This window comes from Lethenteron reissneri, unplaced genomic scaffold (assembly GCF_015708825.2).
Source record: "Lethenteron reissneri isolate LAM-NWPU_2019-01 unplaced genomic scaffold, ASM1570882v1 scaffold_1639, whole genome shotgun sequence".
Lineage (NCBI taxonomy): Eukaryota > Metazoa > Chordata > Hyperoartia > Petromyzontiformes > Petromyzontidae > Lethenteron > Lethenteron reissneri.
Genome location: NW_026891376.1, coordinates 2,538,116 through 2,610,204, shown reverse-complemented (window position 1 = coordinate 2,610,204; position 72,089 = coordinate 2,538,116). Strand labels below are relative to the sequence as shown.

Sequence of the window (72,089 nt, the reverse complement as noted above, 5' to 3'; positions counted from 1 at the left end):
GTAGAACAGGGGGAGATCACACAAACTCCACTCACTCACTCTGTAGAACAGGGGGAGATCACACAAACTCCACTCACTCACTCTGTAGAACAGGGGGAGATCACACAAACTCCACTCACTCACTCTGTAGAACAGGGGGAGATCACACAAACTCCACTCACTCACTCTGTAGAACAGGGGGAGATCACACAAACTCCACTCACTCACTCTGTAGAACAGGGGGAGATCACACAAACTCCACTCACTCACTCTGTAGAACAGGGGGAGATCACACAAACTCCACTCACTCACTCTGTAGAACAGGGGGAGATCACACAAACTCCACTCACTCACTCTGTAGAACAGGGGGAGATCACACAAACTCCACTCACTCACTCTGTAGAACAGGGGGAGATCACACAAACTCCACTCACTCACTCTGTAGAACAGGGGGAGATCACACAAACTCCACTCACTCACTCTGTAGAACAGGGGGAGATCACACAAACTCCACTCACTCACTCTGTAGAACAGGGGGAGATCACACAAACTCCACTCACTCACTCTGTAGAACAGGGGGAGATCACACAAACTCCACTCACTCACTCTGTAGAACAGGGGGAGATCACACAAACTCCACTCACTCACTCTGTAGAACAGGGGGAGATCACACAAACTCCACTCACTCACTCTGTAGAACAGGGGGAGATCACACAAACTCCACTCACTCACTCTGTAGAACAGGGGGAGATCACACAAACTCCACTCACTCACTCTGTAGAACAGGGGGAGATCACACAAACTCCACTCACTCACTCTGTAGAACAGGGGGAGATCACACAAACTCCACTCACTCACTCTGTAGAACAGGGGGAGATCACACAAACTCCACTCACTCACTCTGTAGAACAGGGGGAGATCACACAAACTCCACTCACTCACTCTGTAGAACAGGGGGAGATCACACAAACTCCACTCGCTCACTCTGTAGAACAGGGGGAGATCACACAAACTCCACTAACAAGACAAAGATACTTCAACAGGCTATTGGTGGCAAGTGCTGTGAGCGTGTAGGCAGCACGGTGGCACACGAGGGGGGGGGGCGGGGGTGGTGTGGTACATGTTGCGCAACAGCCTGTCAAGGCAATTGCAGTGCTGCTCCTTTGCCTATACATTTCCCGAGTGTGCCTCGTGGTGACCCCTGACCCCCGACCCCCGACCCCTCTCCTCACCTTGTGATGTTTCTTGACGATGGCGAGCAAGCGGCGGTGGAACGAGCGACGTCGTTCCAGGAGTCGAGCCGCTGTCAGGTGGGGTCGCGACCCCTGCGTCGTGTCACCTGCGGGGGGTGGGGGGAGGGGTCGAGGGTCGTGAGGATGGAGTTGGAAGTGGCGGGGGTGGTGGGGGGGGGCACCGGAGAGGGTCAGAGGTCGGCTGCTGTGGGCGTCGTGAGAGGTGAGCCCCTGAGAGGGTGGTGAGGAGTAGCGATTTAGTGGGTGAGCGGTGAGGGTGGTTGTGATGATGGTGGTGAGTGTGGTGGTGAGTGTGGTGAGTGTGGTGAGGTGGCGTGGTGAGAGGTGAGCTCCGGTGAGGGTGGTGAGGAGTAGTGGTTTATAGTGTGGTGAGCGGTGAGGGTGGTTGTGATGATGGTGGTGAGTGTGGTGGTGAGTGAGGTGGTGAGCGAGGTGGTGAGCGAGTGGTGAGCGAGTGGTGAGTGTGGTGGTGAGCACTCACCCATGGGGAGCAGGGGCTCGATGGTGAGTGTGGTGGCGAGTGTCGTGACGAGTGTGGTGGTGAGTGAGGTGGCGAAGCGAGTGGTGAGCGAGTGGCGAGCGAGTGGTGAGTGTGGTGGTGAGTGAGGTGGCGAGCGAGTGGTGAGCGAGTGGCGAGCGAGTGGTGAGCGACGGTGGTGATCGAGTGGTTAGCGAGTGGTGAGCGAGTGGTGAGTACTCACCCGTGGGTAGCAGGGGCTCGATGGTGAGCTGGTAGTCCCCGGGGCGGGCCGATCGGCTCCAGGCGGCGACGGCTCTCTCCTGGCGGAAGCGATACGCCTCCGGGAACACGGCGTGGATCTGCCCAACACTGCGCTCCTCAAAGCGCCTGAATCACACACGCACACAGTCACATATACACGGTCACATATACACACATATACACACACACAGTTACACACACAGTTACACACACACATACAGTTACATATACACACACGCACACAGTCACATATACACACACACACACTGTCACATATACAGTACACACACACACTGTCACATATACACACACAGTTACACACACACTGTCACATATACACATACAGTTACATATACACACACACAGTTACACACGCACACACACTGTCACATTTACACATGCACAGTCACATATACACACACAGTCACACACACACACTGTCACATATACACACACACAGTTACACACACACACAGTCACATATACACACACACGCAGTCACATACACACACACACACGCAGTCACATACACACACACAGTCACATATACACACACACACTGTCACATATACACACACACAGTTACATACACACACGCACACAGTTACATATACACACACAGTTACACACACACACAGTCACATATACACACACAGTTACACATACACACACAGTTACACATACACACACACAGTCACATATACACACAGTCACATATACACACACACGCACACAGTTACATATACACACACACCACGCACACAGTTACATATACACACACACTGTTACATATACACACAGTGTCACATATACACACACACAGTCACATATACACACACACACTGTTACATATATACACACACACTGTTACATATATACACACACACACACTGTTACATATACACACAGTGTCACATATACACACACAGTCACATATACACACACAGTTACATATACACACACACACTGTCACATATACACACACACACTGTCACATATACACACAGTCACATATACACACACACACTGTCAGATATACAAAATAACATATACACACACAGTTATGTATATAAACACACACACAGTCACATATACACCCCGTGTAGCCTTAACAGGCTGTAGGGGCAAGTGCTGTTAGCGAGCACCTATGAAGGCCAGCAAGGCACACGAGGGGATGGGTGGCCAGCACCACGCCCGGCCGCCTTTGTATCCCCAGTGGCGATGTTTACACACCGCACCAGGTACTCATTTCAGGCTGAGTCGACGCACAGATACGCAGACACACAGATATACACACAGATAGAAAGACACACACATAGATACACAGACATACAGATATACACACAGACAGAAACACACACACACATAGATACAGACACACAGATATACACACAGACATACATACCGATGCACACACACACCGCTACACACACACGCACAGATATACACAGACAGAAACACACACACACCGACACACACATAGATACAGACATACATACCGATGCACACACGCACCGCTACACACACACACACGCACAGAGATACACACAGACACAGAGACACACACAGACACACACACACAAACATGCACGTACCGATTAAAACGCAGATACCCACAGACAGACACACACATACCGATACACACACGGACACACATACCGATACAGACACACATACCGATACAGACACACATACCGATACAGACACACATACCGATACAGACACACATACCGATACAGACACACACACCGATACAGACACACACACCGAAACACACACGGACACACATACCGATACACAGACACACATACCGATACACAGACACACATACCGATACACAGACACACATACCGATACACAGACACACACACCGATACACAGACACACGCACCGATACACAGACACACGCACCGATACACAGACACACGTACCGATACACAGACACACACACCGATACACAGACACACATACCGATACACAGACACACACACCGATACACAGACACACACACCGATACACAGACACACACACCGATACACAGACACACATACCGATACGCAGACACACATACCGATACGCAGACACACACACCGATACACAGACACACACACCGATACACAGACACACACACCGATACACAGACACACACACCGATACACAGACACACACCGATACACAGACACACATACCGATACACAGACACACACACCGATACACAGACACACACACCGATACACCGACACACACACCGATACACAGACACACGTACCGATACACAGACACACGTACCGATACACAGACACACACACCGATACACAGACACACACACCGATACACAGACACACACACCGATACACAGACACACATACCGATACACAGACACACATACCGATACACAGACACACACACCGATACACAGACACACACACCGATACACAGACACACATACCGATACACAGACACACGTACCGATACACAGACACACGCACCGATACACAGACACACATACCGACACACAGACACACATACCGACACACAGACACACATACCGACACACAGACACACATACCGATACACAGACACACACACCGATACACAGACACACATACCGATACACAGACACACACACCGATACACAGACACACACACCGATACACAGACACACACACCGATACACAGACACACGTATCGATACACAGACACACATACCGACACACAGACACACATACCGACACACAGACACACATACCGACACACAGACACACATACCGACACACAGACACACATACCGATACACAGACACACACACCGATACACAGACACACATACCGATACACAGACACACACACCGATACACAGACACACGTACCGATACACAGACACACGTACCGATACACAGACACACATACCGATACACACACGCACGCACAGATACACAGACACACACACCGATACACAGACACACACACCGATACACAGACACACATACCGATACACACACGCACGCACAGATACACACAGACACACGCTGATGCACGTACCCGCGTGTGCGTCTCCCAACTCCCTTACCTGCGCAGCATCTCGTGCACGGCGCTCTGCACCTTGGCAAAGGTGACTGTCTCCGTGCGGTTGAAGAGCATCCCCACCACCGTGTCCATACTGCGAAACATCTCCGCCAGCAGCGTCATCTACACACGCACCGGGGACAGATACTCAGTCACACACTCACTCTCACACAGTGACACTCACACTCACAGTGACACTCACACAGTGACACTCACACAGTGACACTTACACAGTGACACTCTCACACAGTGACACTCACTCTCACAGTGACACTCACACAGTGACACTCACACAGTGACACACTCACTCTCACACAGTGACACACGCACGGGGGGCAGATACTCAGTGACACACTCACTCTCAGTGGCACTCACACTCACACACAGTGACACTCACACAGTGACACTCTCACACAGTGACACTCTCACTCTCAGTTGCACTCACACAGTGACGCCAACAGCGTCATCTACACACGCACCGGGGACAGATACTTAGTCACACACTCACTCTCAGTGGCACTCACACAGTGACACTTACACAGTGACACTCTCACTCTCACACAGTGACACTCACTCTCACACAGTGACGCCAACAGCGTCATCTACACACGCACCGGGGACAGATACTCAGTCACACACTCACTCTCAGTGGCACTCACACTCTCACACAGTGACACACTCACAGTGACACACTCACTCTCACACAGTGACACTCTCACACAGTGACACTCACTCTCACAGTGACACTCACACAGTGACACTCACACAGTGACACACTCACTCTCACACAGTGACACACTCACTCTCACACAGTGACACTCACACAGTGACACTCACACAGTGACACACTCACAGTGACACACTCACAGTGACACACTCACAGTGACACACTCACTCTCACACAGTGACACTCACTCTCACACGGTGACACTCACTCTCACTCAGTGACGCACACAGTGACACTCACTCTCACACAGTGACACTCACACAGTGACACTTACACAGTGACACTCTCACACAGTGACACTTACACAGTGACACACTCACTCTCACACAGTGACACTCACTTACACTCAGTGACTCACTCAGTGACACACTCTCACACAGTGGCACTCACGGTGACACTCACACAGTGACGCACACAGTGACACACTCACACTCACAATGACACACTCACTCACACTCAGTGACACACGCAGTGACACTCACTCACTCACTCACACAGTGACACACTCACTTACACTCAGTGACTCACTCAGTGACACACTCACTCTCACACAGTGACACTCACTCTCACACAGTGACGCCAACAGCATCATCTACACACGCACCGGGGACAGATACTCAGTCACACACTCACTCTCAGTGGCACTCACACAGTGACACTTACACAGTGACACTCTCACTCTCACACAGTGACACTCACTCTCACACAGTGACGCACGCCAACAGCGTCATCTACACACGCACCGGGGACAGATACTCAGTCACACACTCACTCTCACACAGTGACTCTCACACAGTGACACACGCACCGGGGACAGATACTCAGTCACACTAACTCACTCTCAGTGGCACTCACACAGTGACACTTACACAGTGACACTCTCACTCTCACAGTGACACTCACTCTCACACAGTGACACTCACACTCACACACAGTGACACTCTCACACAGTGACACTCTCACACAGTGACACTCTCACACAGTGACACTCACTCACACAGTGACACTCACTCACACAGTGACACTCACACAGTGACACTCACACAGTGACACACTCACTCTCACACAGTGACACACGCACCGGGGACAGATACTCAGTCACACACTCACTCTCAGTGGCACTCACACAGTGACACTTACACAGTGACACTCTCACTCTCACACAGTGACACTCACTCTCACAGTGACGCCAGCAGCGTCATCTACACACGCACCGGGGACAGATACTCAGTCACACACTCACTCTCAGTGGCACTCACACTCTCACACAGTGACACACTCACAGTGACACACTCACTCTCACACAGTGACACTCACACAGTGACACACTCACAGTGACACTCACTCTCACACAGTGACACTCACACAGTGACACTCTCACACAGTGACACTCACTCTCACAGTGACACTCACACAGTGACACTCACACAGTGACACACTCACTCTCACACAGTGACACACGCACGGGGGGCAGATACTCAGTGACACACTCACTCTCAGTTGTACTCACACAGTGACGCCAACAGCGTCATCTACACACGCACCGGGGACAGATACTCAGTCACACAGTGACACTCACACAGTGACACTCACACAGTGACACACTCACAGTGACACACTCACTCTCACACAGTGACACTCACTCTCACACGGTGACACTTACTCTCACTCAGTGACGCACACAGTGACACTCACTCTCACAGTGGCACTCACGGTGACACTCACACAGTGACGCTCACTCTCACACGGTGACACACGCACGGGGGACAGATACTCAGTCACACACTCACTCTCAGTGGCACTCACACAGTGACACTCACACAGTGACACTCACTCTCAGTGGCACTCGCACAGTGACGCCAACAGCGTCATCTACACACGCACGGGGGACAGATACTCAGTCACACACTCACTCTCACACAGTGACACTCACACTCACACACAGTGACACTCACACAGTGACACTTACACAGTGACACTCTCACACAGTGACACTCACTCTCACAGTGACACTCACACAGTGACACTCACACAGTGACACACTCACTCTCACACAGTGACACACGCACGGGGGGCAGATACTCAGTGACACACTCACTCTCAGTTGCACTCACACAGTGACGCCAAGAGCGTCATCTACACACGCACCGGGGACAAATACTCAGTCACACACTCACTCTCAGTGGCACTCACACAGTGACACTTACACAGTGACACTCTCACTCTCACACAGTGACACTCACTCTCACACACAGTGACACTCACACAGTGACACTTACACAGTGACACTCTCACACAGTGACACTTACACAGTGACACTCTCACACAGTGACACACTCACTCTCACAGTGACACTCACACAGTGACACTCACACAGTGACACACTCACTCTCACACAGTGACACACGCACGGGGGGCAGATACTCAGTCACACACTAACTCACTCTCACACAGTGACACTTACACAGTGACACTTACACAGTGACACTCTCACACAGTGACACACGCACCGGGGACAGATACTCAGTCACACACTCACTCTCAGTGGCACTCACACAGTGACACTTACACAGTGACACTCTCACACAGTGACACTCACTCTCACACAGTGACACACGCACCGGGGACAGATACTCAGTCACACACTCACTCTCAGTGGCACTCACACTCACACACAGTGACACTCACACAGTGACACTTACACAGTGACACTCTCACACAGTGACACTTACACAGTGACACTCTCACACAGTGACACACGCACCGGGGACAGATACTCAGTCACACACTCACTCTCAGTGGCACTCACTCTCACACACAGTGACACTCACACAGTGACACTTACACAGTGACACTCTCACACAGTGACACTCACTCTCACAGTGACACTCACACAGTGACACACTCACAGTGACACACTCACAGTGACACACTCACTCTCACACAGTAACACTCACACTCACACACAGTGACACTCACACAGTGACACTCTCACACAGTGACACTTACACAGTGACACTCTCACAGTGACACACTCACTCTCACACAGTGACACACGCACCGGGGACAGATACTCAGTCACACACTCACTCTCAGTGGCACTCACACAGTGACACTTACACAGTGACACTCTCACTCTCACACAGTGACACTCACTCTCACACAGTGACGCCAACAGCGTCATCTACACACGCACCGGGGACAGATACTCAGTCACACACTCACTCTCAGTGGCACTCACACTCTCACACAGTGACACACTCACAGTGACACACTCACTCTCACACAGTGGCACTCACACAGTGACGCCAACAGCGTCATCTACACACGCACGGGGGACAGATACTCAGTCACACACTCACTCTCACACAGTGACACTCTCACAGTGACACACTCACTCTCACACAGTGACACACTCACAGTGACACACTCACTCTCACACAGTGACACTCACACAGTGACACTCACACAGTGACACTCACACAGTGACACACTCACTCTCACACAGTGACACTCATACAGTGACACACGCACGGGGGACAGATACTCAGTGACACACTCACTCTCAGTGACACTCACTCTCACACAGTGACACTCACGGTGACACTCCTCACAGTGCCGCACACAGTGACACTCTCACACAGTGACACACTCACACTCACAATGACACACTCACTCACACTCAGTGACACTCACTCACACAGTGACACTCACTCTCACACAGTGACACACTCACTCGCACTCAGTGACACTCACTCTCACACAGTGGCACTCACTCTCACACAGTGGCACTCACTCTCACACAGTGACACTCTCTCTCACACAGTGACACTCACTCTCACACAGTGACACTCACTCTCACACAGTGACACACACAGTGACACACTCACTCGCACTCAGTGACACTCACTCTCACACAGTGACACTCACTCTCACACAGTGACACACACAGTGACACACTCACTCGCACTCAGTGACACTCACTCTCACACAGTGGCACTCACTCTCACACAGTGGCACTCACTCTCACACAGTGACACTCTCTCTCACACAATGACACTCTCACTCAGTGACACTCACTCGCACTCAGTGACACTCACTCGCACTCAGTGACACTCACTCTCACACAGTGGCACTCACTCTCACACAGTGGCACTCACTCTCACACAGTGACACTCACTCTCACACAGTGGCACTCACTCTCACACAGTGGCACTCACTCTCACACAGTGGCACTCACTCTCACACAGTGACACTCTCACACAGTGACACTCACTCTCACACAGTGACACTCACTCTCACACAGTGACACTCACTCTCACACAGTGACACTCACTCTCACACAGTGACACTCTCTCTCACACAGTGACTCTCACACAGTGACTCTCACTCTCACACAGTGGCACTCACTCTCACACAATGACACTGTCTCACACAGTGACACTCTCACACAGTGACACTCTCTCTCACACAGTGACTCTCACTTTCACACAGTGACACTCACACAGTGATGCACAGTGACACTCACACTGACACACTCACTCACACTCAGTGACACACATTCAGTGATTCGCTCAGTGACACTAAAGAATGATGGTTGTCGTTGGTGATGGTGGTGATGCTGGGGGTGATGGTGGCGATGTTGTTGGTGGCGATGGTGATGTTGGTGGTGGTGAATTTGTGGTTGTTGTTGGTGGCGATGTTGTTGTTCGTGGTGATCGTGGTGGCGATGGTGGTGGTGATGGTGGGGTCGATGTTATTGTTGGTGATGGTCGTGGCGATGTTGTTGTTGGTGGTGGTGGCAATGTTGATGGTGGCGGCGATGTTGTTGTTGGTGGCAATGATGGTGGTGGTGACGTTGGTGGTGGTGGCAATGTTGATGTTGGTGGTGGCGATGTTGTTGTTCGTGGCGATGGTGGTGGTGATGGTGGTGATGGTGGGGTCGATGTTATTGTTGGTGATGGTGGTGGCGATGTTGTTGTTGGTGGAAATGTTGATGGTGGCGATGTTGTTGTTGGTGATGGTGGCGATGATGGTGGCAATGACGTTGTTGGTGGTGGTGATGTTGTTGTTGGTGGTGATGTTGTTGTTGGTGATGGTGGCGATGTTGATGATGGTGGTGACGTTGTTGGTGGTGGTGATGTTGTTGTTGGTGGTGGCGATGTTGTTGTTGGTGGCAATGATGGTGGTCGTGACGTTGTTGTTGGTGGTGGTGATGTTGTTGTTGTTGGTGGGGGCGATGTTGTTGGTGGCAATGATGGTGGTGGTGACGTTGTTGTTGGTGGTGGTGGTGGCGATGTTGTTGTTGTTGGTGGCACTGTACCTTGAGTGGCAGCGTGAGGCCAGGGGGTGCGTCCTGGGCGAGCGTGTGGAAGCGTTCAAACGCCGGCACGTTCTCCCCGCTGCACACGCACAGGAGCAGCGCCAGCAACAGCAGCGCCACCATTAGAAGCACAGCAGCAGTGCCACAGTAGCAACAGCACCACCGGGTACGGGTAGCCGTTTGCGACCCTGGTGCGGCCGGGTACGGGTAGGCCGTGAGTCACTGGTGAGTAACCGTTTGTCACTCATTTCCCAACGTCTTGTCTATTCTCACAATTCAAGTTCCTAGAATCAACCCACCCACGCCTGCAACGTGGCTTCATCCCAGAGGTCGCAATCAGGTACCCGTACCCTACCCGGCCGGGTACGGGTAGCCGGGTATCGGGTAGGGTACGGGTAGGGTACGGGTACCCGTTTGCGACCCTGGTGCGGCCGGGTACGGGTAGCCGGGTAAGGAATCAAAACCCGTGTGCGACCTCTGGTACACGGACGGCCCCGATGCTCACCTCTCGGGGGTGGTACGGGCGAGGTGGAGGGCGGGGTCACGCGGGGTCGGCGGCGACGTCGTTGGGAGGGGGTGGACGCAAGGTGGTGGAGTGGCGGGGGCAGCACGAGGGGCGAGCGAGCGGCGGTCGAGAAGTCGCGAGGCGAGGGTCCGGGCCGAGCGCGCTCGCTCCACCGCCGCCTTCAGCTCCGCAGGGTCCAGGCACCTGGTGGACGAGGAGGCACAGAAAACTACGGGTCTCTATCCCTGTGTGATGATTCTGTCTCTGTGTGAGTCTGTGTGGTGAGTCTATGGGTCTCTGTGTGGTGAGTCTGTGGGTCTGTGTGTGTGGTGAGTGTGTGTCTCTGTGTGGTGATTCTGTGAGTATCTGTGTGTGTGGTGATTCTGTGTGTCTGTGTGGTGAATCTGTGTCTCTGTGTGGTGAGTCTGTGTGTCTCTGTGTGATGATTCTGTGAGTATCTGTGTGGTGAGTCTGTGTGTCTCTGTGTGATGATTCTGTGAGTATCTGTGTGGTGAGTCTGTGTGTCTCTGCGAGTCTGTGTGTCTCTGTGTGAGTCTGTGTGTCTCTGTGCGAGTCTGTGTGTCTCTGTGCGAGTCTGTGTGTCTCTGTGCGAGTCTGTGTGTCTCTGTGCGAGTCTGTGTGTCTCTGTGCGAGTCTGTGTGTCTCTGTGCGAGTCTGTGTGTCTCTGTGCGAGTCTGTGTGTCTCTGTGCGAGTCTGTGTGTCTCTGTGCGAGTCTGTGTGTCTCTGTGCGAGTCTGTGTGTCTCTGTGCGAGTCTGTGTCTCTGTGCGAGTCTGTGTGTCTCTGTGCGAGTCTGTGTGTCTCTGTGCGAGTCTGTGTGTCTCTGTGCGAGTCTGTGTGTCTCTGTGTGTCTCTGTGTGTCTCCATGCAAGTCAATGATGTATGCTGAACTTCTGTCGCACCGTACGTAGCCAACCGCGCTAATCGGAGGTGCAGGGGAAGGACAACAAACTAAACACTAAAATAAGTTCTAAAGAAACGAGTTTTCGACTTATATTTCAAAGTGCATTTCACCGTAATCAACGATGATGTTGACATCGACTGTAGTAACAGTAACATCGGTGAGGAGATGTCATCTCCATTGCCTGGTACACAGTAGATCATTGGTTCGCTAGAGGACCCTGACGATGCCAATCCAGTTGGGATTTGGGTGTTCACCCCCTCGTCTGCAGAATGAGTGAGTGGCGTTTGTGTGATCTCCCCCTGTTCTACAGAGTGAGTGAGTGGAGTTTGTGTGATCTCCCCCTGTTCTACAGAGTGAGTGAGTGGAGTTTGTGTGATCTCCCCCTGTTCTACAGAGTGAGTGAGTGGAGTTTGTGTGATCTCCCCCTGTTCTGCAGAGTGAGTGAGTGGAGTTTGTGTGATCTCCCCCTGTTCTACAGAGTGAGTGAGTGGAGTTTGTGTGATCTCCCCCTGTTCTACAGAGTGAGTGGAGTTTGTGTGATCTCCCCCTGTTCTACAGAGTGAGTGAGTGGAGTTTGTGTGATCTCCCTCTGTTCTACAGAGTGAGTGGAGTTTGTGTGATCTCCCCCTGTTCTGCAGAGTGAGTGAGTGGAGTTTGTGTGATCTCCCCCTGTTCTACAGAGTGAGTGAGTGGAGTTTGTGTGATCTCCCTCTGTTCTACAGAGTGAGTGGAGTTTGTGTGATCTCCCCCTGTTCTACAGAGTGAGTGGAGTTTGTGTGATCTCCCCCTGTTCTACAGAGTGAGTGAGTGAGTGGAGTTTGTGTGATCTCCCCCTGTTCTACAGAGTGAGTGAGTGGAGTTTGTGTGATCTCCCCCTGTTCTACAGAGTGAGTGAGTGGAGTTTGTGTGATCTCCACCTGTTCTACAGAGTGAGTGAGTGGAGTTTGTGTGATCTCCCCCTGTTCTGCAGTGAGTGAGTGGAGTTTGTGTGATCTCCCCCTGTTCTACAGAGTGAGTGAGTGGAGTTTGTGTGATCTCCCCCTGTTCTACAGAGTGAGTGAGTGGAGTTTGTGTGATCTCCACCTGTTCTACAGAGTGAGTGGAGTTTGTGTGATTTCCCCCTGTTCTACAGAGTGAGTGAGTGGAGTTTGTGGGATCTCCCCCTGTTCTGCAGAGTGAGTGAGTGGAGTTTGTGTGATCTCCCCCTGTTCTACAGAGTGAGTGAGTGGAGTTTGTGTGATCTCCCCCTGTTCTACAGAGTGAGTGGAGTTTGTGTGATCTCCCCCTGTTCTACAGAGTGAGTGAGTGGAGTTTGTGTGATCTCCCCCTGTTCTACAGAGTGAGTGAGTGGAGTTTGAGTGATCTCCCCCTGTTCTACAGAGTGAGTGAGTGGAGTTTGTGTGATCTCCCCCTGTTCTACAGAGTGAGTGAGTGGAGTTTGTGTGATCTCCCCCTGTTCTACAGAGTGAGTGAGTGGAGTTTGTGTGATCTCCCCCTGTTCTACAGAGTGAGTGAGTGGCGTTTGTGTGGTCTCCCCCTGTTCTACAGAGTGAGTGGAGTTTGTGTGATCTCCCCCTGTTCTGCAGCGAGTAAAGTTTGTGTGTTCTCTCCCCCTGTGCTAAAGAGTGAGTTCAGTGGGCCCTTTACCTGTTTAAAAAAAAAGTATCTCTAATTTTATCTCACAAGTCTCCCGCGAGCCTGCTGCTACGTGACCTTGTACCGTGTTCATCCGTCAGTCCATCACTCGAGCGACAAACCTGCCACGCTGGGAGCCCAGTGTCCCGGCGTTGCCCTCGGCTTTGCGTCCCGCTTCCGACAGCTGCTGCGTCTCCTCCTCCTGTTGCTTCTTCTTCTGCTGCTGCTGGATTCTGCGAATCTTCTCCTGCAACTCGGCCAGGGAGCTGCAGGTCCCGAGGGACTGTTTCACCTCCGCCGCGTTCGCCTGCGTCGGCGTTCACGAGGGTGGGGGGTGGGTGGTGTAGTGGTTAGCGCGCTGCGCTATGAACCTGGCGACTTGGGTTCGATTCCCGCTCACGGCTAACACCAGTGACGATTATCTGAACCGGTCCTGGGCCTCCCCTAAGTCGATTCAGCCTTAAATGAGTACCCGGTGCGGTGTGTAAACATCATCATTAGAGAGACAAAGGCGGTCGGGCGTGGTGCTGGCCACCCACCCCCTCGTGTACCGTTCCGGCCTTCATAGGTGCTCGCTAACAGCACTTGCCCCTACAGTCTGTTAAGGCTATACGGGGGATCTTTGTCTTTTGTTTGTGGGGGGTGGGTGGGTGGCGGGTTAACGGTGGCGCAGAGGGGCGGAGACGGTCAACGGCAGAAGCCACCTCGCGATGTGGACGCCCCAAAGCCAGAGTCAACGCCGGTCGGCAGTTCCGAGTTACAAGTTCATGTATTAGGTGTAGCCCTGTGAGCCATTCGGCTCTTGAATCGGGTGCAACCGCAACAAACAAAAACATGAACAAGAAAACATCTTAAAGTGAATATGTGACTGAGTGCAAACAGAAAATCCAAGAAAAGACAGCAAAATATTGCAGGGAAAACACCGTGTACACACCAACGCTGTGTGCAAAAATCCCAGTGGGATGCAAGTCAAACAACAACAACAACCACAAGACAACTTAGATTAAGGCCATCAGTCTAACTCTGTACTACAACAACACAAACATGGCTAAACCAATACACTTTTCGAAATCACCAACACAAAGCCATGAAAGCAATGAAAAAGTAATCATAGGAACTGTGACGGAATTTTAAGTGTGTCTCTATGCAAGTCTATGTTCGGCTAAGCATGTCTCTATGTAAGTCTATGTATGGCTTTGAATGTCTAAGTATGTCTCTATGTAAGTCTATGTATGGCTTTGTACATATATGTATGCTTTATGTAAATATGTCTCTACACGTATACGTATCTATGTACGTTTATCTGCCATTTATTGTGAAAATTCCGTCACAGTTCCTATGATCGCTTTTTCATTGCTTTCATGGCTTTATTTTGGCGATTTCGAAAAGTGTATTGGTTTAGCCATGTTTGTTTGTTGCAGTACAGTTAGACTGATGGCCTTAATCTAAGTTGTCTTGTGGTTGTTGTTGTTTGACTTGCATCCCACTGGGATTTTTGCACACAGCGTTGGTGTGTAACGGTGTTTTTTTCTGCAATATTTAGCCGTCTTTTCTTGGATTTTCTGTTTGCACTCAGTCACATAGTCACTTTAAGATGTTTTTTGTTCATGTTTTTGTTTTTTGTTTGTTGCGGTTGCACCCGATTCAAGAGCCGAATGGCTCACAGGGCTACACGTAATAAATGAACTTGAACTTGAGCTGGTGCATCTATCGGCCATCTCAGGCAGTCGACCCACAGCGCCTGCTGGGTCTGCCTCGTGACGTGTCAGCAGCGAGCCTTTCGACACTTCACGTGGCCTCATAGCGCACCTAGCCTGGCACAGGCAGCCGTGGTGACCTCACCGGCACTTAGTGGCGAATGGCGGGTGTTGGTATTATTGCTACGTGTCTCTATGTACGTCTGTGTGTCTCTATGTAAGTCTGTGTGTCTCTATGTATGTCCACGTGTCTCTACATAAGTCTGTGTGTCTCTGTACGCCTGTGTCTCTGTGTATGTCTCTGTATGTCTGTGTGTCTCTCTGTATATGTCTGTGTATGTCTCTGTATGTCTATGTGTCTCTCTGTACACGTCTGTGTATGTCTCTGTATGTCTATGTGTCTCTACATAAGTCTGTGTCTCTGTACGCCTGTGTCTCTGTGTATGTCTCTGTATGTCTCTGTATGTCTATGTGCCTCTGTATACGTCTGTGTATGTCTCTGTATGTCTATGTGTCTCTCTGTATACGTCTGTGTATGTCTCTGTATGTCTATGTGTCTCTCTGTACGTCTCTGCAAGTCTCTCTTTGTACGTGTCTGTGCGCGTCTGTGCGCGTCTGTGCGCGTCTGTGCGCGTCTGTGCGCGTCTGTGCGCGTCTGTGCGCGTCTGTGCGCGTCTGTGCGCGTCTGTGCGCGTCTGTGCGCGTCTGTGCGCGTCTGTGCGCGTCTGTACGTGTCTGTGTGCGTCTGTGTGTGTCTGTACGTGTCTGTGCGTGTCTGTACGTGTCTGTGTGCGTCTGTGTGTGTCTGTACGTGTCTGTGCGTGTCTGTACGTGTCTGTGTGCGTCTGTGTGCGTCTGTACGTGTCTGTGCGTGTCTGTACGTGTCTGTGCGTGTCTCTCAGCACGTCCGCGTAACGCCCACACATCTCACCTTATGCGCCACCTGCAAACCACCCCCCTTCTGCGGGGTGGGGGGGGCCCCCCTGGGGGAAGCCTTTGGCCCCCCACAGGTGGGAGACAGAGACAGCCTGCGGTTCAGCTGCTCCTTCACGGACTTGCCAAGCCCGGCTGTGCGTGCCGGCGGGTAACCGGCGTCATCGGCATCACCGCCGCCGGTACCGGCATCACCGTCCACGGCACCGGCATCACCGTCCCCATCGCCGTCGCCCTGTGGAGCCATCGCAACAGCACAGCACGTGGAGCTTCGTCGCAAACATCAACAAGGCCATCGTCGCAAACATCACCATCTTAGCTTCCATCAACAACATCATCACTATCTACGTTCCATCACCATCCTCACTCCTATCATCACGAACATCACCATCCTCACCTCTTTCTCCCTCACCACCCTCACCTCCTCAACCACCCACACCACCTCCACCCACCACCCACACCACCACCCTCACCTCCTCCACCCACCACCCTCACCACCACCACCACCCTCACCTCCACCGACCACCACCACCCCTCACCACCACCACCCTCACCTCCTCCACCATCACCACCACCCTCACCTCCACCGACCACCACCACCCCTCACCACCACCACCCTCACCTCCTCCACCATCACCATCACCCTCACCACCACCACCCTCACCACCACCCTCACCTCTTTCTCCCCCCCCACCACCACCCCTCACCACCACCACCCCTCACCATCACCCTCACCACCCCCCCTCACCACCACCACCACCCCTCACCCTCACCACCACCCCCCACACCACCACCATCCCTCACCCTCACCACCCCCCTCACCTCTTTCTCCCCCCTCACCACCACCCCCCACCCCCCTCACCCCCCTCACCACCACCCCCCACACCACCACCATCCCTCACCCTCACCACCACCCTCACCACCCCTCACCACCCCCCTCACCTCTTTCTCCCCCCTCACCACCACCCCCCACCCCCCTCACCCCCCTCACCCCCCTCACCACCACCCCCCACACCACCACCATCCCTCACCCTCACCACCACCCTCACCACCCCCCTCACCTCTTTCCCCCCCCTCACCACCACCCCCCACCCCCCTCACCCCCCTCACCACCACCCCCCACATCACCACCATCCCTCACCCTCACCACCACCCTCACCACCCCCCTCACCTCTTTCTCCCCCCTCACCACCACCCCCCACCCCCCTCACCACCACCCCCCACACCACCACCATCCCTCACCCTCACCACCACCCTCACCACCCCTCACCACCCCCCTCACCTCTTTCTCCCCCCTCACCACCACCCCCCACCCCCCTCACCCCCCTCACCACCACCCCCCACACCACCACCATCCCTCACCCTCACCACCACCCTCACCACCCCTCACCACCCCCCTCACCTCTTTCTCCCCCCTCACCACCACCCCCCACCCCCCTCACCACCACCCCCCACACCACCACCATCCCTCACCCTCACCACCACCCTCACCACCCCCCTCACCTCTTTCTCCCCCCTCACCACCACCCCCCACCCCCCTCACCCCCCTCACCACCACCCCCCACCCCCCTCACCCCCCTCACCACCACCCCCCACACCACCACCATCCCTCACCCTCACCACCACCCTCACCACCCCTCACCACCCCCCTCACCTCTTTCTCCCCGAGCTGGAGCCGCTTCCTCACCGCGTGTCTCCCCACCCACCACCCCTCACCCCCCTCACCACCACCCCCCTCACCACCCCTCCTCACTACCACCACCCTTGCTACCACCACCACCCCTCACCACCCTCACCCTCACCACCACCACCCCCCTCACCTCTTTCTCCCCGAGCTGGAGCCGCTTCCTCACCGCGTGTCTCCCCATGGCCGCCGCCTCCTCCTCCTCGCCGACTCGGCGCGGCGTCTCCCCACGGCCTCTCTTCTTGGGGCTCTCTCCGTGTCCACCATCATCATCGTCGTCCTCCTTGCCGCCGTCATCCCCTCGTCTCCCCTCCTCCTGCTGCTCCTCTCGTCTCCACTGCTGCTGCTGCTCCCACAGCCGCCGGCGTCTTCTCGTGGTGGCGATGGTTGTGGTGGTGGTGGTTGTTGTTGTTGTTGCTGCATCTTCATCGTTCTCCACCATCACCCGCCTCTCATCACCACCCTCACGTCTCTCATCATCACCACCATCACCCCCACCACGTATCTCATCATCACCACCATCACCCCCACGTATCTCATCATCACCACCATCACCCCCACCACGTATCTCATCATCATCACCTCGCTTCTCATCACCCCCACCACGTATCTCATCATCATCACCTCGCTTCTCATCACCCCCACCACGTCTCTTATCATCACCACCATCACGTATCTCATCATCACCATCACGTCTCCCATCACCACGTCTCTCGCCACCACCCTCCCGCCGTCTCGCCGCTCTCAGCTGCCGGGGTCCGCCGCTCGGCGTGACGGCCACCGCCTCCACCACCACCTCCACCACCACCTCCTCCTCCTTCTTCCCCACCACCACCACCTCCACCACCGCCTCCTCCTCCTTCTTCCCCACCACCACCTCCTCCTCCTCCTCCACCTTCCCCACCACCTCCACAACCTCCCCCACCACCTCCCCCACCACCTTCTTCACCACCACTGCCTCCTCCTCCCCCACCACCTCCACCTTCTCCTCCCCCACCACCTCCACCTCCTTCCCCACCACCTCCACCTTCTTCCCCACCACCACCTCCTCCTCCTCCACCTTCCCCACCACCCCCACCACCTTCTTCACCACCACTGCCTCCTCCACCTCCTCCTCCACCTCCACGAGCCGTCGAGGTCGCCGCCTCCTCTCCCCGCGGCGGTGATCGTCATCCCCAGACGTGACCACGTCGTCCCTTACTCCCCTCCTCGTCGTCGTCCTCCCCTCGTCGTCCTCCCCCTCGCCCCTCGTCGCCCGCGATGGCCGCCCACGCCTCCCTCTCCTCACAGCGACCGTCTCCGTCGTCGCCATCGTCATCTTCGTCGTCGTTGTTGTTGACGAAGCAGTCATGGCGCCACTAAAAACAACGACGTCGCTCAGAGACTTTGCCTCTACGCCACCAACACCACCACTACAGACGCCACCACCACCACAGCCGTCGCCGCCGGAGAAGAGGAAACCTCCATCGGAGCCGCGTAGCTTCAGCCTCTTGGCCGGCATCACGGCAGCCGATGAGCGCCGGCGGCTGCCGAAGAAATCCGTGAGGGAAGTTTGCTGCTGTCGAGACATTTTAGCGCTCGTCTTCGTCGTCTCCCTCCTCCTCACAACAACAACAACAACGACGACGACGACGACAACAACGACGATCGCTCGCTCTCTCCGTCGTCTTCCTCCTCACAACAACAACAACAATGTCGCTCCCCGTTTTCCCGCCAAAATTGAGGTGGGGAGGGGGGAGGGGCGTCCGGTTTCCCGCCAAAAGTTGCGGCATCCGCTCACGTGACCTTCCGTTGGACTGTACCAAGTGGTGACTCACCCCCCCTCACCCCCACAACTCTGTTGGACTGTACCAAGTGGTGACTCACCCCCCCTCACCCTCACAACTCTGTTGGACTGTACCAAGTGGTCACTCACCCCCCCCCTCACCCCCACAACTCTGTTGGAATGTACCAAGTGGTGACTCACCCCCCCTCACCCTCACAACTCTGTTGGGCTGTACCAAGTGGTCACTCACCCCCCCTCACCCCCACAACTCTGTTGGACTGTACCAAGTGGTCACTCACCCCCCCTCACCCCCACAACTCTGTTGGACTGTACCAAGTGGTGACTCACCCCCCCTCACCCCCACAACTCTGTTGGACTGTACCAAGTGGTCACTCACCCCCCCTCACCCCCACAACTCTGTTGGACTGTACCAAGTGGTGACTCACCCCCCCTCACCCCCACAACTCTGTTGGACTGTACCAAGTGGTCACTCACCCCCCCTCACCCCCACAACTCTGTTGGGCTGTACCAAGTGGTGACTCACCCCCCCTCACCCCCCCCACAACTCTGTTGGACTGTACCAAGTGGTGACTCACCCCCCTCACCCCCCCCACAACTCTGTTGGGTTGTACCAAGTGGTCACTCACCCCCCCCCACCCCCACAACTCTGTTGGGCTGTACCAAGTGGTGACTCACCCCCCCTCACCCCCACAACTCTGTTGGAATGTACCAAGTGGTCACTCACCCCCCCTCACCCCCACAACTCTGTTGGAATGTACCAAGTGGTGACTCACCCCCCCTCACCCCCACAACTCTGTTGGAATGTACCAAGTGGTCACTCACCCCCCCTCACCCCCACAACTCTGTTGGAATGTACCAAGTGGTGACTCACCCCCCCTCACCCCCACAACTCTGTTGGAATGTACCAAGTGGTGACTCACCCCCCCTCACCCCCACAACTCTGTTGGAATGTACCAAGTGGTCACTCACCCCCCCCTCACCCCCACAACTCTGTTGGACTGTACCAAGTGGTCACTCACCCCCCCTCACCCCCACAACTCTGTTGGACTGTACCAAGTGGTGACTCACCCCCCCTCACCCCCACAACTCTGTTGGACTGTACCAAGTGGTCACTCACCCCCCCCCCCCACCCCCACAACTCTGTTGGATTGTACCAAGTGGTCACTCACCCCCCCCCCACCCCCACAACTCTGTTGGAATGTACCAAGTGGTGACTCACCCCCCCCTCACCCCCACAACTCTGTTGGAGTGTACCAAGTGGTCACTCACCCCCCCTCACCCCCACAACTCTGTTGGACTGTACCAAGTGGTCACTCACCCCCCCTCACCCCCACAACTCTGTTGGGCTGTACCAAGTGGTGACTCACCCCCCCTCACCCCCCCCACAACTCTGTTGGACTGTACCAAGTGGTGACTCACCCCCCTCACCCCCCCCACAACTCTGTTGGGTTGTACCAAGTGGTCACTCACCCCCCCTCACCCCCACAACTCTGTTGGGCTGTACCAAGTGGTGACTCACCCCCCCTCACCCCCACAACTCTGTTGGAATGTACCAAGTGGTCACTCACCCCCCCTCACCCCCACAACTCTGTTGGAATGTACCAAGTGGTGACTCACCCCCCCTCACCCCCACAACTCTGTTGGAATGTACCAAGTGGTCACTCACCCCCCCCTCACCCCCACAACTCTGTTGGGATGTACCAAGTGGTGACTCACCCCCCCCCCCACCCCCACAACTCTGTTGGACTGTACCAAGTGGTGACTCACCCCCCCTCACCCCCACAACTCTGTTGGACTGTACCAAGTGGTGACTCACCCCCCCTCACCCCCACAACTCTGTTGGACTGTACCAAGTGGTCACTCACCCCCCCTCACCCCCCCTCACCCCCCCTCACCCCCCACAAGTCCACTCTCTCACTCAAACAACTTGAACCACGAAAGGTCACGAGATTTTGGACGATTTTTGACCCCTCCTCCCCTCGTCACGTGGCGTCACAAAAAGTCAGACCCCCCCCCCCCTCAAATATGACGTCACTAAACTCTGCCCCCCCCCTCCCCCCCAAAACCATATTTCCATTTTGAAAATGAAACATGCTTCAAATCGCTTTGAACTATTGTCATTGTAGTGCGTCTTTAATGCGGCGCTGCTGCACTCTGATGTTGTACGAGTGTTGTTATTTACAATGGTGGTTGATGGTGGTTGATGGTGGTGGTGGTGGTTGATGGTGGTTGATGGTGGTGGTGGAGGTGATGGATGATGGAGGTGATGGATGATGGTGGTTGATGGAGGTGATGGTTGATGTTGGTGGTGGTGGTGGTTGATGGAGGTGGTGGCTGATGGTGGTGGATGGTGGTGGTGGAGGTGATGGATGATGGTGGTGGTGGATGATGGTGGTTGATGGATGGTGGTTGATGGAGGTGGTGGATGATGTTGGTTGATGGAGGTAATGGATGATGGTGGTTGGTGGTGGTGGTGGATGATGGTGGTTGATGGAGGTGATGGATGATGTTGGTGGTGGAGGTAATGGATGATGGTGGTTGGTGGTGGTGGTGGCTGATGGTGGTTGATGGAGGTGATGGATGATGTTGGTGGTGGTGGTGGTGGTTGATGGTGGTTGATGGAGGTGATGGATGATGTTGGTGGTGGAGGTAATGGATGATGGTGGTTGGTGGTGGTGGTGGATGATGGTGGTTGATGGAGGTGGTGGATGATGTTGGTGGTGGTGGTGGTGGTGGTTGATGGTGGTTGATGGAGGTGATGGATGATGGTGGAGGTGGAGGTAATGGATGATGGTGGTTGGTGGTGGTGGTGGCTGATGGTGGTTGATGGAGGTGATGGATGATGTTGGTGGTGGTGGTGGTGGTGGTTGATGGTGGTTGATGGAGGTGATGGATGATGGTGGAGGTGGAGGTAATGGATGATGGTGGTTGGTGGTGGTGGTGGATGATGGTGGTTGATGGAGGTGGTGGATGATGTTGGTGGTGGAGGTAATGGATGATGGTGGTTGATGGAGGTGGTGGATGATGTTGGTGGTGGAGGTAATGGATGATGGTGGTTGATGGAGGTGATGGATGATGTTGGTGGTGGAGGTAATGGATGATGGTGGTTGGTGGTGGTGGTGGATGATGGTGGTTGATGGAGGTGGTGGATGATGGTGGTGGTGGTGATGGTTGGTGGATGATGTTGGTGGTGAATGGCAGGGCCGGATCAAGTCACGGGGCCTTTAGGGGCCTCCACCCGCTGGAGGGCTCCTCCAGAGATGAAGTGAAAAGTTGTTTAACTTCGTGAGTGCTGAACTATATTTGTTGCTAGCATTGAAAAAATAACATTTTATTTTTCTCTAACTTTGTGTTCCTTTTGAAAATATTACTGGGCAGGCCTCCCAGTACCCTGTAGTCCAGTGGCCTACACAATCTGGTGGTGGTGGTTGTTGGTGGTGGCTAGTGGTGGTGAATGGTGGTTGATGGTGGTTGATGGTGGTGGAGGCTGTCTGTGTTTGACGTGGCACCACTTCGTGGTGGCGTTGACAGGGGAAGTGCAAACTTCCCCTGTCAACGCTCATCGCCCTGTCGCCTGCTCTCTCTGTGTGTCTCTGTGTCTCAAAGTCTCTGAGTCTCTGTGTGTCTCAAAGTCTCTCTGTGTGTGTGTCTCTCTGTGTGTCTCTGCGTCTCAAAGTCTCTGTGTGTGTCTCTCTCTCTGTGTGTCTCTGTGACTCCAGCTCTCTTTGTGTGTCTCTGTGTCTCAAAGTCTCTGAGTCTCTGGGTCTCAAAGTCTCTGTGTGTGTGTCTCTGTGTGTGTCTCTGCGTCTCAAAGTCTCTGAGTCTCTGTGTGTCTCTGTGTGTCTCAAAGTCTCTCTGTGTGTCTCTGTGTCTCAAAGTCTCTGAGTCTCTGTGTGTCTCAAAGTCTCTGTGTGTGTGTCTCTGTGTGTGTCTCTGCGTCTCAAAGTCTCTGAGTCTCTGTGTGTCTCAAAGTCTCTGTGTGTGTGTCTCTCTGTGTGTCTCTGCGTCTCAAAGTCTCTGAGTCTCTGTGTGTCTCAAAGTCTCTGTGTGTGTGTCTCTCTGTGTGTCTCTGTGTCTCAAAGTCTCTGAGTCTCTGTGTGTCTCAAAGTCTCTGTGTGTGTGTCTCTCTGTGTGTCTCTGGGTCTCAAAGTCTCTGAGTCTCTGTGTGTCTCAAAGTCTCTGTGTGTGTCTCTCTGTGTGTCTCTGGGTCTCAAAGTCTCTGAGTCTCTGTGTGTCTCAAAGTCTCTGTGTGTGTGTCTCTCTGTGTATCTCTGCGTCTCAAAGTCTCTGAGTCTCTGTGTGTGTCTCTCTGTCTCAAAGTCTCTGAGTCTCTGTGTGTCTCAAAGTCTCTGTGTGTGTGTCTCTGTGTGTCTCTGCGTCTCAAAGTCTCTGAGTCTCTGTGTGTCTCAAAGTCTCTGTGTGTGTGTCTCTCTGTGTGTCTCTGCGTCTCAAAGTCTCTGAGTCTCTGTGTGTCTCAAAGTCTCTGTGTGTGTGTCTCTCTGTGTGTCTCTGCGTCTCAAAGTCTCTGAGTCTCTGTGTGTCTCAAAGTCTCTGTGTGTGTGTCTCTGTGTGTGTCTCTGCGTCTCAAAGTCTCTGAGTCTCTGTGTGTCTCAAAGTCTCTGTGTGTGTGTCTCTGTGTGTGTCTCTGTGTCTCAAAGTCTCTGAGTCTCTGTGTGTCTCAAAGTCTCTGTGTGTGTGTCTCTCTGTGTGTCTCTGCGTCTCAAAGTCTCCGAGTCTCTGTGTGTCTCAAAGTCTCTCTGTGTGTGTGTCTCTCTGTGTGTCTCTGCGTCTCAAAGTCTCTGAGTCTCTGTGTGTCTCAAAGTCTCTGTGTGTGTGTCTCTCTGTGTGTCTCTGCGTCTCAAAGTCTCTGAGTCTCTGTGTGTCTCAAAGTCTCTGTGTGTGTGTCTCTCTGTGTGTCTCTGCGTCTCAAAGTCTCTGAGTCTCTGTGTGTCTCAAAGTCTCTGTGTGTGTGTCTCTCTGTGTGTCTCTGCGTCTCAAAGTCTCTGAGTCTCTGTGTGTCTCAAAGTCTCTGTGTGTCTCTGTGTGTCTCTGTGTCTCAAAGTCTCTGAGTCTCTGTGTGTCTCAAAGTCTCTGTGTGTGTGTCTCTCTGTGTGTCTCTGCGTCTCAAAGTCTCTGAGTCTCTGTGTGTCTCAAAGTCTCTGTGTGTGTGTCTCTGTGTGTGTCTCTGCGTCTCAAAGTCTCTGAGTCTATGTGTGTCTCAAAGTCTCTGTGTGTGTGTCTCTGTGTGTGTCTCTGTGTCTCAAAGTCTCTGAGTCTCTGTGTGTCTCAAAGTCTCTGTGTGTGTGTCTCTCTGTGTGTCTCTGTGTCTCAAAGTCTCTGAGTCTCTGTGTGTCTCAAAGTCTCTGTGTGTGTGTCTCTCTGTGTGTCTCTGCGTCTCAAAGTCTCTGTGTGTGTCTCTCTCTCTGTGTCTCTGTGACTCCAGCTCTCTTTGTGTCTCTGTGTCTCTGAGTCTCTGTGTGTCTCTGTGTGTCTCAAAGTCTCTCTGTGTGTCTCTGTGTCTCAAAGTCTCTGAGTCTCTGTGTGTCTCTGTGTGTCTCAAAGTCTCTGTGTGTGTGTCTCTCTGTGTGTCTCTGCGTCTCAAAGTCTCTGAGTCTCTGTGTGTCTCTGTGTGTCTCAAAGTCTCTGTGTGTGTGTCTCTCTGTGTGTCTCTGCGTCTCAAAGTCTCTGTGTGTGTCTCTCTGTGTGTCTCTGTGTCTCAAAGTCTCTGTGTGTGTCTCTGCGTCTCAAATTCTCTGTGTGTGTCTCTGTGTGTCTCTGGGTCTTTGTGTCTCAAAGTCTCTGTGTGTCTCTGTGTGTCTCTGGGTCTCAAAGTCTCTGAGTCTCTGTGTGTCTCTGTGTGTCTCAAAGTCTCTGAGTCTCTGAGTGTCTCTGTGTGTCTCAAAGTCTCTGTGTGTGTCTCTCTCTGTGTGTCTCTGTGTCTCTGTGTTTCAAAGTCTCTCTGTGTCTCTCTGTCTGTGTCTGTGTCTCTGGGTCTCCAAGTCTCTGTGTGTGTCTCTCTCTGTGTGTCTCTGTGTCTTTGGGTTTCAAAGTCTCTGTGTGTGTCTCTCTCTGTGTGTCTCTGTGTCTCTGGGTTTCAAGTCTCTCTGTGTGTCTCTCTGTCTGTGTGTCTGTGTGTCTCTGGGTTTCAAAGTCTCTGTGTGTGTCTCTGTCTCTGTGTCTCTGTAACTCCAGGTCTCTCTCTGTGTGTCTGTGTCTGTGTCTCCAAGTCTCTTTGTGTGTATCTGGGTCTCTGTGTGTGTCTCTCTGTCTCTGTCTGTGTCTCTGTAACTCCAGGTCTCTCTTTGTGTGTCTGTGTCTCCAAGTCTCTTTGTGTGTGTCTCTCTGTCTCTGGGTCTCCACGTCTCTGTGTGTGTCTCTGGATCTCTGTGTGTCTTTCTGTCTGTGTCTGTGTCTCTGTGACTCCAAGTCTCTCTGTGTCCAACCCTCTGGATCTCTGTGTGTCTTTCTGTCTGTGTCTCCGGCTCTCTAGATCTCTCTGTGCATCTCTTTGTCCCTGTCTGTGTCTTTTGGACTCCAGTCTCTCTCTGTGTGTGTCTCTCTGTCTGTGTCTGTGGGTGTCTCCGGGTCTCTGTGTATGTCTCTCGGTCTCTCTGTGTGTCTCCTGGATTCAGTGTGTCTGTGTCTCTGTGTGTCTCCTGGTCTCTGTGTGTCTCCGGGCCTTTGTGTGTACTCCTGGTCTCTGTGTGTCCGAGTACATTCATATTTGGGTCACTGTGTGTCCCAATGTCCCAGTGTCCTTCTATATCCGAGTCCCCGTGTCTCTGTCTCTGTATCTCTTAGTCCACGTGTCTCTGTCTCTCTACCTCCAAGTCCCCGTGTCTCTGTCTCTGTGTCTCTTAGTCCCCGTGTCTCTGTCTCTGTGTCTCTTAGTCCCTCTACCTCCAAGTCCCCGTGTCTCTGTCTCTGTGTCTCTGAGTCCCCGTGTCTCTGTCTATGTATTTCTTAATCTCTCTCTCTCCAAGTCCCCGTGTCTCTGTCTCTGTGTCTCTTAGTCTCTCTACCTCCAAGTCCCCGTGTCTCTGTCTCTGTGTCTCTGAGTCCCCGTGTCTCTGTCTCTCTATCTCCGAGTCCCCGTGTCTCTGTCTCTGTATCTCCGAGTCCCCGTGTCTCTGTCTCTGTGTCTCTGAGTCCCCGTGTCTCTGTCTCTCTATCTCCGAGTCCCCGTGTCTCTGTCTCTCTTTCTCCGAGTCCCCGTGTCTCTGTCTCTGTATCTCCGAGTCCCCGTGTCTCTGTCTCTGTGTCTCTGAGTCCCCGTGTCTCTGTCTCTCTTTCTCCGAGTCCCCGTGTCTCTGTCTCTCTCTATCTCTGAGTCCCCGTGTCTCTGTCTCTGTATCTCCGAGTCCCCGTGTCTCTGTCTCTGTGTCTCTGAGTCCCCGTGTCGCTGTCTCTCTCTCTTAGTCCCCGTGTCTCTGTCTCTGTGTCTCTTAGTCTCTCTACATCCAAGTCCCCGTGTCTCTATCTCTGTATCTCTGAGTCTCTCTCTCTTAGTCCACGTGTCTCTGTCTCTGTGTCTCTGTCTCTCTATCTCCAAGTCCCCGTGTCTCTGTCTCTGTATCTCTGAGTCCCCGTGTCTCTGTCTCTGTCTCTCTATATCTGAGTCCCTGTGTCTCTGTCTCTGTGTCTCTGAGTCCCCGTGTCTCTGTCTCTGTGTCTCTGAGTCCCCGTGTCTCTGTCTCTGTGTCTCTGAGTCCACGTGTCTCTGAGTCCCCGTGTTTCTGTCTCCGTATCTCTGAGTCCACGTGTCTCTGAGTCCCCGTGTTTCTGTCTCTGTATCTCTGAGTCTCTCTCTCTCCGAGTCCACGTGTCCCCCAAGTGGCTTGGGCCCGTGACTGGCCATGGCATCGCGTGTGGAATGGGCGCTGTGGGCCAATGAGCTAGCTCTGATGTCCGGAGTCAGTGAGTATTAAGAATTATCGATCTTTGCTGACCAGTGAGTATTAATAACACTGGTCAACAACAAAAAACACATTTTTTTTCTGGCCTGGACTTTTGCAGCTGTTCTAGACTAATTTCAGGGTGCTGATTCCAAATCTGATCTCAGATTTGCTCTATCACATCTCATTTTTATGCTATCGGCATACCCCATTTTCATTGATTTTACCCAAAATTAACTCTGTCACTTATGATTGCAAGTTGTTGCGAGTCAGTGACTGCTTTAGTGTTAAAATACGGTGCTGTATTTTTTGGATAGTGTGTTTATAATATCATTTTATGTAGATATCCACATTTATTTAATATTTTTCTTCTGCAGTTTTTATTGAAAATGCAATATTTGATATCTCAAAAACCTGATGTGATAGACAAAAAACTGATTTGGAATCAGCACCCCAAAATTACATTAGACCCGTTGGAATACCTTATGCCAGAAAAAGTGTGTTGACCAGTGTTATCGATCTTTGCTGACCTAATTGGAACTGAGATCACCTCGCCAACATTACAGGCCAAACCATACACAGGGTGGCCCAAAAGTCAGGACACATAGGGTTGTTATTATTATTTTTATCACACAGCTATTGAGTTGAATGGACGCACGACATTTTTTTTGTATTTGTCGGCAAAGAGCGGGGCAGAACGTGTTACAACTTGTTTGAGGCATCACAGTGGCTAGGAGATGTTGACTACCTCGCCTGGTGTACAGGAGGTCGTGGGTTCAACCCGACCCTGACGCCTGCTGTATATTTGGAGTTTGCATGTGGCTAGGAGATGTTAACTACCTCGCCTGGTATACAGGAGGTCGTGGGTTCAACCCGACCCTGACGCCTGCTGTACATTTGGAGTTTGTATGTGGCTAGGAGATGTTAACTACCTCGCATGGTATACAGGAGGTCGTGGGTTCAATCTGACCATGACGCCTGCTGTATATTTGGAGTTTGCATGTGGCTAGGAGATGTTAACTACCTCGCATGGTATACAGGAGGTCGTGGGTTCAATCTGACCATGACGCCTGCTGTATATTTGGAGTTTGCATGTGGCTAGGAGATGTTAACTACCTCGCATGGTATACAGGAGGTCGTGGGTTCAATCTGACCATGACGCCTGCTGTACATTTGGAGTTTGCATGTGGCTAGGAGATGTTAACTGCCTCGCCTGGTATACAGGAGGTCGTGGGTTCAATCCGACCCTGATGCCTCAGTCGGTCTCTATGTATCTCAGCGGGTCTCTATGTATCTCTGTGGGTCTCTGTGCATCTCAACAAGCCAACCAGATGGGCAGCATGTTACAGGACAAAAAGTATCTTAGCGTATTATTGTATAGAAGATTATACATCTCATAATCAGAGTATTTAGTATAGCGGGCAAGGTAGTGTACCAGGCGAGGTGGTAAACCAGGCCAGGTAGTGTGCGAGGAGAGGTAGTGTACCAGGTGAGGTAGTGCGCCAGGTGAGGTAGTGCACCAGGTCACCAGGTAGTGTACCAGATAGTGTACCAGATGAGGTAGTGGTGCATTGTGGGTGTGTACACCCGAGAGCGTCACCCAGAGGTCGCAAACGGGTTTTGATTCCTTACCCGTACCCGGCCGCACCAGGGTCGCAAACGGCTACCCGTACCCGTACCCGGCCGTACCCGTACCCTACCCGTACCCGTACCCGGCCGTACCCGTACCCTACCCGTACCCGGCCGGGTACGGGTAGGGTACGGGTATCGGGTACCCGATTGCGACCTCTGGGATGAAGCCACGTTGCAGGCGCGGGTGGGTTGATTCTAGGAACTTGAATTGTGAGAAGAGACAAGACGTTGGGAAATGAGTGACAAACGGTGACTCACCAGTGACTCACGGCCTACCCGTACCCGGCCGTACCAGGGTCGCAAACGGCTACCCGTACCCGTACCCGGCCGGGTAGCCGGGTATCGGGTAGGGTACGGGTATCGGGTACCCGGTTGCGACCTCTGGCGTCACCTGAAGTGTCTCCCCTGTGTGATGTATCGACCCCAGTGCTGATGATTGGTGGCCTCGTTGCGGTGGTGGAGGAGTGTGAACTCTGGGGGTTATCGGCGGTGGGTCTGTATCCTTGCCACGTCGCTCGCGCTCAACCTCACTAGCTATTGGTGATGTGGTGGTGATGTGGTGGTGATGTGGTGGTGATGTGGTGATGTGGTGGTGATGTGGTGGTGATGTGGTGATGTGGTGATGATGTGTGCGTGATGTGGTGGTGATGTGGTGGTGGTGATGTGGTGGTGATGTGGTGGTGATGTGGTGGTGATGTGGTGGTGATGTGGTGGTGATGTAGTGGTGATGTAGTGGTGATGTAGTGGTGATGTGGTGGTGATGTGGTGATGTGGTGGTGATGTGGTGATGTGGTGGTGATGTGGTGGCGATGTGGTGGTGATGTTGTAGCTATTGGTGATGTGGTGGCGATGTGGTGGTGATGTGGTGGCGATGTGGTGATGTGGTGGTGATGTGGTGGTGATGTGGTGATGTGGTGGTGATGTGGTGGTGATGTGGTGATGTGGTGGTGATGTGGTGGTGGTGTGGTGGCGATGTGGTGGTGGTGTGGTGGTGATGTGGTGATGTGGTGGTGATGTGGTGGTGATGTTGTGGTGGTGTGGTGGTGGTGATGTGGTGGTGATGTGATGATGTGGTGGTGATGTGGTGATGTGGTGATGTGGTGGTGATGTGGTGTGTGGTGGTGATGTGGTGGTGATGTGGTGATGTGGTGATGTGGTGGTGATGTGGTGTGTGGTGGTGATGTAGTGGTGATGTGGTGATGTGGTGGTGATGTGGTGGCGATGTGGTGGTGATGTGGTGATGTGGTGATGTGGTGGTGATGTGGTGATGTGGTGGTGATGTGGTGGTGATGTGGTGGTGATGTGGTGGTGATGTGGTGGTGATGTGGTGGTGATGTAGTGGTGATGTAGTGGTGATGTGGTGGTGATGTGGTGGTGATGTTGTGGTGATGTTGTGGTGATGTTGTGGTGATGTGGTGGTGATGTGGTGGTGGTGTGGTGGCGATGTGGTGGTGATGTGGTGGTGATGTTGTGGTGGTGATGTGGTGGTGATGTGGTGGTGATGTGGTGGTGATGTGGTGGTGATGTGGTGGTGGTGATGTGGTGATGTGGTGGTGATGTGGTGGTGATGTGGTGATGTGGTGGTGATGTGGTGGTGATGTGGTGGTGATGTGGTGGTGATGTGGTGATGTTGTGGTGATGTGGTGGTGATGTGGTGGTGATGTGGTGGTGATGTGGTGATGTGGTGGTGATGTGGTGGTGATGTGGTGATGTGGTGGTGATGTGTGCGTGATGTGGTGGTGATGTGGTGATGTGGTGATGTGGGGGTGATGTGGTGGTGATGTGTTGGTGATGTGGTGGTGATGTGGTGGTGATGTGGTGGTGATGTGTTGGTGATGTGGTGGTGATGTGGTGGTGATGTGGTGGTGATGTGGTGGTGATGTGGTGGTGATGTGGTGGTGATGTTGTGGTGATGTGGTGGTGATGTGGTGGTGATGTGGTGGTGATGTGATGGTGATGTGACGATGGCTCTCCTCTAGCAGCGAGCCTCACCATCAATGACCACGTGGTGTGTGCGCACGTGACACTCCACGTGGCCTCAAATCGGCCTGGCATCGGGGCCGTCCATAAATGACGTCACGCACCTTAGGGGGGGGGGGTGGGGTCAGACATTTGTGACGATGTGTGACGAGGGGGGGTGGGGGGTGTTTGAGAAATGTGACGTCACGTGAAAATGCGCAACTTTAAATAAATATAGACAACACGTTCTACTTATGATAATTGTTTTTTTACCCTTCTATCTGGCAAAAAAACTGACACCTTTTTAACAAGGAGTCATGTTTACATAGACCACAATACCTGCAGTCATAATGCAAATAAAACACATAACTCTGATAATGTATGCACTGTCCTTGAAGTTTATTGGTCCACACCCGAGACAGCTTTCCTTAGAGCCTAGTCTCACATGGTGTTGGACCAGATGACGCCAAAAGGCGCACAACTCAAAGACAATGCACCATCAGAGTACGAGAGCTCGGGGTAAACATTTACACCATTGGAACCTCATTTGTGTGGACCAATCAACTTCAAGGACAGTGCATACATTATCAGATAATTGTTTTTTTACCCTTCTATCTGGCAACAAAACTGACACCTTTTTACAAGGAGTCATGTTTGCATTGACCACAATACCTGCGGTCGTAATGCAAACAAAAAACACAACTCTGATAATGTATGCACTGTCCTTGAAGTTGATTGGTCCACACCCGAGACAGCTTTCCTTAGAGCCTAGTCTCACTTGGTGTTGGACCAGATGACGCCAAGAGGCTTTTCATCTTGGAATGTTTTTTTTTCTCCTTGTAAAAAAAGGTGTCAGTTTTGTTGCCAGATAAAAGGGTAAAAAAAACAATTATCATATTTTTTACTGGCAAATGAGGTTCCAATGGTGACGTTCTACTTAATGAAATAGACTTTGTAATAAATGTTTTTCTCCTACAACATCAGAGTGCAGCGCCACATTAAATACGCACCACAATGACAACAGTTTAAAGCGATTTGAAGCATTTTTGGGGGGGGGGGGGTGGGGGGCAAAGCTTTGTGGCGTCATATTTGAGGAGGGGGGGGTCTGACTTTTTGTGACGCCGTGTGACGAAGGGGGGGGGGGGGTCAAAATCGTCCAAAATCGCGTGACGTCATTTATGGGATGGCCCCGATGTCAGGCCGATTTGAGGCCACGTGGAGTGTCACGTGCTCACACCACGTGGTCAGTGATGGTGAGGCTCGCTGCTGGAGGTGAGCCATCGTCACATCAGTGCCATCAATGCCACCATCACGCACACATCACTCACACATCACTCACACATCACCACCACATCTACAACATCACCACCACATCACCACCACATCACCACCACATCACCACAACATCACCAATAGCTACAACATCACTACCACCATGGCACAAACACGTGGTGAGTCTCACAAGTGGTCACGTGGTGAGTCTCACAGTGGTCACGTGGTGAGTCAGTGGACACGTGGTGAGTCAGTGGTCACGTGGTGAGTCAGTGGTCACGTGGTGAGTCAGTGGACACGTGGTGAGTCAGTGGACACGTGGTGAGTCAGTGATCACGTGGTGAGTCAGAGGTCACGTGGTGAGTCAGTGGTCACGTGGTGAGTCAGTGGTCACGTGGTGAGTCAGTGGTCACGTGGTGAGTCAGTGGTCACGTGGTGAGTCAGAGGTCACGTGGTGAGTCAGTGGTCACGTGGTGAGTCAGTGGTCACGTGGTGAGTCAGTGGTCACGTGGTGAGTCTCACAGTGGACACGAGGTGGTGAACCCCATCTCTAGACAGACCCCCCCTCCCCCACGTGGCCAGGCCCCCTAGTCCTCCTTACCTACGGCGCAGGGCTCTGGGCTCGCTGGTGTCACTCATCGAGTACCCGCGCGGGGCCAAGGTGGACAAGGAGAAGGTGGACGAGGAAGGGGCCCGGCGTCCTCGCGAGGACACGAGGGCTCAGCGACGGGAGGAGGAGGCCGCTCCACGCAGAGCCCCGGCCGGCGAGCCCAAGCGTCGGCCACGGCGGTGAGACGCATCGCGGCGTTCGGAGCTCATCGTGCTCAACGTGCGGACACCGTGACCCCGTTGCGTGCTCTGTGGTTCTTTCGGTTAAAGTCACGTCGATTTCAGCCGCACCATCTCTACATAACAAAAGGCTCAGTCAACCATTCTACACAACAAAGACTCATTTAAATTTCGATTTAAAGCTTTCGTGACTGCAGGGATTCATCTTCTTGGTTCTTTCGGTAAAGTCGCGTTGAAAGGAAATAGTAAAATAATAAAAATAAAACAATAAAATACAATTCTCACGACGTTTCGGCCACAACGCAAGCAGCCGTCCTCAGGTGAAGAACAGGTCTGTCGGAAAGACAGCGTCTGAATGAGCACCACCAAGCTTAAATATACGCTGCCAAGCCTGGTGGTGTTTCATTCAGACGCTGTCTTTCCGACAGACCTGTTCTTCACCTGAGGATGGCTGCTTGCGTTGTGGCCGAAACGTCGTGAGAATTATATTATTTCATTATGTTTTATTTTTATTATTTTATTATGTTTTATTTTTATTATTTTATTACTTCCCTTCTACGTGACTTTACCAAAAAAACCAAGAAGATGAAAGACTAATTTCCTGGCAGCGATTTCAGCCGCACCACCTCTACATAACAATCGGCGCAGTCAACCATTCTACACAACAAAGACTCATTTCCTGGCAGCGATTTAAGCCGCACCATCTCTACATAACAATAGGCTCAGTCAACCATTCTACACAACAAAGACTCATTTCCTGGACGCGATTTCAGCCGCACCACCTCTACATAACAAAAGGCTCAGTCAACCATTCTACACAACAAAGACTCATTTCCTGGCAGCGATTTCAGCCGCACCACCTCTACATAACAATAGGCTCAGTCAACCATTCTACACAACAAAGACTCATTTTCTGGGAGCGAATTCAGCCGCACCACCTCTACATAACAATAGGCTCAGTCAACCATTCTACACAACAAAGACTCATTTCCTGGCAGCGATTTCAGCCGCACCACCTCTACATAACAATAGGCTCAGTCAACCATTCTACGCAACAAAGACTCATTTCCTGGCAGCGATTTCAGCCGCACCACCTCTACATAATAATAGGCTCAGTCAACCATTCTACACAACAAAGACTCATTTCCTGGCAGCAATATCAGCCGCACCACCTCTACATAACAATAGGCTCAGTCAACCATTCTACACAACAAAGACTCATTTCCTGGCAGTGATTTCAGCCGCACCACCTCTACATAACAATAGGCTCTGTCAACCATTCTACACAACAAAAACTCATTTCCTGGCAGCGAATTCAGCCGCACCACCTCTACATAACAATAGGCTCAGTCAACCATTTTACAGAACAAAGACTCATTTCCTGGCAGCGATATCAGCCGTATCACCTCTAAATAACAATAGGCTCAGTCAACCATTCTACACAACAAAGACTCATTTCCTGGCAGCGATATCAGCCGCACCACCTCTACATAACAATAGGCTCAGTCAACCATTCTACACAACAAAGACTCATTTCCTGGCAGCGATTTCAGCCGCACCACCTCTACATAACAATAGGCTCAGTCAATAATTCTACACAACAAAGACTCATTTCCTGGCAGCGAATTCAGCCGCACCACCTCTACATAACAATAGGCTCAGTCAACCATTCTACACAACAAAGACTCTTTTCCTGGCAGTGATTTCAGCCGCACCACCTCTACATAACAATAGGCTCAGTCAACCATTCTACACAACAAAGACTCATTTCCTGGCAGCGAATTCAGCCGCACCACCTCTACATAACAATAGGCTCAGTCAACCATTCTACACAACAAAGACTAATTTCCTGGCAGCGATTTCAGCCGCACCACCCCTACATAACAATAGGCTCAGTCAATCATTCTACACAACAAAGACTCATTTCCTGGCAGCGATTTCAGCCGCACCACCTCTACATAACAATAGGCTCAGTCAACCATTCTACACAACAAAGACTCATTTCCTGGCAGCGATATCAGCCGCACCACCTTTACATAACAATAGGCTCAGTCAACCATTCTACACAACAAAGACTCGTTTCCTGGCAACGATTTCAGCCGCACCACCTCTACATAACAATAGGCTCAGTCAACCATTCTACACAACAAAGACTCATTTCCTGGCAGCGATTTCAGCCGCACCACCTCTACATAACAATAGGCGCAGTCAACCATTCTACACAACAAAGACTCATTTCCTGGCAGCGATTTCAGCCACACCACTTCTACATAACAATAGGCTCAGTCAACCATTCTACACAACAAAGACTCATTTCCTGGCAGCGATTTCAGCCGCACCACATCTACATAACAATAGGCTCAGTCAACCATTCTACACAACAAAGACTCATTTCCTGGCAGCGATTTCAGCCGCACCACCTCTACATAACTAAAGGCTCAGTCCCTTTTACATGCACCTTTACAGCATCCGCACCTAGTTTACACAACAAAGGCTCATTCCTAACAGCGTGCTTCAGCCGCACCGAACCTCACAACAATAATATCCAGGGGCCTACCTTGACTCCTCCCACCCTCAACCAGTATATATACAAGGACTGTGTTCTTGGTATTTCTCTCACTTGATACAGCAATCGTGCTGTGACGGTTCCACCTGAAGACGGAAGCTTGTGTTGCCTCCAAAACGTCGTGATTTTTATTTTATTTTAATTTTACTTTTATTAATCTTAATTTTTTACCTACGTGACTTTACCGAAAAAAACCTAAGAATATGAATCCTTGCAGTCACGAAAGCTTCAAATCTAGAAACAATAACACTGGTCAACACACTTTTGCTGGCATAAGGTATTCCAACTGTTTTAAGGTAAATTTTTTTGTCTATCACATCAGGTTTTTGAGATATCAAATATTGTATTTTCAATAAAAACTGCGGAAGAAAAATATTAAATAAATGTGGATATCTACATAAAATGATATTATAGACACACTATCCTAAAAATACAGCACCGTATTTTAACACTAAAGCAGTCACTGACTCACATCAACTTGCAATCATAAGTGACAGAGTTAATTTCAGGTAAAATCAATGAAAATGGGGTATGCCGATAGCATAAAAATGAGATGTGATAGAGAAAATCTGAGATCAGATTTGGAATCAGCATATTCTTAGGTTTTTCCGGTAAAGTCACGTAGGTAAAACATCTAAATTAATAAAAAATAAAATAAATAAAATAAAATAAAAATATTATTATTAATTTTGATGTTTTACCTACGTGACTTAAGAATATGAATCCTCGCAGTCACGGAAGCTTCAAATCTAGAATTGGAATCAGCACCCTGAAATTAGTTTAAAACAGCTGCAAAAGTCCAGGCCAGAATTTTGTTTTGTTGACCAGTGTTATTGATCACGACGTTTCGATCGCCACGCCGCAAGCGACGGTCGTTTGTGTTGCTGGGAATGGAGCCGGTGTGGGCAGTGGAAAAACACCACCCGTACCGTGCCAGGGTCCCCATGGCCTGGCTCGGTTCGGGTGTGGCCAGTGGAAACAATGGGATGCATGTGAGCTGCTCAAGGGCCGAGCCGTGGCATTCTATCTCTGCAGGGCTCAGGAGCTGCTGGAGCGGCTGGTGGATGCCCTGGGAATGGTCACCACCTCCTACTACAGCCGCGCGCTGCTCTACACCACGTGAGTCTCGTGTGAGTCTCGTGTTGGGGGTGCAAGGGGAGCCCACCACGCCTGAGGTCCGCTCTCCCCGGGGGCTTCCTCTTCAAGGAACTCGCGGGTCCTTCCTCGGGAGATCTGGACGCAGGTTCCCGTCATCGGTGAACTCCTCCGGCAGGCGAGGAGGCTGGGTCTGCCGGGTCGCGTGCCCCAAGCAGCTGATGTTTGGACAGATGGAGAGGGGCTAAAATAGACACGCAACAGGCTGTAGAAGAGATGGGCTGATGGCTGAGTGGGTGGGTGAGGTGGCGAGTGGATGGGTGAGTGGGTAGGTGAGAGTGAGTGAGTGGGTGGGTGAGTGAGTGGGTGATGTGGCGAGTGGATGGGTGAGTGGGTAGGTGAGAGTTGGTGAGTGGGTGTGGTGAGTGAGTGAGTGGGTGGGTGAGTGAGTGGGTACAGCAAGGGAAGAGATGGAGCTGATTGCTGAGTGGGTGGGTGAGGTGTGGCGAATGGATGGGTGAGTGGGTAGGTGAGAGTGAGTGAGTGGGTGTGGTGAGTGAGTGAGTGGGTGAGCGAGTGGTACAGCAAGGGAAGAGATGGAGCTGATGGCTGAATGGGTGGGTGAGGTGTGGTGAGTGGATGGGTGAGTGGGTAGGAGAGAATTGGTGAGTGGGTGTGGTGAGTGAGTGAGTGGGTGGGCGAGTGAGTGGGTACAGCAAGGGAAGAGATGGAGCTGATGGCTGAGTGGGTGGGTGAGGTGTGGCGAGTGGATGGGTGAGTGGGTAGGTGAGAGTGAGTGAGTGGGTGTGGTGAGTGAGTGAGTGGGTGAGCGAGTGGTACAGCAAGGGAAGAGATGGAGCTGATGGCTGAGTGGGTGGGTGAGGTGTGGCGAATGTATGGGTGAGTGGGTAGGTGAGAGTTGGTGAGTGGGTGTGGTGAGTGAGTGAGTGGGTGAGCGAGTGGTACAGCAAGGGAAGAGATGGAGCTGATGGCTGAGTGGGTGGGTGAGGTGTGGCGAATGTATGGGTGAGTGGGTAGGTGAGAGTGAGTGAGTGGGTGTGGTGAGTGAGTGAGTGGGTGGGCGAGTGAGTGGGTACAGCAAGGGAAGAGATGGAGCTGATGGCTGAGTGGGTGGGTGAGGTGTGGCGAATGGGTGGGTGAGTGGGTAGGTGAGAGTGAGTGAGTGGGTGTGGTGAGTGAGTGGGTGTGGTGAGTGAGTGAGTGGGTGGGCGAGTGAGTGGGTACAGCAAGGGAAGAGATGGAGCTGATGGCTGAGTGGGTGGGTGAGGTGTGGCGAGTGGATGGGTGAGTGGGTAGGTGAGAGTGAGTGAGTGGGTGTGGTGAGTGAGTGAGTGGGTGAGCGAGTGGTACAGCAAGGGAAGAGATGGAGCTGATGGCTGAGTGGGTGGGTGAGGTGTGGCGAATGTATGGGTGAGTGGGTAGGTGAGAGTTGGTGAGTGGGTGTGGTGAGTGAGTGGGTGATGTGGCGAGTGGATGGGTGAGTGGGTAGGTGAGAGTGAGTGAGTGGGTGGGTGAGTGAGTGGGTGATGTGGCGAGTGGATGGGTGAGTGGGTAGGTGAGAGTTGGTGAGTGGGTGTGGTGAGTGAGTGGGTGATGTGGCGAGTGGATGGGTGAGTGGGTAGGTGAGAGTGAGTGAGTGGGTGGGTGAGTGAGTGAGTGGGTGGGTGAGGTGTGGCGAATGGATGGGTGAGTGGGTAGGTGAGAGTTGGTGAGTGGGTGGGTGGCACAGCTAGGGAAGAGATGGGCTGATGGCTGAGTGGGTGGGTGAGGTGTGGCGAATGGATGGGTGAGTGGGTAGGTGAAAATTGGTGAGTGGGTGTGGTGAGTGAGTGAGTGGGTGGGCGAGTGAGTGGGTACAGCAAGGGAAGAGATGGAGCTGATGGCTGAGTGGGTGGGTGAGGTGTGGCGAATGGGTGGGTGAGTGGGTAGGTGAGAGTGAGTGAGTGGGTGTGGTGAGTGAGTGAGTGGGTGGGTGAGTGAGTGGGTACAGCAAGGGAAGAGATGGGCTGATGGCTGAGTGGGTGGGTGAGGTGTGGCGAATGGATGGGTGAGTGGGTAGGTGAGAGTGATTGAGTGGGTGTGGTGAGTGAGTGGGTGATGTGGCGAGTGGATGGGTGAGTGGGTAGGTGAGAGTGAGTGAGTGGGTGTGGTGAGTGAGTGGGTGATGTGGCGAGTGGATGGGTGAGTGGGTAGGTGAGAGTGATTGAGTGGGTGTGGTGAGTGAGTGGGTGATGTGGCGAGTGGATGGGTGAGTGGGTAGGTGAGAGTGATTGAGTGGGTGTGGTGAGTGAGTGGGTGATGTGGCGAGTGGATGGGTGAGTGAGTGGGTGGGTGAGTGAGTGAGTGGGTGGGTGAGGTGTGGCGAATGGATGGGTGAGTGGGTAGGTGAGAGTTGGTGAGTGGGTGTGGTGAGTGAGTGAGTGGGTGGGTGAGGTGTGGCGAATGGATGGGTGAGTGCGTAGGTGAGAATTGGTGAGTGGGTGGGTGGCACAGCTAGGGAAGAGATGGGCTGATTGCTGAGTGGGTGGGTGAGGTGTGGCAAATGGATGGGTGAGTGGGTAGGTGAGAGTTGGTGAGTGGGTGTGGTGAGTGAGTGAGTGGGTGGGTGAGTGAGTGGGTACAGCAAGGGAAGAGATGGAGCTGATTGCTGAGTGGGTGGGTGAGGTGTGGCGAATGGATGGGTGAGTGGGTAGGTGAAAATTGGTGAGTGGGTGTGGTGAGTGAGTGGGTGGGTGGGTGAGTGAGTGGGTACAGCAAGGGAAGAGATGGAGCTGATGGCTGAGTGGGTGGGTGAGGTGTGGCGAGTGGATGGGTGAGTGGGTAGGTGAGAGTGAGTGAGTGGGTGTGGTGAGTGAGTGAGTGAGTGGGTGAGCGAGTGGTACAGCAAGGGAAGAGATGGAGCTGATGGCTGAGTGGGTGGGTGAGGTGTGGCGAATGTATGGGTGAGTGGGTAGGTGAGAGTTGGTGAGTGGGTGTGGTGAGTGAGTGAGTGGGTGGGTGAGTGAGTGGGTACAGCAAGGGAAGAGATGGAGCTGATTGCTGAGTGGGTGGGTGAGGTGTGGCGAATGGATGGGTGAGTGGGTAGGTGAAAATTGGTGAGTGGGTGTGGTGAGTGAGTGGGTGGGTGGGTGAGTGAGTGGGTACAGCAAGGGAAGAGATGGAGCTGATGGCTGAGTGGGTGGGTGAGGTGTGGCGAGTGGATGGGTGAGTGGGTAGGTGAGAGTGAGTGAGTGGGTGTGGTGAGTGAGTGAGTGAGTGGGTGAGCGAGTGGTACAGCAAGGGAAGAGATGGAGCTGATGGCTGAGTGGGTGGGTGAGGTGTGGCGAATGTATGGGTGAGTGGGTAGGTGAGAGTTGGTGAGTGGGTGTGGTGAGTGAGTGAGTGGGTGGGTGGGTGGCACAGCTAGGGAAGAGATGGAGCTGATGGCTGAGTGGGTGGGTGAGGAGTGGGGAATGGATGGGTGAGTGGGTAGTTGAGAGTTGGTGAGTGGGTGGGTGAGTGAGTGAGTGGGTGGGTGAGTGAGTGGGTACAGCAAGGGAAGAGATGGAGCTGATTGCTGAGTGGGTGGGTGAGGTGTGGCGAATGGATGGGTGAGTGGGTAGGTGAGAGTTAGTGAGTGGGTGTGGTGAGTGAGTGAGTGAGTGGGTGAGCGAGTGGTACAGCAAGGGAAGAGATGGAGCTGATGGCTGAGTGGGTGGGTGAGGTGTGGCGAATGTATGGGTGAGTGGGTAGGTGAGAGTTGGTGAGTGGGTGTGGTGAGTGAGTGAGTGGGTGGGTGAGTGAGTGGGTACAGCAAGGGAAGAGATGGAGCTGATTGCTGAGTGGGTGGGTGAGGTGTGGCGAATGGATGGGTGAGTGGGTAGGTGAAAATTGGTGAGTGGGTGTGGTGAGTGAGTGGGTGGGTGGGTGAGTGAGTGGGTACAGCAAGGGAAGAGATGGAGCTGATGGCTGAGTGGGTGGGTGAGGTGTGGCGAGTGGATGGGTGAGTGGGTAGGTGAGAGTGAGTGAGTGGGTGTGGTGAGTGAGTGAGTGAGTGGGTGAGCGAGTGGTACAGCAAGGGAAGAGATGGAGCTGATGGCTGAGTGGGTGGGTGAGGTGTGGCGAATGTATGGGTGAGTGGGTAGGTGAGAGTTGGTGAGTGGGTGTGGTGAGTGAGTGAGTGGGTGGGTGGGTGGCACAGCTAGGGAAGAGATGGAGCTGATGGCTGAGTGGTGGGTGAGGAGTGGGGAATGGATGGGTGAGTGGGTAGTTGAGAGTTGGTGAGTGGGTGGGTGAGTGAGTGAGTGGGTGGGTGAGTGAGTGGGTACAGCAAGGGAAGAGATGGAGCTGATTGCTGAGTGGGTGGGTGAGGTGTGGCGAATGGATGGGTGAGTGGGTAGGTGAGAGTTAGTGAGTGGGTGTGGTGAGTGAGTGAGTGGGTGAGTGGCACAGCTAGGGAAGAGATGGAGCTGATGCGGTACAGGAGGATGTGGAGCTGAGTGGACTTGCCAATGGCCGTTGCTAGCGGTGTCAAGAACGGCTTCTGTGGAGGAGGAGGCTCGTGAAGGACGCCGCTGATGGGGCAGTTGGAGGCAGTCGCCCTCCACCAACAGCCAAGGGCAGAAGAACGAAGCTCACAACAACGAGTGGAGTAACGGGCAGTTACAACGCAGCGAGTTGGCACAGTAGGGGGCACAGGTGGTAGCATCTGCCGGTCATCTCAGTCAACCCATGGCACCTGCTGGGTCTGTCCCGTGACCTCCTCCTGCACCTAGCCTGGCACAGCAGTCAACCCATGGCACCTGCTGGGTCTGTCCCGTGACTTGCGGCACCTAGCCTGGAACAGTAGGAGGGTACAGCTGGTGGTGCATCTACCGGTCATCTCAGTCAACCCATGGCACCTGCTGGGTCTGTCCCATGACCTCTGGCACCTAGCCTGGCACAGTAGGAGGGTACAGCTGGTGGTGCATCTACCGGTCATCTCAGTCAACCCATGGCATCTGCGTCTGTCCCGTGACCTCCTGCCAGCAGCAAGCTTTCCACGCTTTTTTACATACATAATGCACGGGCATAATATGACTTTGAGACCCCACCTCCTACGCATTCCACAAGTAGTGACTAATCCCATATCTGCATTTCCCATAAATATGCTAAATTCCTCTGTTGATATGCAAATTCCTTTGTCAAGGCGCCCTTCCCCTCTAACCCAGCAGCTTAAATAGACGCTGCCAAGCTTGGTGGTGCTCATTCAGACGCTGTCTTTCCGACAGACCTGTTCTTCACCTGAGGACGGCTGCTTGCGTTGTGGCCGAAACGTCGTGAGAATTGTATTTTTTATGAAGTTTTATTTTTATTATTTTATTATTTCCCTTCTACGTGATGACTTTACCGAAAGAACCGAGAAGACTTTCCACACTTCACGCGATAGCCTCGACATGTACCTAGCCTGGCACAAACACCGCGGTGACCTCACTGCCACTTAGTGGCAGAGGTCGCAAACGGGTTTTGATTCCTTACCCGTACCCGTACCCGGCCGCACCAGGGTCGCAAACGGGTACCCGTACCCGTACCCGATACCCGGCTACCCGTACCCGACCGGGTATCGTGTAGGGTACGGGTATCGTGTAGGGTACGGGTATCGGGTACCCGATTGCGACCTCTGGGATGAAGCCACGTTGCAGGCGCGGGTGGGTTGATTCTAGGAACTTGAATTGTGAGAAGAGACAAGGCGTTGGGAAATGAGTGACAAACGGTGACTCACCAGTGACTCACGGCCTACCCGTACCCGGCCGCACCAGGGTCGCAAACGGCTACCCGTACCCGGCCGGGTACGGGTAGCCGGGTATCGGGTAGGGTACGGGTATCGGGTACCCGGTTGCGACCTCTGCTTAGTGGTGCATGGCGGCTGATGTTGCCATCGTTTCGCAGGGGTGGAGGGAACGTCCGGCCTGCGGGCCATATAAAGCCCCGCGAAATCATTTGGGTCTGGGCCCTGCCAAGGCAACCGCAGGCAGGACTCGAAATTCAATAAATCTAGGAGCAAACCTGGAAAAGCAGTTGCGAGTAGCAGCAACATCTTCTTGGTTCTTTCGGTAAAGTCACGTAGAAGGGAAGTAATAAAATAATAAAAATAAAACATAATAAAATAATTCTCACATTTAATATAAGGTACCACAATGTGGTACGTATCTCGGCCTTTTGGCTAAGATCAAGTGTAGTATTTGTTCTTATCAGTTTAATATCTGATACGTACCACATTGTGGTACCTTATATTAAATGTGAGAATTATTTTATTATGTTTTATTTTTATTATTTTATTACTTCCCTTCTACGTGACTTTACCGAAAGAACCAAGAAGATGAATCCCTGCAGTCACGAAAGCTTTAAATCGAAATTTAGCAGCAACATCATCATCAATACCGGCTAACATCACCCCACGCCTCGCCAAAGAAAAGCAGTTCCAGCCATCACATTAGGGGCGAGTTAATGAAATGTTTGACCAAATATAACAACGGGCTCATTTCTAAATCCTTTATTAAATCCTTTATAATAAGTTCACTTGCTTGCTTGCTTGCGCGCTTACGACCGTGCAAATCTTTCGGTCGTTTTTTAACCCACTTCCCGTGATCCAATCGAGCTGAAATCTTCCACACAGACTCGTTGTGCGTGACAATTTATTTTCGTGAATTTTTTTTCTCCAAAATTTTACACTTTTTAGGAAAAAATAAATTATATTTAATTACCAATTGCTTAATGGTGGCAGGCAATCATCTGACCCATAGGTGGCAGCCATCTCAAGCCAGAGGACGAGAGGACTCTAGCCGCCACGCATATAAAGGATTTATAGTGAAAAATTTTGTTTTTACGGGTTAATTTTCTAAGTTGATCATTTTGTATGGCCCACGAATGATGTTATAAATATCCAAACGGCCCTTGGCAGATGGGGGCACTGCGCGAACAACACCGGTCCTGGGCCTCCCCTAGGTCGACTCAGCCTCAAATGAGTGCAGTGCATAAACATCGCCACTCGGGAGATAAAGGCGGCCGGGCGTGGTGCTGGCCACCCACCCCCTCGTGTGCCGTGCCGACATTCACAGGTGCTGCTCGCTAACAGCACTTGCCCCTACGGTCTGTGACAGGCTACGCGGGGGATCTTTGTCTTCATGCCCCGAATCGCCCGCTCTCCCCCCCCGTCCCCCACTCCACCCACCTATCCAGGATGAGCATCCCCTGCGGCTTCACGCTCTCCACCTTCCTTGGAAGCATCAGCCTGTTCCTTGCAAGCCTCCTTTACTTGCGGGTAAGTGGGGACCCCCAAAGACTCCCCACACACCCCCCTACCCCCAACCTCCCCCACTGTGTGAGTCCGTGGGTATCTGTGTGAGTATGTGGGTCTCTGTGTGAGTCTGTGGGTCTCTGTGTGAGTCTGTGGGTCTCTGTGTGAGTCTGTGGGTCTCTGTGTGAGTCTATGGGTCTTTGTGTGAGTCTGTGGGTCTCTGTGTGAGTCTATGGGTCTCTGTGTGAGTCTGTGGGTCTCTGTGTGAGTCTGTGGGTCTCTGTGTGAGTCTATGGGTCTTTGTGTGAGTCTGTGGGTCTCTGTGTCAGTCTATGGGTCTCTGTGTGAGTCTGTGGGTCTCTGTGTGAGTCTGTGGGTCTCTGTGTGAGTCTGTGGGTCTCTGTGTGAGTCTGTGGGTCTCTGTGTGAGTCTGTGGGTCTCTGTGTGAGTCTGTGGGTCTCTGTGTGAGTCTATGGGTCTCTGTGTGAGTCTATGGGTCTCTGTGTGAGTCTGTGGGTCTTTGTGTGAGTCTGTGGGTCTCTGTGTGAGTCTATGGGTCTCTGTGTGAGTCTGTGGGTCTCTGTGTGAGTCTGTGGGTCTCTGTGTGAGTCTGTGGGTCTCTGTGTGAGTCTGTGGGTCTCTGTGTGAGTCTATGGGTCTCTGTGTGAGTCTCTGTGTGCGTCTATGGGTCTCTGTGTGAGCCTGTGGGTCTCTATGTGCGTCTATGGGTTTCTGTTTGAGTATGTGGGTCTCTGTGTGAGTCTGTGGGTCTCAGTGTGCGTCTATGGGTCTCTGTGTGAGTCTGTGGGTCTCTACGCGAGTCTGTGGGTATCTGTGTGAGTCTATGGGTATCTGTGTGAGTCTATGGGTATCTGTGTGAGTCTTTGGGTATCTGTGTGAGTCTGTGGGTATCTGTGTGGGTCTATGAGTCACTGTGTGAGTCTGTGGGTCTCTGTGTGAGTCTGTGGGTCTCTGTGTGAGTCTATGGGTCTCTGTGTGAGTCTTTGGGTATCTGTGTGAGTATATGGGTCTCTGTGTGAGTCTGTGGGTATTTTGGTAAGTCTATGGTTCTCTTTGTGAGTTTATATGAGTCTCTGTGTGAGTCTGAGGGTCTCTCTGTGCGAGTCTATTGGTCTCTGTGTGTGAGTCTATGGGTCTCTCTGTGTGAGTCTATGGGTCTCTGTGTGAGTCTATGGGTCTCTGTGTGAGTCTATGGTTCTCTCTGTGTGAGTCTATGGGTCTCTGTGTGAGTCTATGGGTCTCTCTGTGTGAGTCTATGGGCCTCTCTGTGTGAGTCTATGGGTCTCTGTGTGAGTCTATGGGTCTCTGTGTGAGTCTATGGGTCTCTCTGTGTGAGTCTATTGGTCTCTGTGTGTGAGTCTATGGGTCTCTCTGTGTGAGTCTATGGGTCTCTGTGTGAGTCTATGGGTCTCTGTGTGAGTCTATGGGTCTCTCTGTGTGAGTCTATGGGTCTCTGTGTGAGTCTATGGGTCTCTCTGTGTGAGTCTATGGGCCTCTCTGTGTGAGTCTATGGGTCTCTGTGTGAGTCTATGGGTCTCTGTGTGAGTCTATGGGGCTCTCTGTGTGAGTCTATGGGTCTCTGTGTGAGTCTATGGGTCTCTGTGTGAGTCTATGGGTCTCTCTGTGTGAGTCTATTGGTCTCTCTGTGTGAGTCTATTGGTCTCTCTGTGTGAGTCTATGGGTCTCTCTGTGTGAGTCTATGGGTCTCTCTGTGTGAGTCTATGGATCTCTCTGTGTGAGTCTATGGGTCTCTCTGTGTGAGTCTATGGGTCTCTCTGTGCGAGTCTATTGGTCTCTGTGTGTGAGTCTATGGGTCTCTCTGTGTGAGTCTATGGGTCTCTCTGTGTGAGTCTATGGGTCTCTCTGTGTGAGTCTATGGGCCTCTCTGTGTGAGTCTATGGGCCTCTCTGTGTGAGTCTATGGGTCTCTCTGTGTGAGTCTATGGGTCTCTCTGTGTGAGTCTATGGGCCTCTCTGTGTGAGTCTATGGGTCTCTCTGTGTGAGTCTATGGGTCTCTCTGTGTGAGTCTATGGGCCTCTCTGTGTGAGTCTATGGGTCTCTCTGTGTGAGTCTATGGGCCTCTCTGTGTGAGTCTATGGGCCTCTCTGTGTGAGTCTATGGGTCTCTCTGTGTGAGTCTATGGGTCTCTCTGTGTGAGTCTATGGGTCTCTCTGTGTGAGTCTATTGGTCTCTCTGTGCGAGTCTGTGGGTCTCTCTGTGTGAGTCTATGGGTCTCTCTGTGTGAGTCTATGGGCCTCTCTGTGTGAGTCTATGGGTCTCTCTGTGTGAGTCTATGGGCCTCTCTGTGTGAGTCTATGGGCCTCTCTGTGTGAGTCTATGAGTCACTGTGTGAGTCTATGGGTCTCTCTGTGTGAGTCTATGGGTCTCTCTGTGTGAGTCTATGGGTCTCTCTGTGTGAGTCTATGGGTCTCTGTGTGAGTCTATGGGTCTCTCTGTGTGAGTCTATGGGTCTCTCTGTGTGAGTCTATGGGTCTCTCTGTGTGAGTCTATTGGTCTCTCTGTGTGAGTCTATGGGTCTCTCTGTGTGAGTCTATGTGTCTCTCTGTGTGAGTCTATGGGTCTCTGTGTGAGTCTATGGGTCTCTCTGTGTGAGTCTATGGGTCTCTGTGTGAGTCTGTGGGTCTCTCTGTGTGAGTCTGTGGGTCTCTCTGTGTGAGTCTGTGGGTCTCTCTATGTGAGTCTATGGGTCTCTCTGTGTGAGTCTATGGGTCTCTCTGTGTGAGTCTATGGGTCTCTCTGTGTGAGTCTATTGGTCTCTGTGTGTGAGTCTATGGGTCTCTCTGTGTGAGTCTATGGGCCTCTCTGTGTGAGTCTATGGGTCTCTGTGTGAGTCTATGGGCCTCTCTGTGTGAGTCTATGGGTCTCTGTGTGAGTCTGTGGGTTTCTGTGTGAGTCTATGGGTCTCTCTGTGTGAGTCTATGGGCCTCTCTGTGTGAGTCTATGGGCCTCTCTGTGTGAGTCTATGGGCCTCTCTGTGTGAGTCTGTGGGCCTCTCTGTGTGAGTCTATGGGCCTCTCTGTGTGAGTCTATGGGTCTCTCTGTGTGAGTCTATGGGCCTCTCTGTGTGAGTCTATGGGCCTCTCTGTGTGAGTCTATGGGTCTCTCTGTGTGAGTCTATGGGTCTCTCTGTGTGAGTCTATGGGCCTCTCTGTGTGAGTCTATGGGTCTCTCTGTGTGAGTCTATGGGTCTCTCTGTGTGAGTCTATTGGTCTCTCTGTGTGAGTCTATTGGTCTCTCTGTGTGAGTCTGTGGGTCTCTCTGTGTGAGTCTGTGGGTCTCTCTGTGTGAGTCTATGGGCCTCTCTGTGAGAGTCTATGGGTCTCTGTGTGAGTCTATGGGTCTCTGTGTGAGTCTATGGGTCTCTCTGTGTGAGTCTATGGGTCTCTCTGTGTGAGTCTATGGGTCTCTCTGTGTGAGTCTAATTGGTCTCTCTGTGTGAGTCTATGGGTCTCTGTGTGTGAGTCTATGGGCCTCTCTGTGTGAGTCTATGGGCCTCTCTGTGTGAGTCTATGGGCCTCTCTGTGTGAGTCTATGGGTCTCTCTGTGTGAGTCTATGGGTCTCTCTGTGTGAGTCTATTGGTCTCTCTGTGTGAGTCTATGGGTCTCTGTGTGTGAGTCTATGGGCCTCTCTGTGTGAGTCTTTGGGCCTCTCTGTGTGAGTCTATGGGCCTCTCTGTGTGAGTCTATGGGTCTCTCTGTGTGAGTCTATGGGTCTCTCTGTGTGAGTCTATGGGTCTCTCTGTGTGAGTCTATGGGTCTCTCTGTGTGAGTCTATGGGCCTCTCTGTGTGAGTCTATGGGTCTCTGTGTGAGTCTATGGGCCTCTCTGTGTGAGTCTGTGGGTCTCTGTGTGAGTCTGTGGGTCTCTGTGTGAGTCTATGGGCCTCTCTGTGTGAGTCTGTGGGTCTCTGTGTGTGAGTCTGTGTTTGCATGGATGTTGAACTTCTTCCGCACCACCCTACCTAGCCCACCATGCCGACCGCAGCGCTCCATGTTGACGCTTCATGTTGACACGGCGCGTCGTCGCCAGAGGTCGCAAACGGGTACGGGTAGGGTACGGGTACGGCCGGGTACGGGTAGGGTACGGGTATCGGGTACCCGATTGCGACCTCTGGGATGAAGCCACGTTGCTGGCGCGGGTGGGTTGATTCTAGGAACTTGAATTGTGAGAAGAGACAAGACGTTGGGAAATGAGTGACAAACGGTGACTCACCAGTGACTCACGGCCTACCCGTACCCGGCCGCACCAGGGTCGCAAACAGCTACCCGTACCCGGCCGGGTACGGGTAGCCGAGTATCGGGTAGGGTACGGGTATCGGGTAGGGTACGGTTATCGGGTAGGGTAAGGGTATCGGGTAGAGTACGGGTACGGGTAGCCGGGTATCGGGTAGGGTACGGGTATCGGGTACCCGGTTGCGACCTCTGCTCACCCCCCCCCCCCTTGCAGGCGGCGGTGGCCGGGGAGTCATGGGTCAGCGGACGCGCCCGACCCCGCCACGAACGCCGCGTCGTCGCCGCCTGTTTCATCCACATCCAGCGCCAACTCTCGTCGGTGACGTGGAGGCTCGGGGCCTCCGGCACGGACGATGACACGGCGGCGGCGGCGGCGGCGACACCGGTCGGCGCCTCGGAGCGTACGCCGCTGCTGGCACCGTGAGACCGCACGTCTCCCGGCACGCGTCGGTGGCGCTACCGATGAAACCCGCGGGGTCGTTTTGGTTTTGCGTCGCCACTCGGGAAGTCAACTCTTTGAATGGCGAGGGATTGATAATTGTTTTTTCACCCTTCTATCTGGCAACAAAACTGACACCTTTTTTTTACAAGGAGTCATGTTTGCATAGACCACAATACCTGCAGTCGTAATGCAAACAAAAAACATAACTCTGAAAATTTGTTGCCAGATAGAAGGGTAAAAAACCAATTATCATATTTTTTAATGGAAAATGAGGTTCCAATGGTGGCAAGGGATTCTCATCGTCACCGTTGTCGTCGTCACCGTAGTCACGGTCGTGGCCATCGTTGTTGCGCTGTTTGGTTTTTTTTCGGTGAAGTCAGGTAGGTCAAAAAATTCAACGAAAGAAATGAATCTTCTTGGTTCTTTCGGTAAAGTCACGTAGAATGGAAATAATAATAATACGTGACTTTACCGAAAGAACCAAGAAAATGAATCCCTGCAGTCACGAAAGCTTTAAATCGAAAGAAATGAAAACAACTAAATTGAACCGCGACGTTTCGGGGGCAACGCAAGCTTCCGTCCTTCAGTTGTTTTCATTTCATTTATTTTGTTTTATTTTTCACCTACGTGGCGACTTTGCCGAAAACACCAAAGAGTATGAATCCTTGCAGTCACGAAAGCTTCAAATCTAGAATAATTTTCTTGGTTCTTTCGGTAAAGTCACGTAGAAGGGAACTAATAATCCTACATAATGCACGGGCATAATATGACTTTAAAACCCCCCGCCCACCTCCTACGCATTCCACAAGTAGTGACTAATCCCATATCTGCATTTCCCATAAATATGCTAAATTCCTCTTGATATGCAAATTATTTTGTCAAGGCACTCTTCCTTCTCCAACCCAGCTTAAATATACGCTGCCAAGCTTGATGGTGCTCATTCAGACGCTGTCTTTCCGACAGACCTGTTCTTCACCTGAGGACGGCTGCTTGCGTTGTGGCCGAAACGTCGTGAGAATTGTATTTTATTATGTTTATTGTTATTATTTTATTATTTCCCTTCTACGTGACCGCCGCTGCCACTGCCGCTGCAGCCCTCAGATCGGCCTGGTGGCAAAAATAGGCCGAGGAGAGCAACAAAACTCACGCGTCACATTAGACATCACCCCCCCCCCCTGTATAAAAACCACAAACATAACGGTATTATTGGAACCTCATTTGCCAGTAAAAAATATGATAATTGTTTTTTTACCCTTTTATCTGGCAACAAAACTGACACTTTATTTTACAATGAGTCATGTTTGCATTGACCACAATACCTGCAGCCATAATGCGCCTTTTGGCGTCATCTGGTCCAACCCATGTGAGACCAGGCTCTAAGGAAAGCTGTCTCGGGTGTGGACCAATCAACTTCAAGGACAGTGCACATACATTATCAGAGTTGTGTTTTTTTATTTGCATTCCGACTGCAGGCATTGTGGTCTATGCAAACATGACTCCTCGTAAAAAAAGGTGTCAGTTTTGTTGCCAGATAAAAGGGTAAAAAACAATTATCATATTTTTTACTGGCAAATGAGGTTCCAATGGTGTCTCCTGCACACCAGGCGAGGGAGCTAACATCTCACCACCTCGGCGCACCATGATGCCCTATTCATCTCGCCCCCTTAAACCTGAGGTCCCATCACTCCCTGATTGGTCTCCCTTACTCCCTAGGCCCCACCCCTTCCGGTTTAGGCTCCACCTCTTCCGGTTTAGGCTCCGCCTCTTCCTCTACATTCCCCGCCCACTTAATCTTTAGGCCCCACTCCTTCCTGATGAGGTGGCACTCGTATTCAACACATTGTCCTGCTGCGGAGGGAGCTGGTAGGAACGTTGTTGGGTTGCTCGGTCAATGGCCTGCAGGGTCAACGGCGGCGTGGTGTATTCCGCAAATATGCCCGACTGTGAGGGCGGGCACAAGCCGCGTGAGTAGGTGAAACGTTGAGTTTTATAGGGCACCACGGGGTGACCAGCCCCTCCCCACCCAGCCCCAACCCTCCCTCCCTCCCCACCCAGCCCCTCCCCACCCAGCCCCTCCCCACCCAGCCCTCCCCACCCAGCCCCTCCCCACCCTCCCCACCCAGCCCCTCCCCACCCAGCCCCTCCCCACCCTCCCCTCCCCCACCCAGCCCCTCCCCACCCTCCCTCCCCACCCAGCCCCCTCCCCACCCAGCCCCTCCCCACCCTCCCCACCCAGCCCCTCCCCACCCAGCCCCTTCCCACCCAGCCCCACCCCTCCCATTTTTGGATGCACGACGGACGGACGGACACAATAATCCCCTGTGGGCTGGTGTAACCAGGAGGTTCCTACCAGTAAAAGTCCTGAACTATAATGCGGCTCACACACACACAGGCACGCACACAAACACAAGGGACACAGCTGGACTGATTTTAATCTTCGTTTTGCTGTTGCATGTAAACCCCCGTTTGTCAATAAATTGTTGGGCGCAGATTTTTGCCCACCGTGTGGTCTTTCCACTTTCGATGTTTGCTTTCATACTTTTGTAATGTGAGGACATATCCGGGTTGCTGTTGGATCACAACTCATCACGATGATTGGCTCTGCCGGTCCTGGCCCATAGCCAATGGGGGAAAGCCTAGGGGCGTGGCCCTGACGTCATGGGAAGGTGACGTCTGTAAGTAGAGGAATGGTTCTGCTGGCTTTAGCCACAGCCAATGGGGAGACGAGTCAGGGGCGTGGTCCCGGGAGCCTACGATGGAGTCTGGAACATTCCATAGAGGCTAACCAGGATTGGTGGAAAGGTACCACGTGACCCGGGTATTAAATAGGGGTGGAGACGAACAACACGTGGTCAGAACTGGAACGAACGGAGGGTGAGGCCACGTGGTCCAGGCTGTACCACGTGGTCCAGGCTGCCCACGTGGTCCAGGCTGCCCACGTGGTCCAGGCTGCCCACGTGGTCCAGGCTGCCCACGTGGTCCAGGCTGCCCACGTGGTCCAGGCTGCCCACGTGGTCCAGGCTGCCCACGTGGTCCAGGCTGCCACGTGGTCGAGGCTTGCCACGTGGTCCAGGCTGCCCACGTGGTCCAGGCTGCCACGTGGTCCAGGCAGCCACGTGGCCGCGCGTGTCTCTCTCTCTCCCTCTCACCCTGTCTGTCAGCAGCGTCAAGGAGTAAGATGGGAGTGTTGTGAACGAAAGACAAATAAAGACCGGATTCCAGAAGTCGCTTCCACGACCTACATTACACTTTGATTTCGGGAAGGTAATGCTGTAAGGGAGGACATAAACTGTGTCCATGAAGACCCTGCTGTTGTGGAGTGACTCATGCAGCCAGCTATGGCTACAGAGTTTGGTAGTACATGTTGTTGATGCCATTTATTGTGCAAATTCCGTCACAGTTCCTATGATCACTGTTTCATTGCTTTCATGGCTTTATTTTGGTGATTTTGAAAAGTGTATTGGTTTGGCCATGTTTGTTTGTTGCAGTACAGAGTTAGACTGATGGCCTTAATCTAAGTTGTCTTGTGGTTGTTGTTGTTGTTTGACTTGCATCCCACTGGGATTTTTGCACACAGCGTTGGTGTGTACGGTCTTCTTGGTTCTTTCGGTAAAGTCACGTAGAAGGGAAGTAATAAAATAATAAAAATAAAACATAATAAAACAATTCTCACGACGTTTCGGCCACAACGCAAGCAGCCGTCCTCAGGTGAAAACCAGGTCCGTCGAGGCGACAGAGTCTGAATGAAACAGCACACGAGCTTGGAGCATATATATAAGCTGGGCGCATTGTACGGTGTTTTTTTCTGCAATATTTTGCTGTCTTTTCTTGGATTTTTTGTTTGCACTCAGTCACATATTCACTTTAAGATGTTTTTTGTTCATGTTTTTTGTTTGTTGCGGTTGCACCCGATTCAAGAGCCGAATGGCTCACAGGGCGATACCAAATACATAAACTGTGTCCATGAAGACCCGGAGCTTCAAATGCAGCGACAGGCCAATTCGTTTCCACACAGCGTTGTTTTTACAGCTTTATTTTGGTGATTTTTAAAAGTTCTGGTTTAGCCATGTTTGTTTGTTGTAGTGCAGAGTTAGCCTGATAACTGTAATCTGCATTGTCTTATGGTTGTTATTGTTTGACTTGCATCCCACTGGGATTTTCGCACACCGCGTTGAAATGCGGTCCTTTTTCTGGAAGACTTTGCTGTTTTTTCCAGGATTTTTCTGGTGCGTTGGAGTCACTTGAAGATGTTTCTTATTCATGTTTTTATTTTGTTACGGCTGCACCCGAGTCAAGAGCTGCATGGCTCACAGGGTTATTACCTAATCAATGAAATTAAACTAAACACAGCCGATTAAAAGATCATTCCACTCGACTGATTTGGAGGGAGTTCTCTGCTATCAAACGGGAGATGGTCATAAGCGCGCAGCCCAGGTATGGGAACACCTCCACTCTCTCGACAACTGTTCCATCACTCATGGGCAGTGGAGGAGGGTGGAGGATTTTATGGCGTAAAATGACGAGGTCGGTACTTTGTTTTGGTGGGGCTGTTGGTAAGGCCTCACCTCTTCGTGGCGCGATTCACGTTCAACAGAGTCTCCGTATCCTTCTGAGACTCAATAACATTTAGCAGATCATCATTTCACAGCATCACGACAGCCTTCGTCTCCTGAGTGGCGATGTTTACATACCACTCCAGGAACTCATTTGAGGCTGAGTCGACCTAGGGGAGGCTGTGGACCGGATCGTTACTCGTGTCGACCACGAGTGGGAATTGAACCTGGGTGGCCGGGTTTGTAGCACAATGCGGTCATCTCTACTCGACCACTCTCCATCCCACACACTCACTCACCCACTCACTCACCCACTCACTCACCCACCCACTCGCCCACCCACCCACTCACCCACCCACTCGCCCACCCACTCACCCACTCACTCACTGACCCACTCACCCACTCACTCACTCACCCACTCACCCACTCACCCACCCACTCACCCACCCACTCACTCACTCACCCACCCACCCACTCATCCACTCACCCACCCACCCACCCACCCACTCACTCACCCACTCACTCACTCACCCACCCACCCACCCACTCACTCACCCACTCACTCACCCACCCACTCACCCACTCACTCACTCACTCACCCACCACCCACTCACCCACCCACTCACTCACCCACTCACTCACCCACTCACCCACTCACTCACCCACCACCCACTCACACACTCACTCACCCACTCACTCACTCACTCACTCACCCACCCACCCACCCACCCACCCACCCACCCACTCACCCACCCACTCACCCACCCACTCACCCACCACCCACTCACCCACCCACTCACCCACTCACTCACCCACCCACCCACTCACTCACTCACCCACCCACCCACTCACTCACCCACCCACTCACTCACCCACCCACCCACTCACCCACTCACCCACTCACCCACTCACTCACCCACTTACCCACCCACCCACTCACCCACTCACCCACTCACTCACTCACTCACTCACCCACTCACTCAATCACCCACTCACTCACTCACCCACCCACCCACCCACTCACCCATTCACCCACTCACCCACTCACTCACCCACTCACCCACTCACCCACCCACCCACTCACCCACCCACTCACCCACCCACTCACCCACCCACTCACCCACCCACTCACCCACCCACTCACCCACCCACTCACCCACCCACTCACCCACCCACTCACCCACCCACTCACTCACCCACTCACTCACCCACCCAGTTATCCACTGTTCCATCTCACTCCCTTCTACCTCGTGGGTGGGGCATTGAGGAGTGGCCGTACCCCCCGGCTCTGTCCAGGAGAGGGCGGTGGTGCAGCATAGTGCAGCGTGCGCTGTTGTGCCCAGGGCGGTCCCCACCTGCGCTGCTCTGCCCGCCTGCGCTGATCTGATGTCAGAATCACATCCCTTTAGATTAAATCCTTTCTATTAAGTTCACTTGCTTGCTTGCTTAGGACCGTGCAAATCTTTCGGTCGTTTTTTAACCCACTTCCCGTGATCCAATCGAGCTGACATTTTGCACACAGACTCGTTGTGGTGTGACAATTTATTCTCGTGAAATTTTTTTTCAATAACTTTACACTTTTTAGGAATTTTTTTTTATATTTAATTACCAATTGCTTAATGGTGGCAGGCAATCATCTGACCCATAGGTGGCAGCCATCTCAAGCCAGAGGACGAGAGGACTCTAGCCGCCACGCATATAAAGGATTTATAGTGAAAAACTTTGTTTTTACGGGTTAATTTTTTCCAATTTTTTTGCGGTCCCGTGACTCAAAGCCACCGGGGGAGTTAACCCGGCTCGTTTCGTGGGAGGAGGATCGGATTAAGGTTGTGTAGGCCCCTGGGCTACAGGCACTGTGAGCCCCCCCCCCCCCTTCACCCCACCCCCCCAGTAATATTTTCAAAAGGAAAAAAATTCTTAGTTTTTTTTTCCGGTAAAGTCACGTAGGTAAAAAATTAATAAAAGTAAAATAAAATAAAAATAAAATAAAAATCACGACGTTTCGGAGGCAACACAAGCTTCCGTCTTCAGGTGGAACCGTCACAGCACGATAGATGTATCAAGTAAAGAGAAATTCCAAGAGACCCGACCTTGTAAATATACTGGTTGAGGGGGGGGGGTGGTGAGCCAGGGTAGGCCCCCTTTATTAAATCCTTTATATTAAGTTCACTTGCTTGCTTGCTTGCGCGCTTACGACCGTGCAAATCTTTCGGGCGTTTTTTAACCCACTTCCCCTGATCCAATCGAGCTGACATTTTGCACACAGACTCGTTGTGTGCGAGACAATTTATTTTCGTGAAAAAATGTTTTCAAAATTTTACACTGCTTAGGGAAAAAAATTAAATATTTAATCACCAATTGCTTAATTGTGGCAGACAATCATCTGACCCATAGGTGGCAGCCATCTCAAGCCAGAGGACGAGAGGACTCTAGCCGCCACGCATATAAAGGATTTATAGTGAAAAACTTTGTTTTTACGGGTTATACTTGTTAAATCCTTTATATTAAGTTCGCTTGCTTGCTTACGACCGTGCAAATCTTTCGGTCGTTTTTTAACCCACTTCCCGTGATCCAATCGAGCTGACATTTTGCACGCAGACTCGTTGTGCGAGACAATTAATGTTCGTGAAAAATTTTCCTAAATTTTACACTGTTTAGGGAATTTTTAAAAAAAAATTTAATTACCAATTGCTTAATTGTGGCAGACAATCATCTGACCCGTAGGTGGCAGCCATCTCAAGCCAGAAGACGAGAGGACTGTAGCCGCCCGTTTCATGATGACGCAAATGTTGACTAACCACATGGCATGAAATCCCTGCCCTCACGCTGTACAATGGAGACTATTTATAGAGCAGTTACATTGAAGCCGCCAGGTTCTTGAAAGTGGTAAAACGGGTCAACGCTGGTGCCCTCGGGAATATACGGGGCATGTCGAGAGGTGATCTTACATTTTTATTTAAATCCTTTATATAAACTTCACTTGCTTGCTTGCGTGCTTACTCAAGAACAAGTAAACCCGTAAAAACAAAGTTTTTCACTCTAAATCCTTTATATGCGTGGCGGCTAGAGTCCTCTCGTCCTCTGGCTTGAGATGGCTGCCACCTATGGGTCAGACGATTGTCTGCCAGTATTAAGTAATTGGTAATTAAATATTTAATTTGTTTTCCCTAAAAAGTGTAAAATTTTGGAGAAAAAAAATTCACGAACATTAATTGTCTCGCACAACGAGTCTGTGTGCAAAATGTCAGCTCGATTGGATCACGGGAAGTGGGTTAAAAAACGACCGAAAGATTTGCACGGTCGTAAGCAAGCAAGCAAGCACGCAAGCAAGCGAACTTAATATAAAGGATTTAAAAACAGACATGAATAATAAAATGAAACCGATGCCACGCATATAAAGGATTTATAGTGAAAAACTTTGTTTTGACGGGTTAATTTTTATCTCTCTCTCAAATTTAGCATTCTCAGGAAGAACGTCATCAACCAGGTAGGGTGTTGACTGTTATGTTATCCGACTCTCTGTTGTAGTAGTGTGTAGTGTATAGTAGTGTATAGTGTAGTATAGTAGTGTATAGTGTAGTGTAGTAGTGTATTGTAGTGTGTAGTGTAGTAGTGTATAGTGTAGTGTAGTAGTGTATAGTGTAGTAGTGTAGTATAATATAGTGTATAGTGTAGTAGTGTATAGTGTAGTGTAGTAGTGTATAGTGTAGTAGTGTAGCATAATATAGTGTGTAGTGTAGTGGTGTATAGGTAGGGTGTTGACTGTTATGTTATCCGACTCTCTCTGTTGTATTACATTACATTTCTAAGCATACTAGATTTGTGTTTCTATTTCATTTATACCTGACGATGATTGCTTGTGTTGCAATCGAAACGTCGTATGCTAGTATTTAATGTATTACTTTCTCTTTATACGTGACTTTACCGAAAGATACATACTCTTAGTTCTTTCGGTAAAGTCACCATGTAGGTAAAAATGAAATTAAAATTTATAAAAAATAAAACAATAAAAATCACGACGTTTCGGAGGCAACACAAGCATCCGTCTTCAGGAGGAACAGTCACAGCACGACTGCTGTATCAAGTAAATGAGAAATTCTAATAAAACAGTCATTGTATATATGATGACGACGATGATACAACACTCGTAGTTGTAGATTTGAAGCTTTCGTGACTGCAAGGATTCATATTCTTAGGTTTTTTTCGGTAAAGTCACCGTGTAGGTAAAAAATTTAAATTAATAAAATAAAAATAAAATAAAAATCACAACGTTTCGGAGGCAACACAAGCTTCCGTCTTCGGTTGATTTTTATTATTTTATTTTTATTAATTTTAATTTCATTTTTACCTACGTGACTTTACCGAAAGAACAAAGAGTATGCATCCTTGCAGTCACGAAAACTTCAAATCTAGAATTCACCGAAAGAACCAGAGAATATTATTATTATTAAAAAAAAAATTTCTTTCGACGTGACTTTACCCGAAAGAACCACAGAGAAATTAAATCACTTTTCACTTAATCTCTGGAGAGTCGGGGGTGGTGGTGCTGGTGATGGTGGGAAGGGCACGTGTGGCAGACGCGAGTTTGCCGGTGGTGTAATGCGATAATTATTATTTGCTCAGCTCACGAATGAATCCCTGGGTTGTCCCACGCTAGTAACCTCTTATGAAGCACGGATCTGTGAAGAGTTTGGTTCTGTGCCCAGGAGAGTTGGTGGTGTGGAAGGGGGTCTTGGCTTCGATTTTCTCCCTGTAGCCACTCCAAAACCTTGCCTAGAGGTGATCGCGAACGGCCAAAGGGGGTTCGGTTTTTTAAAAGAAATTCTCGTTTGGTTGTTGGTTGGACTTCAAGGCGATGTGGAATTTTTTGCCGGCTCGGTGGTAAATGTAGCACTGCTTTTTTTAGGTTCGGATCAAGCCGGGGGGGTAAGGGGTGGTGGGGATTTCAAAGACATGGGAGTACGACGTAGAGACGCGGAGAGGCACATGCACACACGCAGATACACTTACATACACACACATACACACATACACACAGATACACTTACACACACACACACGTACACACACAGATACACTTACATACACACGCAGATACACTTACATACACGCAGATACACTTTCATACACACAGATACACTTTCATACACACAGATACACTTACACACACAGATACACTTACATACACATACACACACATACACACAGATACACTTACATACACACAGATACACTTACATACACACAGATACACTTACATACACACAGATACACTTACATACACACACAGATACACTTACATACACACACAGATACACTTACATACACACACAGATACACTTACACACACAGACAGATACACTTACACACACACAGATACACTTACATACACACAGATACACTTACACACAGATACACTTACATACACACAGATACACTTACATACACACACATACACTTACATACACACAGATACACTTACATACACACAGATACACTTACATACACACACAGATACACTTACACAGATACACTTACATACACACACAGTTACACACATACACACACATACACACACATACACTTACATACACACAGATTCACTTACATACACACAGATACACTTACATACACACAGATACACTTACATACACACAGATACACACACATACACACAGATACACTTACATACACACAGATACACTTACATACACACAGATACACACATACACTTACATACACACATACACACAGATACACTTACATACACACAGATACACTTACATACACACAGATACACACACACACTTACATACACACATACACACACACACACTTACATACACACACATACACTTACATACACACAGTTACACTTACATACACACAGATACACTTACATACACACAGATACACTTACATACACACGCAGATACACTTACATATACATACAGACAGATACACATACACACAGATACACTTACATACACACAGATACACTTACATACACACAGATACAGATACACACATACACACACATACACACACATACACACACAGATACACTTACATACACACACAGATACACTTACATACACACACAGATACACTTACATACACACAGATACACTTACATACACACAGAAACACTTACATACACACACATACACACAGATACACTTACATACACACGGATACACTTACATACACACATACACACTTACATACACACATACACACTTACATACAGATACACTTACATACACACAGAAACACTTACATACACATACACACAGATACACACATACACACACAGATACACTTACATACACACAGATACACTTACATACACACAGATACACTTACATACACACACAGATACACTTACATACACACACAGATACACTTACATACACACGGATTCACTTACATACACACAGATACACTTACATACACACAGATACACACACATACACATACACACACATATACACTTACATACATACAGATACACTTACATACACACAGATACACTTACATACACATACACACACATACACACAGATACACTTACATACACACATACACGCATATACACTTACATACACACAGATACACTTACATACACACATACACGCAGATACACATACACACATACACACTTACATACACACAGAAACACTTACATACACATACACACAGATACACACATACACACACAGATACACTTACATACACACGGATTCACTTACATACACACATACACACTTACATACACACAGATACACACAGATACACTTACATACACACACATACACTTACATACACACAGATACACTTACATACACACAGATACACTTACATACACACACAGATACACTTACATACACACACAGATACACTTACACAGATACACTTACATACACACACAGTTACACACATACACACACATACACACACATACACTTACATACACACAGATTCACTTACATACACACAGATACACTTACATACACACAGATACACTTACATACACACAGATACACTTACATACACACAGATACACACACATACACACAGATACACTTACATACACACAGATACACTTACATACACACAGATACACACATACACTTACATACACACATACACACAGATACACTTACATACACACAGATACACTTACATACACACAGATACACACACACACTTACATACACACATACACACACACACACTTACATACACACACATACACTTACATACACACAGTTACACTTACATACACACAGATACACTTACATACACACAGATACACTTACATACACACGCAGATACACTTACATATACATACAGACAGATACACATACACACAGATACACTTACATACACACAGATACACTTACATACACACAGATACAGATACACACATACACACACATACACACACATACACACACAGATACACTTACATACACACACAGATACACTTACATACACACACAGATACACTTACATACACACAGATACACTTACATACACACAGAAACACTTACATACACACACATACACACAGATACACTTACATACACCCGGATACACTTACATACACACATACACACTTACATACACACATACACACTTACATACAGATACACTTACATACACACAGAAACACTTACATACACATACACACAGATACACACATACACACACAGATACACTTACATACACACAGATACACTTACATACACACAGATACACTTACATACACACAGATACACTTACATACACACACAGATACACTTACATACATACGGATTCACTTACATACACACAGATACACTTACATACACACAGATACACACACATACACATACACACACATATACACTTACATACATACAGATACACTTACATACACACAGATACACTTACATACACATACACACACATACACACAGATACACTTACATACACACATACACGCATATACACTTACATACACACAGATACACTTACATACACACATACACGCAGATACACATACACACATACACACTTACATACACACAGAAACACTTACATACACATACACACAGATACACACATACACACACAGATACACTTACATACACACGGATTCACTTACATACACACATACACACTTACATACACACAGATACACACAGATACACTTACATACACACACAGAGACTTACATACACACAGCTACACTTACATGCACACACACACACAACAACAACAACCGCCATTGCCACTAAGTGGCGGTGACGTCACCACGACGCTTGTGCCAGGCCATGTGCACCTTGAGGCTATCACGTGAAGTGTCGAACGCCCGCTGGCAGGAGGTCACGGGGCAGACCCAGCAGGTGCCACGGGTCGACTGCCTGTCAACCCATGCGGTTTACCCCGTATTCTTGTACAAGGAAATTGAGTCCCATTGGTACATCATTTGCCAGTAAAAAATTATGATAATTGGTTTTTTATCCTTTTATCTGGCAAACAAAACTGACACCTTTTTTAACGAGGAGTCATGTTTGCATGGACCACAATACCTGCAGTCGTAATGCAAAAAAAAAACACAACTCTGATCATGTATGCACTGTCCAGATGACGCCTTTTGGAGTCATCTGGTCCAACCCATGTGAGACGAGGCTCATGGCGTCTCTATTTTTTTACTTTTCGCGGTCGGAGGAAAAGGAATTTGTGGAGGCTTTTCGTGAATTTCTAAGGAAGCCGGGGGGAGGGGGGGTCTGCTTGGGGGGGAGGTGGGGGAGTAAAACAGTTAACTTTCGCGGTTACTGTGCGGTGGCGAGGAGATGTTGACTACCTCGCCTGGTACGCAGGAGGTCGTGGGTTCGATCTCTCTCTCATCATCATCACGGTGGCTAGGAGATGTTGACTACCTCGCCTGGTACGCAGGAGGTCGTGGGTTCGATCCCAACCCAAACGATGTCTGCTGTTGCTGCTGTATATTTGGAGTCTGCGTCTCTCTCTCTCATCATCATCACGGTGGCTGGGAGATGTTGACTACCTCGCCTGGTACGCAGGAGGTCGTGGGTTCGATCTCTCTCTCATCATCATTACGGTGGCTAGGAGATGTTGACTACCTCGCCTGGTACGCAGGAGGTCGTGGGTTCGATCCCAACCCAAACGATGTCTGCTGTTGCTGCTGTATATTTGGAGTCTGCGTCTCTCTCTCTCATCATCATCACGGTGTCTGGGAGATGTTGACTACCTCGCCTTGTACGCGGGAGGTCGTGGGTTCGATCTCTCTCTCATCATCATCACGGTGGCTAGGAGATGTTGACTACCTCGCCTGGTACGCAGGAGGTCGTGGGTTCGATCTCTCTCTCATCATCATCACGGTGGCTGGGAGATGTTGACTACCTCGCCTGGTACGCAGGAGGTCGTGGGTTCGATCTCTCTCTCATCATCATCACGGTGGCTGGGAGATGTTGACTACCTCGCCTGGTACGCAGGAGGTCGTGGGTTCGATCCCAACCCAAACGATGTCTGCTGTTGCTGCTGTATATTTGGAGTCTGCGTCTCTCTCTCTCATCATCATCACGGTGTCTGGGAGATGTTGACTACCTCGCCTTGTACACAGGAGGTCGTGGGTTCGATCTCTCTCTCATCATCACGGTGGCTGGGAGATGTTGACTACCTCGCCTGGTACGCAGGAGGTCGTGGGTTCGATCTCTCTCTCTCATCATCATCACGGTGGCTGGGAGATGTTGACTACCTCGCCTGGTACGCAGGAGGTCGTGGGTTCGATCTCTCTCTCATCATCATCACGGTGGCGAGGAGATGTTGACTACCTCGCCTGGTACACAGGAGGTCGTGGGTTCGATCTCTCTCTCATCATCATCACGGTGGCTGGGAGATGTTGACTACCTCGCCTGGTACACAGGAGGTCGTGGGTTCGATCTCTCTCTCATCATCATCACGGTGGCTGGGAGATGTTGACTACCTCGCCTGGTACACAGGAGGTCGTGGGTTCGATCTCTCTCTCATCATCATCACGGTGGCTAGGAGATGTTGACTACCTCGCCTGGTACGCAGGAGGTCGTGGGTTCGATCTCTCTCTCATCATCATCACGGTAGCTGGGAGATGTTGACTACCTCGCCTGGTACACAAGAGGTCGTGGGTTCGATCTCTCTCTCATCATCATCACAGTGGCTAGGAGATGTTGACTACCTCGCCTGGTACACAGGAGGTCGTGGGTTCGATCTCTCTCATCATCATCACGGTGGCTGGGAGATGTTGACTACCTCGCCTGGTATACAGGAGGTCGTGGGTTCGATCTCTCTCTCATCATCATCACAGTGGCTAGGAGATGTTGACTACCTCGCCTGGTACACAGGAGGTCGTGGGTTCGATCTCTCTCTCATCATCATCATCACGGTGGCTAGGAGATGTTGACTACCTCGCCTGGTACACAGGAGGTCGTGGGTTCGATCTCTCTCTCATCATCATCACGGTGGCTGGGAGATGTTGACTACCTCGCCTTGTACACAGGAGGTCGTGGGTTCGATCTCTCTCTCATCATCATCACGGTGGCTGGGAGATGTTGACTACCTCGCCTGGTATACAGGAGGTCGTGGGTTCGATCTCTCTCTCTCATCATCATCACGGTGGCTGGGAGATGTTGACTACCTCGCCTGGTATACAGGAGGTCGTGGGTTCGATCTCTCTCTCATCATCATCACGGTGGCTGGGAGATGTTGACTACCTCGCCTGGTACACAGGAGGTCGTGGGTTCGATCTCTCTCTCATCATCATCACGGTGGCTGGGAAATGTTGACTACCTCGCCTGGTACGCAGGAGGTCGTGGGTTCGATTCCAACCCCTGACGATGTCTGCTGCTGCTGTATATTTGGAGTCTGCGTCTCTCTCTCTCATCATCATTACGGTGGCTAGGAGATGTTGACTACCTCGCCTGGTACACAGGAGGTCGTGGGTTCGATCTCCCTCTCATCATCATCACGGTGGCAAGGAAATGTTGACTACCTCGCCTGGTACGCAGGAGGTCGTGGGTTCGATCTCTCTCTCATCATCATCACGGTGGCTGGGAGATGTTGACTACCTCGCCTGGTACGCAGGAGGTCGTGGGTTCGATCCCAACCCTGACGATGCCTGCTGCTCTAGATTTGGGGTCTGCGTCTTTCTCTCTCTCTCTGTCATCATCACGGTGGCTGGGAGATGTTGACTACCTCGCCTGGTACACAGGAGGTCGTGGGTTCAATCCCAACCCTGACGACGCCTGCTGCTGTATATTTGGAGTCTGCGTTTCTCTCATCATCATCATCACGGTGGCTAGGATATGTTAACTACCTCGTCGCAGATGTCCGCATCTCTTTGCGCGTGTCGCCATCCACCGCGTGTGGCCGACTGTCTAAAATGAAATCTGAGCACCTCTTTAATTACGATCATCGATTTACCTCTTTATTGATTTTATAATTTTTTTAAACAAACAAACAAACAAAACCCACCCCCCACACACGTCGTTCATGAACAAAAATAAAACAAAACTGATTATAAATTATAATATAATTATAATAATAAAAAGAGGCCCTTTCATTGGCGAAGATATGTTGGAGCCGGCGAAACGCGACGGCGAGAAAAAAAAAACCAACTATACAGATCCGCAGTTTACATAAATAATCTTATTTGTCTGCTGATTATGTTAGTTCGTCGCTGGTTAATTTAATAGAGCTGCCTCAGACATTAACACCAAACCCTATGTGAGCCTTAGTCTGCCTCTACGAATCCACTCGGCACTGAACCCTAAAAATCCTCGTGTTCTTCATCGGGTATTAACACAAGAATATGATGAAGCTAAGGGGAGCCTTAGTCTGGCTCTGAGTCACTAACACAGAACCCTAAGACATCTAAAGTGTAATTAGTCTGGCTCTCTGATCTTCAGGCATTAATACAAGACCATAATTAACTTAAGAGCACCTTAGTCTGGCTCTGAGTCACTAACACTTAACCCTAAGACATCTAAAGTGTAATTAGTCTGGCTCTATGATCTTCAGGCATTAACACAAGACCATAATTAACTTAAGAGCACCTTAGTCTGGCTCTGAGTCACTAACACTCAACCCTAAGACATCTAAAGTGTCATTAGTCTGGCTCTCTGATCTTCAGGCATTAACACAAGACCGCAATTAACTTAAGCGAGCCTTAGTCTGGCTCTATGAGTCACTAACACAGAACCCTAAGACATCTTAAAGTGTCATTTTTCTGGCTCTCCTATCCTCAGGCATTAATACAAGACCGTAATTAACTTAAGAGAGCCTTAGTCTGGCTCTGAGTCACTAACACAGAACCCTAAGACATCTAAAGTGTAATTCGTCTGGCTCTCTGATCTTCAGGCATTAATACAATACCGTAAGTAACTTAAGATAGCCTTAGTCTGGCTCTATGAATCACTAACACTCAACCCTAAGACATCTAAAGTGTCATTAGTCTGGCTCTCTGATCCTCAGGCATTAATACAAGATCATGAGTAACTTAAGCGAGCCTTAGTCTGGCTCTATGACTCACTAACACAGAACCCTTAGACATCTTGAAGTGTCATTAGTCTGGCTCTCTGATCTTCAGGCTTTAACACAAGACCGAAAGTAACTTAAGAGAGCCTTAGTCTGGCTCTATGAGACACTAACACAGAACCCTAAGACATCTAAAAGTGTCATTCGTCTGGATCTCCTATCCTCAGGAATTAATACAAGACCGTAATTAACTTAAGAGAGCCTTAGTCTGGCTCTATGAGTCACTAACACTCAACCCTAAGACATCTTAAAGTGTCATTTGTCTGGCTCTCTTATCCTCAGGCATTAACACAAGACCATGATGAAGCTAAGGGAGCCTTTGTCTGGCTCTATGAGTCACTAACACTCAATCCTAAGACATCTAAAGTGTCATTAGTCTGGCTCTCTTATCCTCAGGCATTAATACAAGACCGTAATTAACTTAAGAGCGCCTTAGTCTGGCTCTATGACTCACTAACACTCAACCCTAAGACATCTAAAGCGTAATTAGTCTGGCTCTCTGATCTTCAGGCTTTAACACAAGACCACAAGGGACCTTAGACAGCCTTAGTCTGGCTCTGTGAGTCTTGCTCATGAACGCTGAACCTTACAACATCTAAAGTATCTTAGTCTGGCTCCACGAACCTCGGGCTTTAATACGATACCATAAGGAACCTTCAAGGGCCTTAGTCTGGCTCTCTGAGTCTTGCTCACGAACTCTGAATCCGACGAAATCTAAAATCTCCTTAGTCTGGCTCCGTGAGTCTAGCTCGTGAACCCTGAACCCTACAAAATCTAAAGTCTTCTTAGTCAGGCTCCACGAGACTCGGACTTTAAGATAAAACCATAAAAAACCTTAGAGAGCCTTCGTCTGGCTCCGTGAGTCTTGCTCACGAACGCTGATCCCTCCGAAATATGAAGTCCCCTTTGTCAGCCTCCATGAGCCTCGGGCTTTAACACAAGACCATACGGACATTTTGAGAGCCTTAGTCTGGCTCCGTGAGTCTTGCTCACGAACGCTGAACGCTACAAAATCTAAAGTCTCCTTAGTTTTGGCTTTGCGAGCCTCGGACTTTAACACTGAACGCTTAAAAAGAGTCCTGAGAAACCCTGCCCTGACGCACCGTGTCTCTCACGTGCATTCGCTACACCACAGAGGCTCTCCAGCTGAAACGGGCCACGGACAACAGCGGCGCCAACGCCTCAGCATGCGTCTTTTCCGAGCGAATAGTCCCGCGGGTTTAAAACCGTCGCTCAACAAACACTCGCTTGAAATATCGGTGGGAGGCAGGGGGCGGCGGTCAGGTTACGGCAGAGGTCGCAACCGGGTACCCGATACCCGTATCCTACCCGATACCCGGCTACCGGTTACCGTTTGCGACCCTGGTGCGGCCAGGTACGGGTACGGGTAGACCGTGAGTCACTGGTGAGTCACCGTTTGTCACTCATTTCCCAACGTCTTGTCTCTTCTCACAATTCAAGTTCCTAGAATAAACCCACCCGCGCCTGCAACGTGGCTTCATCCCAGAGGTCGCAATCGGGTACCCGTACCCGTACCCTACCCGTACCCGGTCGGGTACGGGTAGGGTACGGGTACGGCCGGGTATGGGTACGGGTACCCGTTTGCGACCCTGGTGCGGCCACGTACGGTTACAGGTAGACCGTGAGTCACTGGTGAGTCACCGTTTGTCACTCATTTCCCAACGTCTTGTCTCTTCTCACAATTCAAGTTCCTAGAATCAACCCACCTGCGCCTGCAACATGGCTTCATCCCAGAGGTCGCAATCGGGTACCCGATACCTGTACCCTACCCGTACCCGGCCGGGTACAGGTAGGGTACGGGTACGGCCGGGTATGGGTACGGGTACCTGTTTGCGACCCTGGTGCGGCCAGGTACGGGTACGGGTAAGGAATCAAAACCCGTTTGCGACCTCTGGGGTACGGCGGCGTACCGCGTCGCGCGCAATCGACGGAGGCCACGCGATCGCCGGGGAAGGGTGGCACCGGCGATCCGTAGATCGGGCCTGGTGCATCGTGGCCAACCATATCCGTCGGCGTGGGGGCGGCCGTTCGATTTGGGGCGAGCGGCGACGTCGGCGAGAGGGCGGCCATTTTGTAGCGAGTGGCCAGCGACATCAATAGGAGGGCGGCCATTTTGTTGCCGGTGATCAGAGACGTCAATAGGAGGGCGGCCATTTTGTTGCGGGTGATCAGAGACGTCAATAGGAGGGCGGCCATTTTGTTGCCGGTGATCAGCGACGTCAATAGGAGGGCGGCCATTTTGTTGCGGGTGATCAGAGACGTCAATAGGAGGGCGGCCATTTTGTTGCGGGTGATCAGCGACGTCAATAGGAAGGCGGCCATTTTGTTGCGGGTGATCAGCGACGTCAATAGGAGGGCGGCCATTTTGTTGCGGGTGATCAGCGACGTCAATAGGAGGGCGGCCATTTTGTTGCGGGTGATCAGAGACGCCAATAGGAGGGCGGCCATTTTGTTGCCGGTGATCAGCGACGTCAATAGGAGGGCGGCCATTTTGTTGCGGGTGATCAGCGACGTCAATAGGAGGGCGGCCATTTTGTTGCGGGTGATCAGAGACGCCAATAGGAGGGCGGCCATTTTGTTGCCGGTGATCAGCGACGTCAATAGGAGGGCGGCCATTTTGTTGCGGGTGATCAGAGACGTCAATAGGAGGGCGGCCATTTTGTTGCGGGTGATCAGCGACGTCAATAGGAGGGCGGCCATTTTGTTGCAGGTGATCAGTGACGTCAATGGGAGGGCGGCCATTTTGTTGCAGGTGATCAGCGACGTCAATGAGAGGGCGGCCATTTTGTTGCGGGTGATCAGAGACGTCAATGGGAGGGCGGCCATTTTGTTGCCGGTGATCAGCGACGTCAATGGGAGGGCGGCCATTTTGTTGCGGGTGATCAGCGACGTCAATAGGAGGGCGGCCATTTTGTTGCGGGTGATCAGCGACGTCAATAGGAGGGCGTTCGATTTGCTCGAGGGGGTGAGCGGCGGCGGATCCGTCGTCGTCGGCGGGAGGGTGGTTGCCTTCTTGCGTGGGCGTGATGGGGTCGACGGGACGGCGGCCATTTCATTGCGAGCTTGTCGTCGCGACATCGGTTGGCGGAGGGCGGCCATCGCCGCGGGATCCCGTGGGCCCAGGCCCGGTGCATCTGCTCCCTCTTCCAGGCCAGCCGCGCGTGGCCTGGCCTTGCGCGGCGTCTGTGCGTTGGGACGGTCGGCTAAGGCCTGTAGCCGGGGGGTCGGGCAGGCTGCGGGGCCCTTGCGGCGCAGTTGCGGGGGCTGCGCTGATCCTACGGCAAGGCCCCCCGCGATGGAGTCGTCCTCCCAGTTGCTAGTGTCGCCGTCGGCTTCTGCCTGAGAGAACGGGGAAGAGACGAGGTTGAGCACCCCCACTGCGCTGGCAAAAGCCTTGGCTAGGATGAGGCCCAGCCTTGAAGGCCCAAAACACACGGCCAAGGCAACAAAGGAGTGGCTCAAGAAGAAGCACATTAAGGTCCTGGAGTGGCCTAGCCAGTCTTCAGACCTTAATCCCATAGAAAATCTGTGGAGGGAGCTGAAGGTTCGAGTTGCCAAACGTCAGCCTCGAAACCTTAATGACTTGGAGAAGATCTGCAAAGAGGAGTGGGACAAAATCCCTCCTGAGATGTGTGCAAACCTGGTGGCCAACTACAAGAAACGTCTGACCTCTGTGATTGCCAACAAGGGTTTTGCCACCAAGTACTAAGTCATGTTTTGCAGTGGGGGTCAAATACTTATTTCCCTCATTAAAATGCAAATCAATTTAAAACATTTTGACATGCGTTTTTCTGGATTTTGTTGTTGTTATTTTGTCTCTCACTGTTCAAATAAACCTACCATTAAAATTATAGACTGAGCATTTCTTTGTCAGTGGGCAAACGTACAAAATCAGCAGGGGATCAAATACTTTTCCCCCTCACTGTATACACCTGCTACCTCTCTCTCTCTACACCAGCTCAAGCCTCCCGTAACACCGCGTCACTTGGGTGTGTGACTAGCCCAACTGTGAATCCCTTCCCACTAATCTATAGATCTTCGTCACTCTAAACCAGCTGAAGCTCCTCCCCCCCCCCATACACCGCCTGACTTATGTGAGGCCACCGCCACTCTGAATTCCCACCCCGTCACTCCCCGTGAAACCAGACGCCGCTCCTCTGTGGAGCTCACTTCGCCACACTCAAATTTCGATTTAAAGCTTTCTCGTGACTGCAGGGATTCTCCTTACTGGTTCTTTCGGTAAAGTCATCACGTAGAAGGGAAATAGTAAAATAATAAAACAATAAAATTCTCACGACGTTTCGATTGCAACACAAGCAATCATCATCAGGTGTGAGAACCACAGCACCTGATGATGATGATCGCTTGTTTTGCAATCGAAACGTCGTGAGAATTTTATTGTTTAATTTTTTGTTATTTTACTATTTCCCTTCTACGCGACTTTACCGAAAGAACCAAGAAATATAAACTATTTTCTCCCGACTAAACCACTCTTACATTTCGATTTAAAGCTTTCGTGACTGCAGGGATTCATCTTCTTGGTTCTTTTGGTAAAGTCATCACGTAGAAGGGAAATAATAAAATAATAAACATAAAACATATTTTTTATTATGTTTTATTTTTATTATTTTATAATTTCCCCTCGCCACACTCCTTCCCTCTGCTCCCCACCTCTCATCTTTATCCCTTACTTGAACTAAAGTATAACACTAAACGTTATTTTTTTCTTTTGCATATGTAATGTAGGTGGTGGAAGCGACTTCTGGAATCCGGTCTTTATTTGTCTTTCGTTCACAAAACTCCCATCTTACTCCTTCACGCTGCTGACAGACAGCGTGAGAGGAATAGAGAGAGAGAGACACGCACGGCCACGTGGCAGCCTGGACCACGTGTCAGCCTGGACCACGTGGCCAGCCTGGACCACGTGGGCAGCCTGGACCACGTGGGCAGCCTGGACCACGTGGCAGCCTGGACCACGTGGCAGCCTGGACCACGTGGCAGTCTCTGGACCACGTGGGCAGCCTGGACCACGTGGTACAGCCTGGACCACGTGGCAGTCTGGACCACGTGGGCAGCCTGGACCACGTGGTACAGCCTGGACCACGTGGCAGTCTGGACCACGTGGGCAGCCTGGACCACGTGGCAGCCTGGACCACGTGGTACAGCCTGGACCACGTGGCAGTCTGGACCACGTGGCAGCCTGGGCCACGTGGGCAGCCTGGACCCCGATCCAGCCTGGCTTCACCCTCCGTTCGTTCCAGTTCTGACCACGTGTTGCTCGTCTCCACCCCTTTTAATACCCGGGTCACGTGGTACCTTTCCACCAATCCTGGTTAGCCTCCATGGAATCTTCCAGACTCCATCGTACGCTCCCGGGACCGCGCCCCTGACTCGTCTTCCCATTGGCTGTGGCCAAAGCCAGCAGAACCAATCCTCTACTTACAGCTGTCACCTTTCCGTTACGTCAGGGCCACGCCCCTAGACTTCCCCCCATTGGCTGT

At 51.1% G+C, this 72,089-nt stretch overlaps 3 protein-coding genes and 1 pseudogene across 3 annotated transcripts in view; 2 read left to right on the top strand and 2 right to left on the bottom strand.

Annotated features, from left to right (window-relative positions):
• Positions 1-19,023, bottom strand: part of CDT1 (chromatin licensing and DNA replication factor 1) — a 27,349-nt gene extending 8,326 nt beyond the window's left edge. The window contains exons 1-8 of the mRNA XM_061547143.1: positions 18,583-19,023; positions 16,761-16,997; positions 14,255-14,439; positions 11,574-11,777; positions 11,069-11,147; positions 5,023-5,141; positions 1,934-2,079; positions 1,212-1,318 (exon numbers count right to left, since the gene is read on the bottom strand). Of these exons, the coding sequence (XP_061403127.1) occupies positions 1,212-1,318; positions 1,934-2,079; positions 5,023-5,141; positions 11,069-11,147; positions 11,574-11,777; positions 14,255-14,439; positions 16,761-16,997; positions 18,583-18,888 (1,383 nt within the window). The 5' untranslated portion in view covers positions 18,889-19,023. The remainder of the gene's footprint in view (positions 1-1,211; positions 1,319-1,933; positions 2,080-5,022; positions 5,142-11,068; positions 11,148-11,573; positions 11,778-14,254; positions 14,440-16,760; positions 16,998-18,582) is intronic.
• An 8,535-nt stretch (positions 19,024-27,558) lies between these two features.
• On the top strand, positions 27,559-49,693 carry LOC133339012 (cytochrome b-245 light chain-like). Its single transcript, XM_061547150.1, has 6 exons — positions 27,559-28,149; positions 30,187-30,256; positions 33,603-33,779; positions 37,381-37,464; positions 44,659-44,740; positions 49,205-49,693. Exons 1-6 carry the CDS (start codon positions 28,089-28,091, stop codon positions 49,412-49,414), a joined length of 684 nt encoding a protein of 227 aa, XP_061403134.1. The 5' UTR covers positions 27,559-28,088; the 3' UTR covers positions 49,415-49,693.
• Positions 43,622-43,730, top strand: LOC133339026 (U2 spliceosomal RNA; annotated as a pseudogene).
• Positions 49,694-68,296: 18,603 nt separating the features above from the next.
• PI15 (peptidase inhibitor 15) overlaps positions 68,297-72,089 on the bottom strand; it is a 46,730-nt gene continuing 42,937 nt past the window's right edge. The window contains exon 6 of the mRNA XM_061547147.1: positions 68,297-69,927. Coding sequence (XP_061403131.1) covers positions 69,905-69,927 — 23 coding nt within the window. The 3' untranslated portion in view covers positions 68,297-69,904. The remainder of the gene's footprint in view (positions 69,928-72,089) is intronic.

Excerpts from the sequence above, each read along its gene's own strand:
- LOC133339012 (XM_061547150.1), top strand. The coding sequence starts at position 28,089 with ATGGCATCGCGTGTGGAATGGGCGCTGTGGGCCAATGAGCTAGCTCTG. Across the intron at positions 30,257-33,602 it reads GGGTTATCGGCGGTGGGTCT|GGCTCTGGGCTCGCTGGTGT; the intron begins GTATCCTTGCCA and ends CCTACGGCGCAG. Across the intron at positions 37,465-44,658 it reads CGCGCGCTGCTCTACACCAC|GATGAGCATCCCCTGCGGCT; the intron begins GTGAGTCTCGTG and ends CCACCTATCCAG.